Here is a 72,089-nt window from a genome sequence, read left to right on the forward strand (position 1 = left end):
CTAATGGGTATGTGCTCATTATCTATGTCATCACTAATGGGCATGTCCCCTTCATCTATACTATCCAAAATGAGTATATTCTCAACATGTATACCAACACTAATTGGTATGTCCTTTTCATCTATACCGTTACTAATGGGTATGTGCTCATCATCTATACCATCAATAATGGGAATGTACTCGTCATCTATACTGTCACTAATGCGTATGCCCTCTTCATCTATACCATCCATAATTGGTATGTCCTCATCATCTATACCCTCACTAAAGGGTATGTCCTCAACATCTATACCATCACTAATGTGTATTTTCTCATCATCAATACCGTCACTAATTGGTATGTCCTGTTCATCTATGCCATCACTAATGTGTATGTCCTCATCATCTATACCGTCACTAATTTGTATGTCTTCATCAACTATACCAACACTAATGGGTATGTCCTCATCATCTATACCATCAGTAATGGGTATGTCCTGTTCATTAATATCATCACTAAAGGGTATGTCCTCATCATCTATACCATCACTAATGGGTATGTCCTCATCATCTATACCATCACTAATGGGTATGCCCTGCTCATCTATACCTTCCCTAATGGGTTTGTCCTGTTCGTCTATACCATCACTAATGGGTATGTCCCGATCATCTATACAAACACTAATGGGTATGTCCTCATCATCTATATCATCACTATTGGATATGTCTTCATCATCCATACCATCACTAATGGGTATGTCCTCATCATCTATGCCATCACTAATGGGTATGTCCTTTTCATCTATATCGTTGCTAATGGCTATGTCTTCATCATCTATACAATTACTAATGGGTATGTGCTCATCATCTATACCATCACTAATAGGTATGACCTCTTCATCTATACCATCTGTAATAGGTATGTCCTCAACATCTATACCGTCACTAATGGGTATTTTTTTCATCTATACCATCACTAATGCATATGTCCTCATCATCTATACCATCACTAATGGGTATGTTCTCATCATCTATACCATCACTAATGGGTAGTCCTCTTCATCTATACCATCCATAATGGATATGTCCTTATTATCTATACCATCACTAATGGGTATGTTCTTTTCATCTATACCATCACTGATGGTATGTCCTCATTATCTTTACCATCACAAATGGGTATGTCCTGTTCATCTTTACCATCACTAACGGTTATGTCCTCATCATCTATACCATCACTGATAGGTATGTTCTCATCATCTATACCATCACTAATGGTTAGTCTTCTTCATCTATACCATCCATAATGGATATGTCCTTGACATCTATACCATCACTAATGGGTATGTCCTCATCATCTATCTGGTCACTAATGGGTATGTCTCATCATCTATGCCATCACTAATGGGTATGTCCTCATCATCTATACCATCATTAATATGTATGTTGTCATCATCTATACTATCACTAATGGGTATGCCCTCATTATGTTAACCATCACTAATGGGTATGTCCTGTTCATCTATACCATCACAAATGGGAATGTCCTCATCATCTATACCTCACTAATGGGTATGTCTTCATTATCTGTACCATCTCTAATTGGTATGTCCTCTTTATCTATACCATCACTAGTGGGTATGTCCTGCACATCAATACCATCACTAATGGGTATGTTCTCACTATCTACACCATCACTAATGGGTATGTCATTGACATCTATAGCATCACTAATGGGTCTTTCCTGTTCATCTATTCCATCACTAATGAGTATTTCATCATCATTTATGCCATCACTAATGGGTAAGTCCTCATCATCTATAACATCACTAATGGGTATGAACTCATCATCTATACCATCACTAATGGGTATGTCCAGCCCCTCTATACCTTCCCTAATGGGCATGTCCTGTTCATCTATACCATCACTAATGCGTATGTCCCCATCATCTATACCGTCACTAATGGGTATGTCCTCATCATCTATACATTTACTAAAGAGTATGTCCTCATCATCTATACCTTCACTAATGGGTATGTCCCCATCATCTATACCATCACTAATTAGTATGTCCTCATCATCTATTCTATTGGTAATTGGTATCGCCTGTTCATCTATATCGTCACTAATGGGTATGCCCTCATCATCTATACCATCACTAATGGGTATGTCCTGTTCATCTATACCATCACTAATGGGTATGTCCTCATCATCTATACGACCACTAATGGGTATGTCCTCATCATCTATACAATTTCTAATGGGCATGTCCTCATCATCTATACCATCAGTAATGCGTATGTCCTCAGCATCTATACCATCACTAAAGGGTATGTCCTCATCATCTATACCTTCCCTAATGGATATTTCCTCATCATCTATAGCATCACTAATAGGTATGTCCTGTTCATCTATACCATCACAAATGGGTATGTCCTGTTCATCGATACAGTCACTAATGGGTATGTTCTCTTCATCTATACCATCTGTTTTGTGTATGCCTCATCATCATCTATACCACCACTAATCAGTATGTCCTGTTCATCCATACCATCACTAATTGTTATGTCCTCATCATCTATACCATCACTAATAGGTATGTTCTCATCATCTATACCATCACTAATGGGTAGTCCTTTTCATTTATACGATCCGTAATGGATATGTCCTTAACATCTATAACATCACTAAAGGGTATGTTCTTTTCATCTATACCATCACTAATGGTATGTCTCATCATCTAAGCCATCACTAATGGGTATGTCCTCCTCATCAATACTATCACTAATGGGTATGTTGTTCATCTATACCATCACTAATAGGTATGCCCTCATTATCTATACCATCATTAATAGATATGTCCTCATCATCTATACCATCAGTAATTGGTATGATCTCATCATCTATACCCTTACTAATGAGTATGTCTTCATTATCTATACCATCACTAATGGGTATGTCCTGTTCATCTGTACTGTCACTAATGTTTTTGTCCTCATAATGTATACCATCAGTAATAGGTATGTCTTCATCATATTAACCATGACTAATAGGTATATCCTCATCATCGATACCATCACTAATGGGTATGTCCTCATCATCTACACCATCACTAATGGGTATGTTCTTTTCATCTATACCATCACTAATGGGTACTGTTCATCTGTTCCATCACTAATGGGTATGTCATCGTTTATACCGTCACTAATGGGTATGTCCTCATCATCTATACCATCACTAAAGGGTATGCCCTCATCATCTATACCTTCACTAATGGGTATGTCCTCATCATCTATACCATCACTAATGGGTATGTCCTCATCATCTATTGCATCAGTAATGGGTATCTCCTGTTCATCTATATCGTCACTAATAGGTATGTCCTCATCATCTATACCATCACTAATGGGTATGTCATGTTCATCTATACCTTCACTAATGGGTATGTGCTCATCATCTATACCATCACTAATGGGTATGTTCTCATTGTCTATACAATCACTAATGGGTATGTGCTCATTATCTATGCCATCACTACTGGGTATGTCCTCTTCATCTACACCTTCCAAAATGAGTATGTTCTCAACATCTATACCAACACTAATTGGTATGTTCTTTTCATCTATACCATTACTAATGGGTATGTGCTCATCATCTATACCATCAATAATGGGTATGTACTCGTCATCTATACTGGCACTAATGCGTAATCCCTTTTCATCTATACCATCCATAATTGGTATGTCCTCATCATCTATACCCTCACTAATGGGTATGTCCTCATCATCTATACCATCACTAATTGTTATGTCCTGCTCATCTATGCCATCACTAATGTGTATGTCCTCATCATCTATACCGTCACTAATTGGTATGTCTTCATCAACTAAACCATCACTAATGGGTATGTCTTCATCATCTATACCATCAGTAATGGGTATGTCGTGTTCATCAATATGATCACTAAAGGGTATGTCCTCATCATCTATACCATCATTAATGGGTATTTCGTGTTCATCTATACCCTCACTAATGGGTATGTCCTCATCATCTATAACATCACTAATTGGTATGTCATGTTCATGTATACAATCAGTAATGGGTATTTCCTCATCATCTATACCATCACTAATGGGAATGTCCTCTTCATCTTTTTCATCACTAATGGGTATATCCGAAGCATCTATACCATCACTAAGGGGTATGTCCTCATCATCTATACCTTCCTAATGGGTAAGTCCTCATCATCTATATCCTCACTAATTGGTATGTCCTGTTCCTCAACACTTTCACTAATAGGTATGTCTTTATCATCTATAACATCACTAATGGGTATGCCCTCATCATCTCTACCATCACTAATGGGTATGTCCTCATCATCTCTAGTGTCACTAATCGGTTTGTATCGTTCATCTATACATCACTAATGGGTATGTCCTCATCATCTATACCGTCACTAATGGGTATATCCTCATCATCTGTACCATCACTAAAGAGTATTTCCTCATCATCTATACCGTCACTAAAGGCTATGTCCTCTTCATCTATACCATCACTAATGGATATGTCCTGTTCATCTATGCCATCACTAAAGAGTATTTCCTCATCATCTATACCGTCACTAATGGGTATGTTCTTATCATTATTCCATCCATAATGGGTATGACCTTAACATCTGTACCTTCACTAATGGGTATGTTCTTTTCATCTATACCAGCACAAATGGATATGTTATCATCCTCTATACCATCACTTATTGGCATGTCCTCATCTTCTATGCCATCAATAATGGGTATATCCTCATCATCTGTACCATCACTAATGGGTATGTCCTCATCATCTATACCATCACTAATGGGTATGTCCTGTTCATCTATACTGTCACTAATGGGTATATCCTCATCACCTGTATCATCACTACTGGGTATGTCATCATCATCTATACCATCACTAATTGGTATGTCCTTATCATCTGAACCATCACTAATGGGTTTGTCCTCAGAATCTGTACCATCAGTAAGGGTATGTCCTCATCATCTTTACCTTCCATAATGGGTATGTCCTCATCATCAGTAGCATCACTAATGGGTATGTCATGTTCATCTCTACCATCACTAATGGGTATGTCCTGTTCATCTATACCGTCACTAATGGGTATGTCCTCATCATCTATACCATCGCTAATAGTATGTCCTCATCATCTATACCATCACTAATGGGCATGTTCTCTTCATCTATACCATCCATAGTGGGTGTGTCTTCATCTATAACATCACTAATGGGTATGTACTGTTCATCGATACCGTCACTAATGAGTATGTCCTCATCATCTATACCATCACTAATGGGTATGTCCTGTTCATCTACACTGTCACTAATGGGTATGTCCTCATCATCTATAGCATTACTAATGGGTATGTCCTGTTCATCTATACCATCACTAATGGGCATTTCCTCATCATCTATATAATCCCTAATGGGTATGTCTTCATCATCTATAGCATCAATAATGGGTCTGTGCTCATCGTCTATACCATCACTAATGCGTATGCCCTCTTCATTTGTACCATCCATAATTGGTATGTGCTCAACATGTATACCAACACTAATGGGTATGTCCTTTTCATCTATACCATTACTAATGGTTATGTCCTCATCATCTATACCATCAATAATGGGTATGTGCTCATCATCTATACCATCACGAATGCGTATGCCCTCTTCATCTATACCATCCATAATTGGTATGTCCTCATCATCTATACCCTCACTAGTGGGTATGCCTTCATCATCTACACCATCACTAAGGGGTATGTCCTCATCATCCATACCTTCCCTAATGGGTATGTTGTCATCATCAATAACATCACTAATGGGTATGCCCTGTTCATCTATAATTGGTATGTCCTCATCATCTATACCCTCAATAATGGCTATGACTTCAGCATCTATACCATCACTAAGGGGTATATCCTCATCATCTATACCGTCACTAATGGGCATGTCCTCTTCATCTATACCACTCATAATGGGTGTATCTTCATCATCTATAACATCACTAATGGGTACGTCCTGTTCATCTATACCGTCACTAATGAGTATGCCCTCATCATCTATACCATCACTAATGAGTATATCTTGTTCATCTATACCGTCACTAATGTGTATGTTCTCATCATCTATAGCATCACTAATGGGTATGTCCTGTTCATCTATACCGTTACTAATGGGTTTGTCCTCATCATCTATATCATCCCTAATGGGTATGTCTTCATCATCTATACCATCACTAATGGGTATGTCCTCATCATCTATACCATCACTAATGGGTATGTCCTCAGCATCTTTACCATCACTAAGGCTATGTCCTCATCATCTGTATTGTCACTAGTGGGTATGTCCTCTTCATTTATACCATCCGTAATGTGTATATCCTCATCATCTATACCATCACTAATGGGTATGTCCTCATCATCTGTACCGTCACTAATGGGTTTGTCCTCTTCATCTATACTGTTACTAATGGGTATGTCCTCATCATCTATAATATCACTAATGGGTATGTCCTCATCTTCTATACACTCACTAATGTGTATGTTCTCTTCATGTATACCATTACTAATGGGTATGTCTTCTTCATCTATACCGTCACTAAAAAGAAGTTATGTACTCACCGTAGCATTCCATGTAAGTTGTTTAGCTCACTTTTATTCTCACTGATGTATTCGGAGTGACTCAGCCTATAGCAAAGCTCAAGGTTTGCCAGTAGCTCGAGACCAAGCCCCTTCTCTCACGATGCACTGCTGGAATTACCTCAGATCTTGTTTGCTGCGTGCATATATACATCTGTAAGGGGAGCACTCCCCAAGAAGGAAGAAGAAGTATTGAACAACCAGGATGATACTAGCCTCTAGGTCAACTGTCAGTCAGGAGGGAGGGACGTGAGAATAATGGAGAGATAAACTCACATGGAACATTATGTTGAGTACATAACTTCTTTATGTGAAGTTATTAAATCTTGCAGTTTATTCTTACTGATAGGTAGCGTCCCTAGCACCTGCAATCCTGGGTGGCTCAAGGGAGCACATTTTTCAGGACATTGGAACCAAATGAAGACCTGTCCCTGGAAGCCTTATCTACTTTGTAATGAGTGATAAAGGTATGAGGTTTAGACCAAGTGGCTGCAGCACAAATGTTGTCAAGGGGCAATTTAGCTTGAAAAGCAGAAGACATAGAAACAGCTCTGGTTGAATGAGCCTTTGCTTTGTGTGGCAAAGATATGTTAGCATTTGCATGAACAAATGAGATACAATCTGATAACCATTTTGAAAGTGTTGTTTTAGCCACTGGTCTACCTTTTCTGGCCTCTGGAAAGGATACAAAGAGTTGATCTGATTTTCTAATATCCTTAGTTCTATCGAGATAAAATCTGAGCTGTCTGTGTACATCAAGTTTGTGCAGCATTTATTCCAATTTGTTGGAATGGTTGGGGAAAAAAGACTGGCAAGTCAATGACCTGATTGATATTGGACTCAGAACAGACTTTAGGCAAAAGGAGGGGTTTGTTCTGAGAGATACTCTATCAGCATAGAAAATCTTGTAAGGAGGTCTGATAGATAATACTTGAAGTTCTGATACTCTGCGGGCAGAAGTGATGGCCACTAGAAAAATAGTTTTCCAGGACAAAAATTTGAGATCACAAGATGATGCTGGTTCAAAGGGAGGAAGAATTATTTGAGACAGCATAAAATTCAAATTCCAGGGAGAATAAAGGATTTTGACAGGAGGTCTCATGTGAAAATCACCTTTGAGAAAATCCTTAGATAACTGGCCATAATATTTAACCCATCGAATACAAGGTGGAAATTTGATATGGCGGCTAACTGAACCCGAACTGTGGCAGCTACTGCTCCTTCCTTAAAACTCATTGTCAAAAACTCTAAAATGGACTACAAAGGAGCTCAGAAAGGGTCAATTTTTTTGTATACTGGCCCAAATGGAGAACCTTTTTCACTTACTGCGATATAGTTTCCTGGTGGATGACTTATGAGAAAACAATAGAATTTGTCTTGTGTCATCTGAGAGTGAATGAAGCCTGGCTATTTGGGGAGTGGATCAACCAAGCAGTCAGCTTTAGAGACTGCAATGAAGGATGGAGGTCTCCTGATGGGTGTGTCAGGAGGTCTGGAACTGGGTCCAGGATCCATGGATCCTCCAAGAGATGATGGTGAAGGAAAGGGAACCAAATCTGTCAAGGCCAATGGGAGGCTATGAGGATAACAGTCCTTCCCATTGATTTTGCTTTCTGTAAAAACCTGTGATGAGAATTATATGGTTCATTGGCAATTTCTGGTAAGACCAGTGAGTGAACAGGAGCCATTGAAGAATTTGCATATGCATCCTTGCGAGTGGAATGGCTAGAATTGCTGCTGCCATCAAACCTAGTACCTTCAAGACCTCGGCGGCTGTAGCTGTGTTCTTTGACACCAATGAGTTGACGTGTTGGCAAAGAAGTGAGACCCTTTTGACTGGAAGATGTAGAGTGGTGGTTGAGGTATCTAACTCTGCTCTTATAAAGACAGTATGCTGCAATGGCGACAAGGCAGACTTTTCAAATTTAACTGTAATACCTAAGTGGTGGCAGAGTGTCAGAGTAGATTGTGTTGCCTGAATCAATTGATGCCTGGTGGTAGTGGTAAGGAGCCAATCATCTAGATATGGAAACATCTGGAATCCTAGAAGCCTCAGGTGAGCCGCGACCACTACCATGCATTTGGTGAACACTCTGGGGGCTGTAGGGAGACCAAAGGGCAGGGCTCAAAACTGGTAGTGATTGCCTCCCAGCCAGAAACGCAGGTGATCCCTCGAGCATCTGTCCATCTTTATGTGGTAGTACGCATCCTTGAGATCGATGGAACACATCCAATCGCCTTTCCCTAGAAAGGGAAGAATGGCCTGAAGCGTGACCATTTGGAACTTCTCTTTTTTTACAAATTGGTTGAGTCTGCTGAGGTCCAAGATAGGTCTCCAGTCCCCTGATTTCTTTGGAACCAAAAAGAATCTTGAGTAAATTCCAAATCCAACTTGGTCTGCTTGGACTGGCTGGATGACTCTTTTTTTCTAGCAACTTGTGGACCTCTATGGGTGCTTGTTCCCTGCGACTGGGTGGAACATCCGGGATTCTGTTTACAGGAGAGGAGAAGAGAATGGTATGAAATACCCTCTGGAAATGATGCTTTGTACCCAGGTATCTGACATTATGCTTAGCCAGGCTTCTGGGTACAAAGATAAGCGACCCCCGACTGCCTCCAGAGCTGGACAGCTGGGTCTCCTTTCAGGAGCGCTGGTAGGGCTGACCAGAGAACTGGCCTCTGTCACCCTGCTGTTGCAGACCCCCCCACTGCCACGTGGGTGGCATCTTCCATTATAACCCCCTCCTCTGCCTCTAGAGAGGGTTTCTCCGCATGTGTCCTGAAAGGCTCCCTGTGCTTTTCGGAACCACATTTTTCTGCCCTTAGGGCCCTTGGGATAGGGCCGAGTAGGAGTAGAAAAACAGACTCCAACGGCAGATAGAGTCTTGCCTTCGTGCTCACACCTGGTTAGAGTTTCCTTTAGCTTGGGCCCAAACAGGGATCAGCCATCAAATGGGGGGTTGATAAAGGAAGACTTGAAAGGCTCCGCAAAGGAACAGAGACGCACCCAGGCTTGTCTACGCAGAACAATGCCTGAACTAGTGGCTTTACTCGAACCATCAGCTGCATAAGATATGAGATGCATGGACATGTTCACAATCGAGTTTAGGGTAGGGAGCTTTGTGTTACCTTTGTCAGCAACCCCTGCAGCTACCGTACCCTGGAGAGTATCTCCTAGCTCTTTCAGGAGATCTCTTTGTAGTCTTGTAAAATGGGTTAAATAGTTCAGTGATCGAAAGGAAAAGGTCGCTGAACTAAACTTGCATTTCCCATATCTATCGATGATCCTAGAATCTCTGTTAGGAGCATGGATAGATGAGGATATCTCAGATGTTTCCTTTTTGGTGGCTGCAGCCACCACCATGGCATCAACAGGCACTCCCTTAGTCAAAAAGGCTTTGTCCACTGGGGCAGAGATTAACTTATTTGGCTTCTGAGGGACAGGTTCCATGGCCTCCAGAGACTCCCACGCCTTACGAGAGATCAGCTACATGAGCTCATCGTAAGGCGGAGACATCCAAGAAGTGGAAGGCTGAGACTCGAAAGCCTTCAAGAGCACTGACTCATCTTCAGTAGGGCCTTTGGAGTGCCAACCGCCCCTCTGATTAAGGATCTCTAATATGTCCACAAAGGAGATATTCTCAGAGGGGGATCAAGGGGACCCTTCTGACTCATCCAAGTCAGTGTCAGATGTCAAAGACTCCTGTGGGGAGTCCAAGTGCCTCCTCTTGCACAGTCTCTTCCTGGGTATCTCCTCAGTGGGGGGATCTGGGGAGGTCTCAGAAGAGCAGGGGTGCTCTGTGGGGCTACTTGAGTCTTAGGGTCTCTACGCTCGGATGGACTGGTGGAAGCAGGAGCAGACACATGCGCTTGAGGGGAGGAGAAAGCCAGATCTGATGCTGATGATGTCTTTGGAGACAGGACTCTCCTCATGGCATCGAACGCACCATGGCTCCGATGAGAAGGGTAGATGGATCCGAAGGGACCATCCGATCCTCCCGCACCGAGGCCATGGGCTCTGAGCCCAAGGTAGGAGCCAAACTCATCTGAGCCAAAGCCCCGAGAGGAAGAGTCAGCACCGACAGATCAGTACGACTATACTCCCCAGACTCGACAGGAGAGTTTTGGCTCCTAGAGTCCCTAGTCAGTGCCAAGGATATCTGAGTAGATGGAACCAATAACACTGGTGCAGGTCTCAGCTCCACAGGCTCAACAACTATCAGGTCGGGCTCCTTCAGCTCTGAAAGTCCAGCACGGCTCAGAGAAGGAGTAGTCAAGTCCGGGTTAATGGTCTTCGTCTCCGATGAAGGCGTCAGAGCCGACAACAATTTAGCAAGGCCTGATGCCCATAGAAGCTTATGCACTAGCCGGTCCATATCCATATCTGAGAGGCTGACAGAAAACTTTAAGGAGTGCACCGAAGGTGCTGATTGGAGCAAAGGAGATGAGGGAATCTCAGAGACCGGATCCAAAGCTGTGAGCTGGCTCTGAACAGAAGGGACACTCAGTTCCGAGGACAGTGGAACCGATGACCCTACACCCTCCATTTTGTTAGTCTTTTTGGATGCTTTCAAGTCACCTGAGGACTTGGAAGACTTTGAGGATCTACTAGCACCATTCTGGTCACCCAGCTCTTCAGAGAAAGGGTGCTGAAGTAAACCCCTATCCACTAATTTCCTCCTTCTCTCCAAAAGTACCCTGGAGGAGAAGGAGTGACATATACTGCAAGAGTCTTGGAGGTGTTTATCCCCCAGACAATAAACATATTGAACATGCCCATCAGTGACTGACATTTTTTGGCCACAACCCGGACATTTTTTGAAGCCATATTTTGGATGAGGCCTCTCTTTCTCATCAGACATCTCTATTATCAGATTAAACAATTTTAAACAATTGAAATAACACACTTAGAAGTTATCTACCAAAGTACTCCTAAGAATGAGGTTAAATACAAGGCCAATTTCATAGGCCCAAAAAACATAAGCCAACACAGGGCACTAATTTAAAACTAAGTCTAAGTCTAAAACTATAGAGATTATTTATATATATATATATATATATATATATATATATATATATATATATATATATATATATATATATATATATATATATATATACACACACACACACACACACACACATTATATACACACACATAGATAGATAGATAGATATATATATATATCTCAACACAAGTCCAGTAGCAATAAGCAGCGTAAAAATCCAACCTTTGTAAAGCAATATTCCAGCTATAATCCAGCAAGTAAATTCAACGAATGAAGTTAATAAAAATAATTTGATTTATTGTATAAAAAACAAAAACGTAAGCGCTTTCACGGAACTGCCCGCTTCATCAAACGTATCAACTGACAAACTGAAATGCTCTTGTATAAGTAGAAAATTCAAACACTTAATTGATTAATTAAACAATTAAAACTGATGCCTTAGTTGTCTTAAAGTGCTAGTGCAAAAAACAAAACAATGACATAGTGCTATGGATAATAACGCCATCAACATACGGTAATGTAAACAGTATTTCGCTACTAAATTACAAAGATAAAATGCATATCATGACTTATTTTAAACAGATCTAACCTGCAAAAAAGCAAAAAAGACAAAAAATATGTATAAATATATTTCTACAGTTTAAAAATAAATAAAATAAATGCATGAATCAATAACTCACCAACAAATATCTAACAGGTATGCGACACAGACCTTTCTTACATTTAAAATATGATTTCATCTTAGCGTTCGAGCTTTCAAGACTGGTTTGAGTGAAACAGCATCATTTAGGCCGTAGCCTCTGTGGGCACCCAACCTAAAAATCCACTCAATCTCAGCATACTCAGTATCATTGGTGATATTGCCCAACCTTAACTTTACATATTGTATATAAAGAATTTTAAACATAAAAACATGGGATTCACCTTCCCTCATATTATGCTTTGCTAATGCATTATATTCTTCTTTCCTTGCAATAATGTAATAATGATCTCTAATCCTTTCACGAAAGGTGCGATTCGTCTTGTCAACGTAAAAACAATAGCATACCTTGCAGTACGCAACATAAACCAGGTTCTTCGTTGTACAAGAACCATTGACCCTCAATTCCCAGAGACGTCTAGTTTCGGGATGTCTATAAAATCTAGATTAATCTATGTGCATACACTGCTTGCAACCATTACACTTTTTCGTACCAGTAAATTTAGGAACATTTTCTAACTCAAGATGGATATTTGTTACATTACGATAGCAGAGTTGTTGTTTTAGATTCTTGCTATTACTAAATATAAACTTGGGTTGATCACCCAGTAACCCTCTTGTCCTCTCATCAACTAATAAAATGTTCCAACACTTATCTATGGCTTCCTTAACTCTAATGAAGTTATTGCCATATGGTAAAACTAAACCCAATTTGTTGTTGTAGTTACTACTGTTTTTCGGCAATACAGTATCGGTAGCTTTGTAATGGGAGAAATATGGTTTGGCAACAGTTTTTCTATTAACAAGAATTTGTTTATATGTGTGCTCAACCTCATCCTCTGAATAACCCCTTCCTAAAAAAATCGGTCTTTAGTCTTTGTAGTTCTAAACTCAATGTGCTGTCTTCATTGCAGAGTCGTGCCAACCTAAGTGCTTGGCCTTTAACTATATTGCCAAATAATATAGGATTGTGCATACTCGTGCGATGTAAAAACGCTGGACAGTAGCACGCTTTTCGAAAGATCTTTGTTGTTATTTTGTCATTTACCTTGGTAATTGTGACATCCAGAAAATTAATCACATTTAAAGAATATGACATGGTAAACTTAAGAAAAGTGCTCAAACTAATTTAAAACTAAGTCTAAGTCTAAAACCATAGAGATTATTTATATACATATATATATATATATATATATATATATATATATATATATATATATATATATATATATATATATATATATATATATATATATATATATATATATATATATATATATACATACACATATACTATCCTATGAAGAAGTCAAGAAAAAAGTTTTTAAACTGGAAAATAGATGAATCTATCAATTAAAAATGGTCTGAGCTATCTGGAACACCGAGATCTGTGCCACGGCAAACTAGATCTGAGGAAATTTCAGCATTGCATCATGAGATAAGGGGCTTGGTCTTGAGCTACTGGCAAACCTTGAGCTTTGCTATAGGCTGTGTCGGAGCCGAGAATCAGCTCCGAACCCATCAGTGAGAATAAACAGCGAGATTTAATAACTTCACATTGGGTATTTTCTCATCATCTATAGCATCACAAATGAATATGTCCTGTTCATCTATACCATCACCAATGGTTATGTCCTCATCATGTATACCACCAGTTATGAGCATGTCCTCATCATATACGCCATAACTAAAAGCTATATCCACATCATCTATTCCATTCCTAATGGGTATGTCCTCTTAAGCTACACCATCACTAACTGGTATGTCCTCATCATCTATACTGTCACTAATGGGAATGTTCTTATCATCTATACCATCACTAGTGGGTATGTCCTGTTCATCAATATCATCACTAATGGCTATGTCTTCATCATCTATACCATCACTAATGGGTATGTCCTTATCATCTGTACCGTCCCTAATGGGTATGTACTCATCATTTCTACCATCACTAATGGATATGTCCTCATCATCTGTACCATCTCTAATGGGTATGTGGTCTTCATCTTTACCGTCAATAATGGGTATGTTGTCTTCATCTATGCCATCCATAATGGGTATGTCCTCAACATCTATACCACCATTAATGGGTATGTTCTTTTCATATATACAATTACTAATGTTTATTTCCTCATCATCTATACCATCACTTATTGGTATATCCTCATCATCTATACTGTCACTAATGGGTATGTCCTTATCATCTATACCATCACTAATTGGTATGTCCTAATTCTCTATAGCATCACTAATGGGTATGTCCTTTTCATCTATGCCATTACTAATCTGTATGTCGTCATTATCTATTCCATCACTAATGGGTATGTCCTCATCATCTATACCATCACTAATGGGTATGTCCTGTTCATCTAACCTGTCACTAATGGGTATGTCCTCATCCTCTATACCATCACTAATGGGTATGTCCTCCTCATCTATACCATTACTAATGGGTAAGTCCTCATTATCTATACCATCACTAATGGGTATACCCTGTTCATGTGTACCGGCACTAATGGGTATATCCTCATCATCTATAACATCACAAATGGGTATGTCCTCAGCATCTATACAATCACTATGGGGTATGTCCTTATCATCTATACCTTCTCTAATGGGTATGTTCTCCTCAACTGTACCATCACTTATAGGTATGTCCTGTTCATCTATGCCATCAATAATGGGTATGTCCTGTTCATCTATACCATCACTAATGGGTATTTCCTGTTCATCTAACCTGTCACTAATGGGTATGTCCTCATCCTCTATACCATCACTAATGGGTATACCATGTTCATGTGTACCGGCACTAATGGGTATATCCTCATCATCTATAACATCACAAATGGGTATGTCCTCAGCATCTATACAATCCCTATGGGGTATGTCCTTATCATCTATACCTTCTCTAATGGGTATGTTCTCCTCATCTGTACCATCACTTATAGGTATGTCCTGTTCATCTATGCCATCACTAATGGGTATATCCTGTTCATCTGTACTGTCACAAATGGGCATATCCTCATCATCTATACCATCACTAATGGGTAAGTCCTCATCATCTATACCGTCAGTAATAGGTATGCCCTCATCATCTATACCATCACTAATGGGTATGTCCTCATCATCTATTCCATTACTAATGGGTATGCCCTCATCAACTATGCCACAACTAATAGGTATATCCACATCATCTATGCCATCACTAATGGGTATGCCCTCTTCAATCATACCATCACTAATGGGAATGTTCTTTTCATCTATACCATCACTAATGGGTATGTCCTCATCGTCTATACCATCACTATCGGGTATGTCCTCATCGTCTATACCATCACTAATGGGTATGTCCTCATCATCAATGCCATCACTAATGGGTATGTCCTGTTCATCTATACCATCACTAATGGATATGTCCTCTTCATCTATGCGGTCACTAATGGGTGTGTTCACATTGTCTATACCCTTACTAATGGGAATGTCCTTATTATCTGTACCATCACTAATGGGTAGGTCTTCATCATCTAGACCACACTAATGGGTATGTCCTATTCATTTATGCCATCCCTAATGGGTATCACCTGTTCATCTATACCATCACTAATGGGTATGTCCTCATCAACTATACAATCTCTAATGGGTATGTCCTCATCATCTATGCCATCACTGATGGGTATGTCCTTCTCATCTATACCACACTAATGGGTATATTCTGTTCATTTATGCCATCACTAATGGGTATGTCCTGTTCATCTATACTGTCACTAATGGGTATGTTCTCATCAACTATACAATCTTTAATGGGGATGCCCTCATCATATTTACTGTCACTAATGGGTATGTCCTCATCATCTATACCATCACTAATGGGTATGTCCCCTTCAGCTTTACCATCACTAATGGGTATGTCCTCATCATCTATGCCGTCACTAATGGGTATGTCCTATTCATCTATACCATCACTAATGGGTATGTCCTCATCATGTATACCATCAATAACGGGTATGTCCTCATCATATATACCATTAGTAATGGGTATGTCCTCATCATCTATACCGTCAGTAATAGGTATGCCCTCATCATCTATACCATCACTAATGGGTATGTCCTCATCATCTATTCCATTACTAATGGGTATGCCCTCATCAACTATGCCCCAACTAATAGGTATATCCACATCAACTATGCCATCAGTAATGGGTATGTCCTCTTCAGCCATACCATCACTAATGGGAATGTTCTTTTCATCTGTACCATCACTAATTGGTAGGTCTTCATCATCTATACCACACTAATGGGTATGTCCTATTCATTTATGCCATCCCTAATGAGTATCACCTGTTCATCTATACCATCACTAATGGGTATGTCCTCATCAACTATGCAATCTCTAATGGGTATGTCCTCATCATCTATGCCGTCACTGATGGGTATGTCCTATTCATCTATACCACACTAATGGGTATGTCCTGTTCACTTATGCCATCACTAATGGGTATGTCCAATTCATCTATACTGTCACTAATGGGTATGTTCTCATCAACTATACAATCTTTAATGGGGATGCCCTCATCATATATACTGTCACTAATGGGTATGTCCTCATCATCTATACCATCACTAATGGGTATGTCCCCTTCAGCTATGCCATCACTAATGGGTATGTCCTCATCATCTATGCCGTCACTAATGGGTATGTCCTGTTCATCTATACCATCACTAATGGGTATGTCCTCATCATGTATACCATCACTAATGGGTATGTCCTCATCATATATACCATTAGTAATGGGTATGGGTATGTCTTCATCATCTATACCTCATTAATGGGTATGTCCTGTTCATTTATGCCATTACTAATGGGTATGTCTTGTTCATCTATACCATCACTAATGGGTATGTCTTCATTAACTATACAATCTCTAATGGGGATGTCCTCATCATCTATACTGTCACTAATGGGTATGTCCTCATCATATATACCTTCAGTAATAGGTATGCCCTCATCATCTATACTATCACTAATGGGTATTCCCTCATCATCTATGCCACAACTAATAGGTATATCCACATCATCTATGCCATCACTAATGGGTATGTCCTCTTCAGCCATACCATCACTAATGGGAATGTTCTTTTCATCTGTACCATCACTAATTGGTAGGTCTTCATCATCTATACCACACTAATGGGTATGTCCTATTCATTTATGCCATCCCTAATGAGTATCACCTGTTCATCTATACCGTCACTAATGAGTATGTCCTCATCAACTATACAATCTCTAATGGGTATGTCCTCATCATCTATGCCGTCACTGATGGGTATGTCCTATTCATCTATACCACACTAATGGGTATGTCCTGTTCATTTATGCCATCACTAATGGGTATGTCCTGTTCATCTATACTGTCACTAATGGGTATGTTCTCATCAACTATACAATCTTTAATGGGGATGCCCTCATCATGTATACCATCACTAATGGGTATGTCCTCATCATATATACCATTAGTAATGGGTATGGGTATGTCTTCATCATCTATACCTCACTAATGGGTATGTCCTGTTCATTTATGCCATCACTAATGGGTATGTCTTGTTCATCTATACCATCACTAATGGGTATGTCCTCATCAACTATACAATCTCTAATGGGGATGTCCTCATCATCTATACTGTCACTAATGGGTATTTCCTCATCATATATACCTTCAGTAATAGGTATGCCCTCATCACCTATACTATCACTAATGGGTATGCCCTCATCATCTATGCCACAACTAATAGGTATATCCACATCATCTATGCCATCACTAATGGGTATGTCCTCTTCAGCCATACCATCACTAATGGGAATGTTCTTTTCATCTGTACCATCACTAATTGGTAGGTCTTCATCATCTATACCACACTAATGGGTATGTCCTATTCATTTATGCCATCCCTAATGAGTATCACCTGTTCATCTATACCGTCACTAATGGGTATGTCCTCATCAACTATACAATCTCTAATGGGTATGTCCTCATCATCTATGCCATCACTGATGGGTATGTCCTATTTATCTATACCACACTAATGGGTATGTCCTGTTCATTTATGCCATCACTAATGGGTATGTCCTGTTCATCTATACTGTCACTAAAGGGTATGTTCTCATCAACTATGCAATCTTTAATGGGGATGCCCTCATCATATATACTGTCACTAATGGGTATGTCCTCATCATCTATACCATCACTAATGGGTATGTCCCCTTCAGCTATACCATCACTAATGGGTATGTCCTCATCATCTATGCCATCACTAATGGGTATGTCCTGTTCATCTATACCATCACTAATGGGTATGTCCTCATCATGTATACCATCACTAATGGGTATGTCCTCATCATATATACCATTAGTAATGGGTATGGGTATGTCTTCATCATCTATACCTCACTAATGGGTATGTCCTGTTCATTTATGCCATCACTAATGGGTATGTCTTGCTCATCTATACCATCACTAATGGGTATGTCCTCATCAACTATACAATCTCTAATGGGGATGTCCTCATCATCTATACTGTCACTAATGGGCATGTCCTCATCATATATACCTTCAGTAATAGGTATGCCCTCATCATCTATACTATCACTAATGGGTATGCCCTCATCATCTATGCCACAACTAATAGGTATATCCACATCATCTATACCATCACTAATTGTTATGTCCTCATCATTTATACCATCACTATTGGTTATGTCCTCATCATCTATACCATCACTAATGGATATGTCCTCTTCATCTATGCAGTCACTAATGGGTGTGTCCTAGTCATCTATACCCTTACTAATAGGAATGTCCTTATTATCTGTACCATCACTAATGGGTAGGTCTTCATCATCTATAACACACTAATGGGTATGGCCTATTTATTTTAGCCATCCCTAATGTGTATCACCTGTTCATTTATATCGTCACTAATGGGTATGTCCTCATTAACTATAACTTCTCTAATGGGTATGTCCTCATCATCTATACCATCACTAATTGCTATGTCCTCATCGTCTTTGCCGTCACTTATGGGTATGTCCTCATCATTTATATCTTCACTAATGGATATGTCCATTTCATCTATACCATCACTGATGGGTATGTCCTGTTCATCTATACCATCAGTAATGGGTATGCCCTCTTCATCTCTACTGTCAATAATGGGTTTGTCCTCTTCATCTATACCCTCACTAACGGGTATGACCTCAACATCTATACCGTCACTAATGGGTTTGTCCTCTTCATCTATACCGTCACTAACGGGTATGTCCTCATAATCTATATCATCACTAATGGGTATGTCCTTTTCTTTTATACTGTCACTAATGGCTATGTTCTCATCATGTGTACCATCAGAATTGTTGCCCTGATCATCTATACCATGACTGGTAGGTATATCGTCATCATCAGTACCATCACTAATGGGTATGTCCTATTCTTCTATGCCATCACTAATAGGTATGTCCTCATCATCCATACCATCACTAATGGGTATGTCCTCATCATCTATACCATCACTAATGGGTATGTCCTGTTCGTCTATACCATCACTAATGGATATGTCCTCTTCATCTATGCAGTCACTAATGGGTGTGTCCTAGTCATCTATACCATTAAGTTATCAGTACCTTCAGTCTTATGGAGAGCTTCCTCTTCTTCCTTTCTCAGTTGTCCATCCTTTTCATGTTCCCACCCCGTTGTGTGTCTAATTTTTTCTCTCTCTTTTTCTTTAATGGGACAGGGAGGGGATGAAAAACCAGCTGAGAATTATATCAATGAGACATGTTCAACAGACGTGCAACATCCCACAACCTCCGGCAATCTATCGGCAAGGAGTTTTGCCGATTGGATAGAGAGAGGAATGGGTGCATGTGCTCCTATAGGGTTGGGTGGTGAAGGAGCATCATCGGTGAAGCGGCCTGTCAGTCCAATTGTTGTTTCCACCTGACAGCCTGAACAGGTTGAAGGGAGTCTGGAGCCAGCAGGGGTTCAAGAGGATGGTGCCAACGAAGTCGTAGATGTCACAGAGGATAATGTTCCACTATGCGATACTGCCAGCTCAACAGTGGCTGGTATTTGCATGAGTGAAGAGAGGACAATGTTGTTTGTAGCCGGAGATTTGGAGACTGGTGGCACTGTGAGCAGGGACAGTGCTGTGAGTTCAGGAGCACGCCTGAAAACTCTTTACTTGCAGCTGTTTCTTCATCCCCTCCCTGTCCCAGTAAAGAAAAAGAGAGAGAGAAAAGTTAGACACACAAGGGTATGGGAACATGAAAAGGATGGACAACTGAGAAAGGAAGAGGAGGAAGCTCTCCATATGACTAAAGGTACTGATAACTTGGTTTATAACCTTTCTATTTTTAACTCTCTGAATCACAGTTACGAGTAAAGGACTCAATTTTGTTCCAGCCACCAGGCATGTATTTACAGATGTGATGATTAAACTTGAAAAATTTGGTAGGAATTTACATCTCAAGAAAATATTTGGTGTTAATGAGAGACCCTCAACTTCAGGCTTAAGGAAACCAAACATGTTCACACCCATATATGACCATACGATGGATATTTTTATTAAAACATGTGTGGACCAGTCACGAAATTTAGACAAATATAATAGGAATAAATGTTTCTATAATTTTACTTATGAAGAGAGACAGTGATTGAAAGCTCTAATGGACAATCCTAAACTGGTCATAAGGCCAGCGGATAAAGGAGAGGCCATTGTCCTGATGGACAGAGTTCATTATAATGACAGAGTTATATCGTTACTTAACAATAGTTTAACCAACTCTAAGATAGATAGGATTGAAGTGAATCAAATAATTTTACATGTTAAAAATGTACTGTCTGAATTGAGAGAGCTTGGTGTTATTGCCGATGAGATTTATAAGTTTATTGAAACTGAATATCCAGTCATAGCCATTTTTTAAGGCATTGCCTAAAATACATAAAGATCTGTCAGATCCACCTCTTAGGCCCATAGTTTCAGGGCGAGGTTGGGTCACAGAGAATTGCTCTATGTGGATAGAGTCCAAGTTAAAACCAGTTGTTAATGTCATTTCTAGGGTACTTAGAGACAGTGCACATTTTTGACAGATTTATATGTATTTCTGGATAAACATGCATTCAGTGATTTATATTTATTGGTAACCTTGGATGTAAAGGACTTGTTCGCTGCGATACTGAATGGGTATGGCCTAGTACTGGTTAGTGATCTTTTACGACAACAGGCAATGTGTGATCACAAAGAAGTAAAATAAATTAAGTGTGTTTTAGAATTAGTACTTGAACACAATGTCTTTCTGTTTAATGAGCAGTATTACTGGCAAAAGTGGGGGGTAGCCATGGGCACCCCCTGCACAAACTCTTCCGCAAATTTGGTTTTAGCATTTTGGGAAGTTAATGTTGTTTTTAGTTCTAAAAATGAGTGGTCACAGTATGTGGCCTTTTACACATGTTTCGTGGATGATGATGTCCACTATATTGTGGACAGGCACCATTGAGTCCTTAAATCAGTTCATTTTTTTTCTTGAACATTCCACTGATTTTTTGAGGTTCTCTATGAACCATTCGTACACAGAGATTGAGTTTTTGGATATTTTATTGACACAGAAAGATATAGGTGTCATTCATTCCCAAGTCTATAGGAAACCTTGTTGGAAAAATGGGCTTCTGGCTAAAGATAGCATGCACCCAGGGGTTTTTATGAAAATATTGTGAAGGGACAATCTTTATGTCTATCTAGGCTTTGTACAGAAGACAGAGTTTTGCAGGAAGAACTTAACACTTTCAGCACTAGACTCGTGGCTAGGGGTTATAAAGAGAAGGAAATTGAGGATACATTACAGGATGTGGCTGAACTCAGATCAGCAGAGGCAGCACCCTGGTTTTCCAGTAAGGGTGTAATAAATAAGGCTAGATACAGTCGACAAAATAGAAGGAATTCTAATAATAACAGAAAGAGCAAGGTACCTTTAATGATTACGTATAGTAATGACATATGATGGGTACAGGATGTGATTAAAACCAATTGGAGAATCCTAAGAACAGATGATTCACTGAAAGAATTAGTGGGTGAACATCCTGATTTTGTTTTTAAGAGAAATAAAACTCTAAAGCAGATTTTATGTGATAAACAACCTAAAGAGAGTAATAGATTTACTAAGGTTGGGATCTTTCCATGTCTAAGGTGTAGGGCCTGCGCAACCATCAGTTTGGAAACCCACTTTATACATCCCATTACTGGTAAACAGCATGGACCTAACACCATGGTCACCTGTATATCCACTGATATTGTGTATATAGCCACCTGTATCTGCTGTCCCTCATTTTATGTAGGGAAAACCAATTGCAGGTTGAAGGATAGAATTTTGAGACATCTGTCAGCCATTAGACTTGAGGACAAATGAAATGCTCTTTCAGTACATGTAGAGAAATTTCCAAGGCATCAGTTCCTATTCCAAACATTACAGAAAATAACTAAGGATAGCAGGAACAACAAGGTCTCTGGTTATACAGAATATTGTGAACCAGATGGATCATAGAACTTGGGGCACACAGATATCCAGGACTCAATGGTGTGTTGCCTTTAAAAGCTGTTTTGAATAGGTGTTGACCTTGCATTCCAAAGTATTAATTGTTTTATCGATGGTCTCTTTTGATTGGAGCAATTTAGTTTAAAAAGAATTGTATGTTGTTAGTTATTGTATGCCTGAGGAAGGGTTTGAGTACCTGAAAGCGCTAATATTCTCTGTGTTATATTAAATCATTTTTATTATTTTTACTGCCTGGTGGTCTGTGGATCTTTTTTACGATCATCTATACCATCACTAGTGGGTATGTCCTCATCATCTATACCATCATTAATAGGTATTTCTTCATCATCTATACCGTCACTAATTGGTATGTCCTCATCATCTATACCATCACTAATGGGTATGTCCTCATCATCTATACCATCATTAATAGGTATTTCTTCATCATCTATACCATCACTAATGGGTATGTCCTCATCATCTATACTATTACTAATCGGTATGTCCTGTTCATCTATACCATGACTAATGGATATGTCTTCATCATCTATACCCTCACTAATTGGTATGTCCTGTTCATCTATACCGTCACTAATGGGTATGTCCTCATCATCTATACCATCACTAATGGGTATGTCCTGTTCTTTGTCATCATCACAAAACATAGTATGCCGCACTGTTTCCTCATTCATTTCAGCATAAGTGTTTGTAGGTAAATCACATACATCACTGTTATTTTTGGGGGATTTGGACAGTAATTTGTCTCCTCTTTCCTAATTGCTCAGTGTCAAAAAGTAAAAGTTGTAGCCAATAAATCACACATGTCCTGTCTGTTTACAGTTTCTATAGGTAATAAAACAGTTTAAGATATGCTCCAACTCGTCAGTTTGTGAAAGCCGCAATTTTTCATAAATATTAATAAGATGGGTATGTGATCCATAAAGGAAACAGGTTTGGAGTTGATCTTTTTCTGGAAGAAATGCCTTCAGATTATTAATCATGACAATGCTAGGGATATGAAGACTTGCATGTTTAGACAGATACAGACTGTATTTCAGTTATTCTTGACTTTCTTTCTGCTGTAACTATGCAGACTGCTCATTTTTGTGTGATGGGAAATAAAGAAACCAGAACACTCTATTTTCCAATTTTTTATCAATAAGACTGCACAAAACAAATTATAGTGGTAAAGAAAACACATTAGTTCACATTTTTACAACACTAACGACCAAATTCAAGGAGAGGCAAGCAACTGCTATTCCAGCAAAAGTCTGGTTGCAATAATACTTAAGTACTGACAATTTCAGCCCTGAGGAGACTGTGTCCTTAAGAAGATGCACAGGTCATATAGCAACCATCTTTTCTGTAAAACAGAGAAAGAGATGGAGATGCCTTAAGCTGCTGATCTAGAGTAAGATGAAGGCAGTGAGGATTTCCTGCCTGCGCAACTTTATGTTCCTGAGCAGGCAGCTATGTAGAACTCTTCCACACGCATAGCAAAACTAGTACCCAGACAAATTTCAATGCCTACTCACAGACTTTCTTTGGGAATTTCACCCACCAAGATGATCAAGAGTGAAATTGATAGCAGGAGATTTTAAGGGAAGGTCAGATGTATTGAGCTTGTACCACGGTGATCACAGTGAGTCACTTACTACAGACCAAGGCCCTGCCCCATCCAGTTTGGGTTATTCCACAGACAGACTTGATCAAAACAAACAGGAAAATACCTAGAATGAAAAGAAGAGGTTAAACATTTGACCTGAGAAGGCTGGAGTCTTGGTTCATGAGGAAGCTTTGGGGACATATAAGTGGTAATCCTTTAGGAAAATGGAATAGAATTTGGGATCGGCCATACTATAGGGTCAATTTAGAGATGCCAGAGTGGATTGAAAAATGTTTATGTTTTGGTGTGATATAATTAAAGGAAGGGAATAAATCATTTTTAACTTTGAAGGAATGATATAATACTGTCCCTCAAGGTAACATAAAGTTCTGGCCATATTTGCATTTCAGAGCTATTTTTAGGGTGAATACTTTACATGCAAGTAAACGGAAAGACTCAACCAAACTGATTAGTGTGGGAAGTTTAGGTAGTGATAGCCAATATCTAAGCAGCACTGTAAAGGCAGTTTATAACCAGCTGTTGGAGCAAACCACCCAGTCAGAGTCACTCCCTATGTAGATCTAGGAGAAAGGACTAGAGATTACCCTCCCAAATGACAAGTGGAATGGTATATCTAAGTGAATTAAATGTTTCTTCCTATCAGTGGTAGAAATTACACAGCATAAATTAGTGCACCAGTGGCAACATTTACCAGTCAGCTGAAAGGATAGAGGACAGCCTTTTAAATATTTTTGTTGGTCCTTTGAGGGAATTTAAAGAAGATACCAAAAGCCATGCCTGTAAGTGCTTACAGGACATCATCTTAAACCATACTGACAGGATGTTAGTCTCAAAAAATAAGCTTTTAATATGGATCAGGAAGAGGAGGACTGTGTATTAAATGGGAAAAAAGTTTTTAATGGTGAATTAATTTTCAAACAATTTTACATCCTGGAGAACCAGACTCCCAAAGGAATATGGAATGGCACAGAGGTGTTTCTTCACTCTTCTTATGCTGTTCCACTAAAACATAAATCTGAATTTGATTACTTTAGTCTCGCCTAAATGTGAATTTGATTACTCTGGTCTCCCACTTTGTTCACCGGTAATGAAATATGATGCCTTGCAAAATAATGCAGGCAAAGCATGACAAACAAGTTCAGTGGAATCACTCTGTCTAAAAGCACAAACGTATTTTTCCAGCTATGCTTAGATATTAATGATTTATATCATAACTGTGATAGGTTTGGAAATATCAATTACCGTGATAAAAAGACTAAATAAATCCCTAGATGTCTTGGAAGTATCTGGTGTCAGACAAACCCTAATGAGGTACAAACTGTTTTTAGATGCATGGCATCATTATTCATCAGAAATCACTCGGTTTGTATGTAATTTGCTTTAAATCAGATCAGTTTGCAAAGCAGATTAAACAAATCTGAAATTATTCCTCTCTGAATGTATCACTTTAAAATTGAAACAGTTACCTGTAAACTTAAACATTTTCAATATCTCTCCAAATACACTCTAATTGCTAACATCAGGAACTATATAAAGGTCCAAGGGTTTCACTGTAAGAAATAATAGATAGGATACCATGTGCAGTCATGTTTTTTCTTTTCTCTTTTTCTTTCTGCTGGGCAGATAATTTGAAGCATCTGCCATAGCACGTTTGCTTGAGAACATTAAAGACAGCTTAGAAAGTGCTAACAAAAATAAATGTGGATGAAACACCTTCTGAAAGGCAATCAGAATAGAGATAAAGGACATTTGAGTTATTTAGCCCCTTAAAATAAAGCAGAATGTATGCTTTGATGACATGAACAAACAAATTTGCATATGATATACAGTTAAAATTAATAAATAGGGTTATAATGGTATGATTCTTACCTGGTTTTGATACACTCAGCTACCAAATCATGTTTATCCAATACCAAGGCATTTGACTAGATCCAAGTCTGCTGAAATATTTAACCCTTAATTTGGCAAAAATGAATAGATTCAGTAATAATAATAATAATAATAATAATTATAATAATAATAATTATAATAATAATACTAATAATAGAAACAACAATAACTTCTACATTCTGGCTGCTATGATATCCAGTCCTAGAGCTTTGTTAGGTGGCATCATATGCAATGCTTTATGCTGTGAGATATAACATGTACACCTCAGTGATTTCTGATTTTGTCACCATAGGAATTTAATGATATAAATAATTCACATACGTTCTGTGCATAATTCTCTTTTTATTTATCTGTTTGTTTGTTTGTGTCTTTCGGCTTTTTCCCAGTTAGGGGTCACCACAGCGGAACTCCGGTCCGCTAATGATTGGCAGTAGAGTTTTACGTGCTGGCTTGCCGGGCCTAACACACAACCTTCAATGAAGGAACACCCATTCACACATGTCGCCACACAGAAGACGCTCTAACTGAGGATCGAACGGGCAACGTCTAACTGTGAGGTGACAACGCTATCTGTAAAAGACTACATACATTTTTTGTAATATTGTTGGTCAACATTTTCCTATTGCCTTTCATTTGCTGTCTTCTTTGTTTACACTTCATTTTCACCAAGCAATAATGTTACCAATTACTAATGCTGTCTCTAAAAGCTCACTCATGTGGTGAGGCCTGTTTATAGTGAGGCTTAGTCTTTTAGTTCAGAACATTGTCCAACCTTCAAACAGCTATAAATATTTTAAATTTGTTTCTTGTAAAATTTTTTATTTGCACATAGTTTGAAAGTGTCTGTAACTTCCCCATCCACTTCCCCTAACAGTTTATTCTCTTCTCTTATTAACAGTTTTCCTGCATGATGGCCTAATTACACTTGCCACCAAAGGAAAAGAGGCATAAACTGCATATAGTTTGAATTATTAAATCATTCAACAGTGTTTACAAGAATCCATGGGTTTCCCACGTTCAAAGATCTAAGGCGATTGTTTCACAGACTTTAGCTTAGCCATCATGGCTGCTATCATAACCAGAGTGTCGTGGTCTTAAAAGGAGAAGGACAGGATAACAATCCTCTCAGTATTCTATAATAATGTCCTTGTGATTAAGAAATGATTTAACGATACTATTCACAAATGAAGTGACATTTTCCATTAGTTAGTTAGATGCCCTTAAGTCATTCCCATACTAAACATAAAATATGAAACAGTTTATTAGTATGTGATGTGCTATTCTGATAGAGGGTAGGAGTTTGTAAAGCATGATTTGCCACTGTGTAAGAATATTAACATGAATTAGTAGCAGGGTCTTCTTTATTAGCTCTCTTGAAGTAATGAGTGGAAGAAAGAAAGATTGTCTCATTTTCTTCTGCAAATACACATAAGTATACAAATGGATAGGTAAGTACTAGGCTAGCTGCCCTTGTGGGCCATTTTAAGGTTATCCAATTTTCATAGGTTCATAGGTTCATAGGTTCATACTAGGCTATCTGCCCTAGGGCATTTATAAGCCTAGCCAGAGTGTGTTTGGCTTTCGCCACCCATTTTAAATTAATTTTGCTATGCCCTTTTTCGAGGTTAGTATACTGTGCCTCTGTCTAACAGTGACACAGAAGTGATACCCGGGGTAAATCTACAATCTCCCATCCACTCATCAAGATTCCTCTTGAAGAGAGTCAATGAGGGACTCTGCCTAACCTGGACTGGGATTTTATTTCAGAGTGAAGGGACCCTTTGGGTTATGAATCTGTCCCTCCAGCATGTCCTATTTATTTCAGTGCTGAGGTTCAAGTCTCTCGAGCGTGTAGCTCGATGGGATTTGGATTTTCTGAGGTGCAGCATGTCCATTAATTCTGGGTTGGACATGGCTTTATACGTCAGGCACAGATAGCCTCTGAGCAGGCAGTATGCCACTGAGTAGAGCTGGAGTTTCTTTAACCAGGCAGCATATGGCATCTGTTTAAGCCCTTTGATCCTCTTGGTGAGGTACTTTTGGGGTCTTTCCAGTTGCTGCAGGTGTCTGGTAAGGTACATCCCAAAAGGGGCATTGTACTAAATTATGGGCCTGATGAGGTATGAGTAAAGAGGCACAATGACCTCCCCTGATCTAGATGTGAATCCCTTCATGATTAGGTGGGCTATATAAAATGTTTTTCTAACCACTTTGGCCACGTGGTTGTCAAATGAGAGATTGCTATCAACTTGGGTCCCCAGGTCCCTAATTACTTCTTCTGTACTTAATGGATTACCACCTATGTGGTAATTTGTGGGCACTTTGTTTTTGCCAAAGGGGATGACTATACACTTTTTGACGTTTAGCTTGAGGCCATGGCTCTGGCACCAGTTGTCTGTTTCTATGAGGCCCTTTTGGAGGATGCTTGTGTCGGCTGGAGAGTCGATTATGGCACCCAGTTTGCAGTCATCTGCAAACTTGGTCAGCCACAGTCCTTCCGTGTTGGCCTGTACCTCGAAGAAATATATACCGAACAAGACAGGTCCCAGGACTGAGCCTTGTGGGACGCCACTTGTAACTGGTTTGGAGTCTGACATGGCTCCAGCAATTCTAACCATGTGGGTTCTGTCCTTGAGCCAGTTTGCAACCCATCTAGTGACACAGGGGTTTATGTTTAAGCTGGTGAGCTTATCAATAATGCCCGAGTGGGGTATTGTATTGAAGGCTTTTGCAAGGTCCAGGTAGGCTGTGTGGACCACCTTCCCCTTGTCAATGGCCTTGGTGACTGTTTCAAAGAAATCAACCAGGTTTAAGAGGCAGGAGCTGCCCTTAACAAAGCCGAACTGGGTAGGATCCAGTGTCTGTAGGTCCCCATTATCTTTACTTATGAGGTCCATGATGATCCTTTCCATAGCTTTGCAGACCAAGCTAGTCAGGCTTATGGGGCGATAGTTTCCAGGATCCATTGAGGCGCCACCTTTGTGGAGAGGGACCACTGTTGCTGTACGCCACTCTTTGGGTACACATCCTTTTAAAGATGAGAATCAAACCCTGTCCCTTGCAACTCTGAGGTAAACACCTTACCCGTTATACCTACCCATGAACCCTGGTGCTTTTTGAAGTGATGTATTCTCATGAACGCCTATATTCATTGCACATCTGATTGCTCTTTATGAAGTGACCATCTAGTCTCACATGTGTCCATAAAAGTTCACAGTTTTTGAAAAGCTTAGCTAAAATAATAAGCTGCTGTCTTTTCCAGGCACTACTGAGGACCATAGGACAGACATTGTGGCATGCAGTGAAGTAAATCTAATGTGGGTCTCTTAATTTTGCTATTGAGAAGGCTTTTAGTCAGCAATAATGTCCCAGGAGACAATACTAATAAATATAAAGTGGCAGAAATAGGAAGGAGAAGAGGTGGAGAATACAGTACAGCATGAGAATTTGTGGATGTTCATCATATTCATCGCTGATGCAGTAGTCTTAATTATATGGGTTACAAGCTGACCAACAATCCTCAAAAGCCACAGAGGAGCTTACTCTTCAATGGCAGTAAAGGTTTGAAGGGTTTGTGCCCAAACTTGTTTTTAATCAGCTCAGCTCAAGCTGCCTGACAGTTTGGGCATGTGGAATGTGCCCTGAATCTTTGAAAACTGACCAGCTGTTATATCCTTGGCAATATATAGCCCATATAGCTAAGGCTACTGCAGCAGTGATCAATTAAACATAAGTTAATAGGTTCATAGGAGGTTATTAAGCTAAAGGCCCTATGGCCTTTACAAGCCTAGCTGTGTAAAAAACAGAGTACCCTTATTGACCATAGTTAGATGGTCACTGTTAGCAGAACAATTCTGTGATCAGCACTGACTTCCCCGGTCCATGAGGGACATAGGTGCCACCCCTGGGGTGAATTTATGGTCACTCAGCCAGTTGTCAAGGTTGCACTTGAATAGGGTCATTGAGGAGCTCTTCTTCAAATGGAGTGGGAGCTTATTCCAGAGGTGTGGCAATCACGGGGAGATATATCTGTCTGTCCAGCATGTTCTGTTAATGTCACAGGCTAGGTTGAGATCCCTGGAGTGAATTATTCTTGTCTCATTTGATTTGCGGATGTGCAGCATTTCCATTAGGGCAGGGCCCAAGATTGCTCTGTAGGCCAGGCACAGGACACCTCTCAGCAGCCTGTATGATATAGAGTACATTGACAGGTCTTTCCATGTATTTCATGTTTTGGAGGCCCTGGATTCTCATGGTTAGAAACCTCTGTAGTCTCTTCAGTTGCTGCAGGTGTCTGGTGAGGTACATACAGAAAGAAGCATTGTACTGAATTAGTGGTTTGATAAAGGTCGAGTACAGTGGAGCTATAACCTCCCTGGTCTTGGATGCAATGCTCTTATGTATTACATGTGCAATGTAGAATGCTTTTCTTACTACTATGGATACAAGGTGATCGAAGATTAGATTGTTATCAACCTGTGTTCCCAAGTCTCGCACCACTGAGTTTGAGCTTAGTGAGGTGCAATCTATATCATAATTAGCAGGGCCTACTTCTTTGCCAAAGGGGATAATGAGGCATTTTTTGGGTTAAGTTTTAGTCAGCAAGTTTGGCACCAATCATTTGTCTGTGTCAGCCCTTTCTCTAATATGGTAACATCATTGGGAGACTATGATTGCACCCAGTTTACAGTCATCTGCAAACTTGGTAAGCCACAGGCCATCTACCTTCACCTGGACTTCAGACAAATAGATGCCAAAGAGTAGAGGGCCCAGCACAGATCCTTGTGGTACCCCACTGGTAACTGGTCTACTGGTGAAGGTGGACTTCCCAGTTTTGACAGTGTCCATTTTGTCCATTTGAGTACCCATTTAGTAATGTATGGGTTAATCCACAGCTGGGAGAGTTTCTCTATGATACCTGAATGAGGAATTGTGTCAAGGGCCTTGGCTAAATCAAGATAGGTGGTATCTACTGTTTTGCCCCCATCCAGGGCTTTGTTGACATTCTCAAAGAAGTCCACTAGGTTTAATAAGCAAGATCTATTCTTAGGGTTCCGGCGTGAAGCCCTCAAGACAATTCCCTGTGAGCTACATCGCCAAACCCAAATGGCTTCAGCGGGACTTTGCCGTAGTGCAATACAGCTGAAAAGCCTAGCCGCTGCAGCTGTAATCTATATACGGGCAGAGACAGCCATACAGGATGTGTAACATATTCCTGATTTACATTCAAGGAATGCATTTATTTAATTATTTATTTATTTTGTTGTCAGTCTGACAACAAAATAAATAAATACTTAAATAAATGCATTCCTTGGATGTAAATCAGGAATGTGTTACACATCCGGTACAGCTGTCTCTGCCCGTACATAGATTACAGCTGCAGCGGCTAGGCTTTTCAGCTGTATTGCACTATGGCAAAGTGCCGCTGCAGCCATTTGGGTTCGGCGATGTAGCTCGCAGGGAATTGTCTTGCGGGCTACACGCCGAAACTCCTATTCTTAACAAATCCAAACTGCATTGGGTCAAGAGTTTGAAGGTCGTCTATGTCCTTGTGGATAAGGTCCATAATGATTCTTTCCATGGCCTTGCAGATAAGGCCGGCTATACTTATGGGTCGATAGTTCCCAGGGTCAGTTGATGGACCCTCTTTGTACAAGGGGATAACTGTTGCTGTTCGCCACTCTGCCGGAACAAAGCCAACTCTCAGACTATGGCTAAAGAGAGTGCTGAGCGGTTCCACTAGGTTTTGTTTTAGATTGTTTAGTAAGCATCCTGGGATGTTATCTGGTCCATAAAGGCTGTGTTTTTGACCTTAGAGAGTGCTTGTATGACCTGTGCTTTGGTAGAGGACTGGTGTCAGGAAAGCTTTGGGGTATGTCTGGTTGGAACATGGGGGTGAAGTTATTGCCAAATCCGTTGGCTAACATGTTGGCAATTTCCTCAGGCTCAGTGTGAATGGTACCATCCACTATGAGTTTGGCACACAGCTGGTTATTCCCTTTTAGGTTTTGGATGTAGCTAAAGAATACCTTATGACTGTCTTTAGCTAGGGAAGCTAATTTATCCTTGTAGCTAGCCTTAAAGGACTTAACAAGATTTTTGATTTGCTTGTTCAAGCTGTGGAGGGTATTCTTCCTCTGTTGATTAAGTTCCCCCCTGTTCTTAGATATCAGTTTCTTTCTTTTGTTACATAACTTATTTATACTTACAGTCCATCAGGGTGGCTTGTATTTACAGGAAGACCGGCTTTTCTTCCTGTTAGGTACAGCCAAGTCAAGGCATTTTTTAGGTGTTTATATACAGCATTTGTGTATTCCTCTGCATAGGAGTCATTGTTGGTTATATTGACAGGGGCTTTGAAAATTTTTATCCCATCACTTAGTAGGCAATAATGTGCTTTGAATACATTTTTCAGTTGTTTTTACTTCTGTGGGGATGTCAGGTTTGATCTTTACTTCAAATGAGACAGATTTCTGGTCTGACCTTACCAGTGAGGGCAAAACACAGGGGGTTGGTGAGCACAATATCCAGGAGATTTGATCCCTTTGTGGGGCTGCAGACCAACTGTAACCGGCATTTGAATTAACAAAGTCCAGAAACCTTGTAGTGATCATGTTTGTGCTCACATAAGGCACCCAATCAATGGAAGGATAGTTGAAATCTCAGCCAAGTTGTTTGGCTGCATACTGAGCAAATCTAACAAGTCCAGTTAGGTGGTGTGCTTCTCCTAGTTCATGGTGGGGGACCTGTAGCTAGCAATATTATGGAAAGGTATTTTACCTATAGTTATTTGTATCTGGAGTAGTTCAATTAAGACAGCTACTGTTACAGTAAATTTAACTTAAACAACTGTACTTTGAGGTCTGGTGAAAGATGTTCCAGGGTTTGAATCTTCTGGTGACCAAGCAGGATGCAAATGAGGAAGGCAAGACTAGATATATCTTGGAAATATCATCATGAACCCCTCTTTCCCATGTTTTATGTATGGTCAAACTGTCATGGCAACTATGGCCAGGTCTCTCAATTCATAGCCACAGTCATACTTGCTTCAACAGTCATGTCTGTTTGTCACAGGCCATCTATAACACAATTTAAATATCTGTTTACAGGGCATTCTTATCTCCTCATGCTTTCAATATCTGTTCACAGGACATCCTCATCTCCTCACGCTTTCAATATCTGTTCATGGAACATCCTCATCATCTCATGCTTTCAATATCTGTTCACATGACATCCTCATCTCCTCATGCTTTCAATATCTGTTCATGGGACATCCTCATCTCCCCATGCTTTCAATATCTGTTCATGGAACATCCTCATAACCTCATGCTTTCGATATCTGTTCATGGGACATCCTCATTTCCTCATGCTTTCAATATCTGTTCATGGAACATCCTCATCTCCTCAGGCTTTCAATATCTGTTCATGGAACATCCTCATCTCCTCATGCTTTCAATATCTGTTCATGGAACATCCTCATGTCCTCATGCTTTCAATATCTGTTCACAGGACATCCTCATGTCCTCAGGCTTTCAATATCTGTTCATGGAACATCTTCATCTTCTCATTCTTTCAATATCTGTTCATGGGACATCCTCATCTCCTCTTGCTTTCAATATCTGTTCATGGAACATCCTCATGTCCTCATGCTTTCAATATCTGTTCATGGAACATCCTCATCTCCTCATGCTTTCAATATCTGTTCATGGAACATCCTCATGCCCTCATGCTTTCAATATCTGTTCACGGGACATCCTCATCTCTCCATGCTTTCAATATCTGTTCATGGAACATCCTCATGACCTCATGCTTTCAATATCTGTTCATGGAACATCCTCATGTCCTCATGCTTTCAATATCTGTTCACGGGACATCCTCATCTCCCCATGCTTTCAATATCTGTTCATGGAACATCCTCATGACCTCATGCTTTCAATATCTGTTCATGGGACATCCTCATCTCTTCATGCTTTCAATATCTGTTCATGGAACATCCTCATGTCCTCATGCTTTCAATATCTGTTCACGGGACATCCTCATGTCCTCATGCTTTCAATATCTGTTCACTGGACATCCTCATTGCCCCATGCTTTCAATATCTGTTCATGGAACATCCTCATCTCCTCATGCTTTCAATATCTGTTCATGGAACATCCTCATGTCCTCATGCTTTCAATATCTGTTCATGGAACATCCTCATCTCCTCATGCTTTCAATATCTGTTCACGGGACATCCTCATGTCCTCAGGCTTTCAATATCTGCTCATGGGACATCCTCATCTCCTCATGCTTTCAATATCTCTTCACAGGACATCCTCATGTCCTCAGGCTTTCAATATCTGTTCATGGAACATCCTCATGTCCTCATGCTTTCAATATCTGTTCATGGAACATCCTCATCGCCTCATGCTTTCAATATCTGTTCACGGGACATCCTCATCTCCTCATGCTTTCAATATCTGTTCACAGGACATCCTCATCTCCGCATGCTTTCAATATCTGTTCATGGAACATTCTCATGTCCTCATGCTTTCAATATCTGTTCACGGGACATCCTCATCTCCCCATGCTTTCAATATCTGTTCATGGAACATCCTCATGTCCTCATGCTTTTAATATCTGTTCATGGGACATCCTCATCTCCCCATGCTTTTAATATCTGTTCACAGGACATCCTCACCTCCTCATGCTTTCAATATCTGTTCACAGGACACCCTCATCTCCTCATGCTTTCAATATCTGTTCATGGAACATCCTCATGTCCTCATGCTTTCAATATCTGTTCATGGAACATCCTCATGTCCTCATGCTTTCAATATCTGTTCACAGGACATCCTCATCTCCTCATGCTTTCAATATCTGTTCACGGGACATCCTCATCTCCTCATGCTTTCAATATCTGTTCATGGAACATCCTCATGTCCTCATGCTTTCAATATCTGTTCATGGAACATCCTCATGCTTTCAATATCTGTTCATGGAACATTCTCATCTCTTCATGCTTTCCTCTTGTTTTGCTCAAATCTTCTTTATCAGAATAGCTTATTATTTCCTGCACGTGTAACCAACCCACAGTAATCTATTCTCATTGACTTTCTTTGCAATTGGGACAACTTGGGCTTCTCCTCTGATGTCCTCATTTCTTCATCTGTGCCACAGTGGGAATCCTACCCCCCATCTTGGGCAGTTCAGCTCTATCACCTCTTGCTTTTTCAACTGCTCTGCCTTCAGTGCCCAGGTTTCTGTACCATACAGTAGTACAGGTCTCACCACTGCTTTGTATGCCTCACTTTTCAGCTTCTTTTGGCATTCTTCCATCATAAATTACCCCAGACACTCTGAGCTAGATGTCTGAAGCACCAGTCATTCTAGCTTTGAATATCTCATTCATATAGCCCCCGACAAGCAGTCATAAAATACCACTCATATAGGTTAAAAGAATGTATGCTTAACAGGGAATAATTAAGACTGGGATTACAATGAATGACACCAAAGGGAAAATAGCAAAATATATTTTTTGGAACAGAGTATGAAAAATGGGTAAAGCTGCAGCCTAGCATTTGGAATATGAGGAGGGATTAGTCAGAAGCAAAATTCATGTGCAATACAGCAATACTGACAGAGGTATGACATGCATCAGTGGATGTCATTTCCTCATTATTGTAACAATTGTTAGTCTGTTATGTACTTCACAGATAAAGATTCTTGTTGTCTACTGATGTACTATGTTCTTCATCTGTAACTATGTTTGTAATTGTTAATTGCTATGTTGATCAAATTGTTAATTGCTATGTAAAGCCAATGTAACTACTGTCTGTATAGTTTAACTTTGGAGCTTTTTCCCTGGGCCTCCGCTGAAAATGGACCTACGTCCAGTCGGACACTCCCAGTCAACAAATGTAAATAAATAAATAAATAGATGTCTGCAATGTATTCAAAGTGGCAGTAAATCTATGCATCAAGGTGACTAATGAGGTGAGTCCTTGGTGAGGGACTGAGACAGCAGATCTTGTGGACAGGATGGAAGTAGTCAGGGTTGATGGGAGGACTCACATACAGTTAGGCAGACTGAAAGAAACAGAAATGAGGGAGGGGCTTACCTCTCAACTTCTCTGATTTTCACAGAATGTCCAGAGTTTTGTCTCAGAATTTCGGTGTGTTCCTCATAAAATGTTTGTTTTTCTCACTTAGATTATCTGAGGAATGAAATTAGTAAATAATGTCATACATTTGCATTTCAGATTTCATATTCTTTAGAAAATGCATTTTAATATCCTGTTATTCTTGTAACTTTCTGAGTTTATAAGAGCAATATTTAAAATATGTCCCTATTTTTGGATCTTTGTACCTGCATTATTTCAGGCTTTGTCCAGATTCCTTGGGCTAAGAGATTAAGTAGTATGGTGAGGGGCTGATGAACTCATTAAGAGCTACAGGAAGGGGATGATATGATGGAAGAAGACAGAAAGGGTCATGTAAGAAAAGAAGAGGATGGGACAGATAAGCACTCCCTATTAACACAGATAAAAGAGATCATGAAGAAAGCACAATGTGTGCTATTTGAAGAAAAGTAGGGAGCAGCCTTGTTCCTGGCATCTGTTTTAACTGATAATGAGCAGACATGATAGTCTGGGTGCAGGGGAGTTGGATCAGAGCTGTGGCTTTAAGAAGCAGCTCCACAAGAGGCTGAAAGTAACAAGACACAGGATGGAGTTATATCCTCAACCTTGATTAACGTCAATGCTTGTCTCTTTATTTTGCTCTCTCCCTTGTGCCTTCTTATGGAAGTGACGTAGATCTGAAATGAGAGAGGAGTCTGTGACTGGCTTGCACAGTTACTACTAACTGGGGAAGGCAGAAGATAGAGCTAACACACAAGAGCAAGATCAAACACAGAAGTGGTGCAGCACTGCGGAAGGCATTTGAAGTAAATAAGATCGCTCCAATTACGTTTTGCATTTTAGATTCTTATGTTAGGAGAGTAAAATGGGCTCTAACGTATTACAAGATAAGTGAAAATTGTGCAGAACTTTATTAATATCAAGCTGAATGGAATAATATTTCTAAGACTGTTTTGTTAGTACACTGAAATATCAGTATTAATAAACAATCCATTATATTTGTGTTATTGTTAAAGAATTTTAGGCTTATTATTGGTAGAGATGTAGTTTAGGTGGCGGTGGTGCGGTGGTGGGTGCAGTGGTTGCCATGCTTGGCTCAAAGAGGTTCTGCCTGGGTCTGGGTGCCTTGTCTGCATGCTCGGAGTCTCCATGTCTGGGTGTGGGTTTCCTCCTCCTCCTCCTCCTCCCTCTCCCCATCCCCACATCTCCCGTGGACATTGGTGGTTGGACACTCTAGCCTGGGTGTGGGTGTGCCTGTGTGTGTGTGGAAGAAGGGGTGGCGGGCTGGCAGCCTGGACTAAAACACTGCCACTCATTCAATGTTCAATGTGACAAAGTGGTGATCCGCCCTAATAACCTAAAAAAAAGAGAAAGAAGAAGAAGAATTGGTAGAGATGTAGTTTGCTTATTTATTTTGCTTAAGAAGCAGAGAGGAAGAGGAGCAAAGCTTGAAGAATAAGTGCATGGAGCATTCCTCTGAGGAAGTCAAACATTTAAGTACTTAATATGTTAAGAATAATATAGGCTACAAACACCTTTTGATCAATAACCAGTTGATGGCTGGTACAACACTAATAATTAATCATTAATAATAGTTTAAAAAGGGATGCAGTCAATCTAATTACATTGCCAAAGGAGGATAAAACTATTGCAATGTCCCAGGTGAAATGTGTTCCACTAGAGGCTCAGGCGCTTGTTGAAGCTGGCAGAAGGGATGGACATGCACATCCTGAGGACAGGGTGTTGGTGAAACAGTTTGTGGGCTGCATAGCCTCGCAGACAAAGACCCGAGCCTGCAACATGCAGACAAGTGTATGGAGCAACAGACTACAGATTGGAGGCCATTTTCATTGAACAAGAGCACACAGGAGCTTATACTTTTATATGGAGGGTGTTACAGTTCCCATCGATATTCATCTTACATCTCCCAAGACCAAGAGAGAATGGTTAGGCCAAGACAAATGTTCTCTTTGCTGGGATGCCTGTCAGGTAACAAGCACCTCTCATGGTTGGCTAAAGGATACCCCTCCGATGCTCTAAAGGAAGCTGTAACCCAATCAGGGTGGCTTGGTGGTTGTCAGGTGATAGTTAAAAAGAACAAAGATAAAAAAGAGAAGTGGAAGTAAAGTTGTATTGTACCAAACTATGCTTAGTATAATGGGAAACTTTATAGTGCTATGGGGGATATAGAGACACCAGGAGAGTAGTAATGAGTGGTAAATTAGTAAGGTGCTATGGGGGATATAGAGACACCAGGAGAGTAGTAATGAGTGGTAAATTAGTAAGGTGCTATGGGGGATATAGAGACACCAGGAGAGCAGTAATGAGAGGTAAATTAATAAGAATGCATAATTAGAACATATGACATTTGTTTATAGGTAGGAAGATGGGATGAACATTTGATTTGTGGGACTGAGGAAGGATGTGCATTGGATAAAGACCAAACTGCTACTTTTTCCTCCCAAATCCCTTTCTCGTGGAAAAACAAAATTTAAAGTCCACTCTCACTATCTCTCACATATATATATATATATATATATATATATATATATATATATATATATATATATATATAGATATATATATATATCTCACAAGCATTGAAGTCACTTCTCATAGCAAATTATTAGGGTGATAGTGGATGATAATCTTACATTTGATCTGCATATACGAAATTGCCTAAGAAGAATTTGACTAAGGATGCTTTACAGAACCAAAAACTTTCTCACTGACACAACTAAAACTACACGTGCCACTACTTATCTCCTTCCCACACTTCTTTTTGGTGCACCCATGCTTAGTAACCTTCAGGTATCACAACAATCAAAACCTGAACAATGATATAACAAAGTTGCTGAATTTGCAGCAAATACCCCTTTCAAAATCCAGCACTGTATAGCACTAAAAAGCCTAAATTGTTCAAAACTTTCTCATCAACTTTCTTACCACCTACAAATTATTGAGCATTCATCTGCCTCTCCAGCACTAAAAAACACTCTATATCATTATGTTCCCAGTCAGTCATTGCAATCCAATGACCAAAACTCTTGTCTGGCTACAAACCTATAAAAACAAAAACACAGATGAGTGCCTAAGTTTTTTTATCAAGATAAGCTCTTTTGTCCCCTTTTAATGTATTCCCAAACTTTATCAGACAGACATTAGTAAAATCAAACAGTTTAAATATCTCAGTTTATCAAATAAAAAAATGTGGCTTTTCATTGGTCCTAGGGTTGCCACCCCTCCGTTTCTTTTCCGGACTATCCGGAAATCAAACTGATTCTCCGGTAGTCCGGAAAACACTGTGCAAACTCTGGTATTCTGTTTCAAAAAGGAAACAGACTATCGGAGTTTGTAAATCAGCTGATTTACTATGCTTTTTTTACAGAAAAGCATGGTAAATCAGCCGAAAGCAGGCAGCAGGAATGAAGAAAGAGGGCGTTCCCCTCTGAATGATGTCATCATGATGTCACAAAATGGGTGGGGTGTGGGTGGGAGATTGGGTGGGTGGGCGGTGTTACTGGTGACACGAGGGGTGTGGCTTTACTCCAGTTTTAGCCACGAAGGAAGGTGGCAACCCTAATTGGTCCATGTCATCTTCCATACCCCTCCTACTTTAAAAGCAAATGAACACTCAACCACTATTATTACTATTAAAATTAAAGCATTCCTTTTCCAAAATAAAAATAAAAATCCAAACCATTAATTAATTGAATAATTCCTCATTACATATCCCATTCTTGTTCCAAGGCTTAAAATATTTATAATGTAAACAACGGCAGTGTGTGTATAAGTTGTGCAAGCCCAGATATTAAATATAAAAATTAAAAAAAAAAATTATATATAAAAATTATATATATATATATATATATATATATATATATATATATATATATATATATATATATATATATAAAACATTTTTATACCCCCACCGGGATCATGTACTCATTGCCTTAATTTTTATTAAACTATTAATTGAACAGTATTCATTTGGAGTGGGCAAGCTGCAAGCGTTTAACAAAAGTTGCCAAATGAATTCTTTTTTTCTCTAAGTATAAGGTTCAAGGCCTCCTCTAGTTCCAACCATGACTTTTTTGATCACCATATACTTAAAGCAGTGTCCCTGATTATTATATACATGTTTAGTTAAAGCGTTATTTAATTTATTGTTCTTAATACTATATTCATGCTCATAAATGCACTCTTTAAGTTTACACGGTTTTCCCCACATAAAAGCAAGGGCATAACTCCATTAGTTTCATAATTAAAGTTCCCTTTTAATTTATACTGGGAGTCTCTTACAGTAAAGACACTTCCTGTATTAATAAGTTTACAATAGGTACAAAACCCACATTTTTCATTCCAGGGTTTCTCACTTGTTCCTTATTAATTAAATTCTCAGGATGTAAAAATTACAGATGAGGGCATTGAGGAAGGGACATTACAGGAAAAGAAATATGGGTAGTTTGGGGTGACACCGGAGGAAGACAATGGTAAGGATTTTGCTACAAAACTGAGTAGTAAAGAGGTAGAAGTGTGAAGTGACCATTTAAATTAAGGAGGGAGTATGTGTGATAATGACATCATATGTGAGACAAAAGGGAAGATTTAAAAAGAGTGTTGCCTACCCTGTGTCCTCCACACCATATTTGTATATACTGTCCCTTTCTGTCTGTATCAGCATTCTATATTTGCTTATATGTCCTTGCTACATACAACTCTCTACGTATCACATGTACAGCCATCCATTACAACCTGTTTTCTACCCTTCTAATATAGCTCTTACAAAGGCAGTCTTCTCCCATAAGGTCATCCACTTCTCTCACATGCTTCTCATACCTTACGGTTACAGTTCTTTGCTTTCCTCTGCCATCTCTCCTTCTCTTTCCTATCTCTTCCCTATTTACTTCCCAGTTATATGATGAAAAGCATTGGTATTCAGTTGCAGGTGTGCACATGTGCATACACACACACACACACACACACACACACACACACACACACACACACACACACACACACACACACACACACACACACAAACACAAACACGCTTGTGCGCACATGCACAGACATCTCTGGTGCCTACTATGTTGACCTTCTTGGGTCAGATGAGCATGGCATGGTTTACTATCAAAATGTTGAAGTAATGTTCAGCGAACACAGGGAATGTCGAACCGTGAATGGAAGATTTCCCTGTTGTCAAATGTTACTTGAGTGAGACAGTTCGTATCAGCAAATCCCACTGTGCATTCGCTGATACAAACCTTGATGTCATGAGTACAATCGTGGTACAGAGCGGACTGAGAAATCCATCCCTTTCCTCACTGTAGTGCGATCGCGGAGTTGGAATATAATGCAAAACAGTGAATTTGCAGGGTAGGAGCTAGATTTACTTTAGCTTCTATGCAGACATCCTGTTCACTATTCGATCTAAATGTCAAATCTGCTGAATTCATTCATTAGCTTTGACATTTAGACCTAATTAGTATGCATGGATTCGGCTTTATGGTTCAATGTTAAAAACGGAATTTGTTTTTAACGTCGGCATTTTGATAGCAAACTGCATGGCATACAGCTCTCTAACACTGCATTATATATGCCCACATCCAAAGACTTATTTGAGCTAGTTTCCCTCAGTGGTTCTGTCCATACTGTCAGTCATGCACCTGATGATACCTCTACTTCTACCACACAGTAGCCTTGCACTGCTTGTCAAATTATTGCTGCACGTCTATTTCCTTATATGGCAATTTGTTTGGTATGCCACTTATCTGATGCCTATTGTATATGGTTATATATGATCCTCTATGTTCAGTAAAATCCACAAACATTAGTGCTGCACAGCACTATAGTTTGTCGTCTGTTGGCCACTTTAGTCCTATTTGGCTGGTAGCATCTTTTCAGGGAAGACCTGAAATGGTATTCATTCTACAAGGGTATTACAGAACTACGGAACTTTCTCTAATCTCTGTCAATAGGTGTTGTAGAGTCATTTGCATCCACCTAAGTTATCACCAACTGAAGCAGACGGGACCTTAACTTAACATCCCATTCAAAAAATAAACTCAGGAGCACAGCACCCACTTATGCTGCACTGCAATGTCAGCAAATGATCTAGTCGGTATAGGATTAGAACCCAGAGACTTCTGAGCCAAAGGCATATATGTTACCTGTTGTATCACTGACACTTATCTGCAAATTGTCACTTAATTATTATAATACCTCATTTTAACACATGCAACTGTATTATTACTTCCGTCAATCTTTGAGCATTTCTAAAAATTGTTTAACATTGCTCCATTCCCTGAATATTTGTCACATATAGGCTCAGAGTATGTTAATTAGCCATAATATCAACCATAAGTAAGTTATGTTATGAGTTCTAGTACATGTAACTTCATTGAATTGTATTTGTAATATTAGACTAATACATTCATTAACCTGCAACATCCACATTAACCTTAAATCAAGTTATAATATAAACATTTATAAATGTTGTTTGCTTTTTCTACCTTGACCTTTAATTTATTTTTGTCAAAATTTTTATCACATAACTGACTGCATGTCATTTTGCTCAGCCATGAACTTTTTTTCTCTCCTACTGCTGCAATATCCGGTTCACCTTTTTTAATGATTTACTCAGATGTGGCTGGGTTTTATTTATACACTTTAGATCATCCATTAGCATATGCTTTGCATTACCCTTAACATGGCTTTGCAGTAAAGGATTGATAAACAGAAAAAGCTGCTAATAAGTCTTTCTTTTATACAGGATATTTCTGTGTCCATCTATCTGTTAAAACAGGCTCTTCTGCATGTGTAAAGTATCTAACATACTACATATAGGAAACTGGGTGACAGTGTTATGGACTGTCAAAAATATGACCTACAAAATGTAAATCACATTGTATAATATGGGTAATTTTCTCAGTATGGTGATATTTCATCTGTCTAAAGAGTATGAGTTTGCTTCTTTCAGAAGACAAGTTCAATTAATTCTGTTAAAAAGAAAAACAACAATAAAAAAAAACTTATTTTAAGAATAGTGAATGCTTGAGTCAAAAGCCATAAACAACTTATTGATTTTGTTGGCATGGTGGCATTTTGCTTAGTAAACTCACTATACATAAACTAATATGACTTGACACACCTGAAATGTACTGTTGACATAATTGTCAGAATGTTGACTGTCACACATATGGAAATAAGGGTCAAAGTGGTGAAAGACTGCACAGCTGTTGAACAGAACATTTAGTGGTTCAGATTTAATTTTCTCAGGCTGTACAGGATATGAATATTTTATCATTTGTAGTTAATTTTAACTATAATTGTGTGATATATTGCTATGGTTTACTCCATACCCGAAAAGTGCAGTTGTTCAGTCCTTAGTGTCCTATCATAGCCTGTAAGACTCTGTCATGTGCCATGACTAACATATAAGTATTCATTATATGCCATGCATGGCAAAACATATGGGAGGGACAGGTATGTGTCTTAGAAAGTCTCCCATTCGTGCGAAGCAGAGCTCTTCTCTAAGCCAATTTAAATGAAATTTGGACCAATGGATGGGAAATCACAAATTTTCCCCTGGCTTGTCGCCTCTTTCCCTTATGGACTGGGACAGCTTGTAGATGCCCTGAGATACAGGCATATACCAAAGGTTTGTTCTATTCCTTGGGTATTGATACTTTGGAAAATTGTGACATGAATGGTTAGGCTTAAAAAGGCTGTAGGGCTGTCAGCCCAAAAGGAATGATTTTTGTAATGGTATGTTTTTCCAAGCCACTGAATTTCACATATGTGATACCTCAACATTTATGAAACCCAATGTTTTGCTGTTGAAATAGCATGCACATAGTGAAAAAAGCAATAGATTAGTACAAGTGTTGGCTCTTTGGAATAACCAGTTTTTTAGTCTGTCTGAAAAGTCCACATTCACATAATTCATTCTTCTTTTGAGGCTTAGGCTAATAAAATTCTAATGCAGTCCAAAAAAAATGTTATGAAAGAAATGTACAACTTTAGATCATGTATATTTATACATCTCTCCCCTCCTTTGCACTTTTATATTATTTATACTCTAGTTTTTCTGATAATTATCAACATGTATATTGCTTTAATACAAGCTAAAATAGGCTGTAAAGTGTAATACACTATTGAAGTTTCTGAAAATGTTTAGAGATTTTTATAACCTTATCATGTTTTTCTGGTATAATGTAACAGAATGGTAATGCACAATGTTAATTGCATTGCAATACATTCACATGTAAAATATTTTGCTAAAAATCTTTACAGACTGTTTAGTATGTAGGACATCGGCATGCCATGGCACATGCAGCATGCTGTAATATTGTATGCTTAACTATTTAAATATTGATTGCTGGGATCTGATGAGCTACATGTTGATTCCTTCTTTAAATAAGGCTTGCCCTTCTACCAACATTTCCTTTTGAAAATATATTTAACTCTGCTAAAATTAATTAGCTTTTTCGGTCGTAATGAATTTCCACTAATAATGTATCTCAGGACAGTAAAGCTGTTCTTGATATTTTTGTAAGAAATGTAAGTCTTTGATGTAATACAATATTGGACATAGATACATAAATTATGGAGTGTTTAAAAGGATGTCATTTAGATGTCATGACCATGTTTACTGCAGTAGCAAATGTATATCCTGAGCAGTTAGTATAAAACAGAAGGCCATGGGGCATCTATCTTTCAGTAATTAATTACAAGGATGGTGACAAGAAACTCACACTGATGTACAAAAAAAAGAGCGGAATATGTCTGAAAATCTTAAGAAAATCTCAGTTTAATGCTAATTTCCCAACTTTATAAGAAAGGAAATACAATTCAACCCTTCGAAAGAAAGAAATCCAAATACTTGCACTGCTTGATATCAAAATACTCCCCATTTAAACTGAAAGATACCAAGATGAAAACAAAGAAGTACAGTATGCCCAGTCATACTGCTAGACGGGTGTCCAGTGCTTCTGTCCTCAGTTATGCAGTATGGCTTCATTCGCCACAAGTAATTGCTAATGTTATCTCAGGCAGATCTTAAATAACAGAGCTGGTGTTTGATCCCAGCCAAGATATGAAAACACCTGCCTCATTCCTTTTAGATGAAAGCATCTGCAGACTTTTTTTCATTTTTTAATGCCTGTAGTCTCTAAATCTGTTGGTAATAAGGATACTATATTCAGTCTTGTATTCACTTCCGTCAACAAAGTATGTTACAAATCATTATATTTACTTATTTGACAGAAATGCAAAGTTGTAATCTTCTGAACTGTCTGAAGATCAGAAAGTAGCTTTATGTCATAAAGAACTTGAGTGAAGAGCTTAAAATCTGAGTCATATTGCAGGAGTAGTTTACAGTAATCCTGGGAAGTCTTATATCTTGAGATTAGTTTTGACAATGTTGTTTTGTCGTGGTGTTCCTTGTAGATAATAAATAAGACAATTACCCTGATCACTACTTCTGTCGTCAGTTACATTTAAATATTTCACAATATTAACAGGATATCTTCTCTTTGCTGATCTTTCTGTGTACATCGGATGACCTGGTGTGATGTTCAGTTTAGTAAAAGACTCTCTTATATTCTCCTTCAAGGAAAGAATGACAGAATGCAAAGTAATTAACATTTAACTGGAAGGAGGCTGAATTGAAGTTACAGCTGTGACAGATGATAGAATGCAGCCTAGATACTAGACTCCAGTTTGCTGACCATAGCTTAAAGATGTGTCACACATTATTAACCATTGCACCTTATTTTCACATATTCCATCATTCATGAGTCAAAATGATAAAATGTGTGCGGATTTTCCACTGGACATGGTTTCTTTATCTTATTTTCAGCAAAGCTGCAGCATTTTCCAGTCTCTGTTTATCACATATTGCACCACAGAAAAGTTTCAGAAATGTCATATTCATATAAATGGTTCGTAACTGTTACTGCCAGCATTTATACAGACATCCTCAACACTTCAGCATAGATCACCATTGTTAACTTGAAACTCTGAACTTATTTCTGCAGCTTGTATACTTTTCATTCTCAAAGATTTTGTGAGGAATAAGGAAATTAATCATGAATGTTATTAAGATTTAGTTTTAGACATTGTTGTAGCATTCCTAGAGTTATTTGATATTCCTTTTTTTACAGCAATATGCTATATGTAAAATGGATGAAGACACATAGAAATTATTGTCTCAGTTATTATTAATAGTTGCTGTAAATACAGCTATCTCCATTAAATGGCATGAAGTACTAAAGAATGAGAAGAACCCTAACAGAGTAACCCTCTCCCCCATCTGGTGATGGTAATTTAGAAGTGCTTCTAGAACGTGTAACAACTACTAATGCCAAAACTGTACCTAGAGAATTCAGCATTAGGAGACCTGTCAATGACATCTGCCATAGAGAGCTTCCGCCCTCAAGAAGAGGTAGAGAGAATGGTGAATGTTAATAGGAAAATATTAAATAAGGGAATTTGTGAGGATGCAAACAAAAGAAATAATCTCCACTTCAATGGAACCAACAAAAGTGAAGGGCACTATGGGGTAATGCGGTCATTGCAGTTAATGTAGTAAAGTACAGTAATCAGTTAACATTCTGGACTAAACCAACAAGCTGTATCTTACAAACTTTTTAAACTCAAGGTTTACACAAGTACATAAATCATTTGAGTTAATCTTAGGAGCAAAGTACTCTGAGGGCATTTCCTGATGAACCAGAGCAATATCATCTATGCAGCTGCTCAGATATTTTAGTTTCCTTTGCTACAGCATGATAAAGAATTTTGTAGTCTTAAAGTATATGACCACATCCCTAGTGTCCTTTTTATAATTTGTCCAAATTGTTATTCTTTTTAATGCAGTGATAATAACTGTCCTCTTTCCTAAGTCCTCCACCTTCCCCTATCATCTTCCCCCTTTAGTTCAATTTTCTACATGGGGTCTGGGTGTCATATCTTCTATTGTAACCCCTCTTAATTTATTAACCAACTTGGACCACAGAGCATGAAATATCATCACCAGGTGCTCAGCCACTATTAGCACTGCCCCACAGGGACTTGAATTGCTTCCAGAAGACTGAAAATAAAATGAGTATAAAATGACGCTGTGAAACAGCGTGAACCACTGAGCATAACTCACCAACAGGTGCTTGACCACAGTAAACACTGTGAACTCCATTCCATCGGAGCTTGATAACTGCCAAGAAACTGGATATAAAATACAAATAACTGTCAGTGTAGTTAAAACAGAATTTAATGTTCAAGCTAAGCACTTTCAACCCTCAGGAATTCATCAGAGATAAAATCAATACAAGGTCACTTCATTTTATGCAGTTCTGCTTATAATACATGCCCCTTCTTAAAACCATACAAACCAACACTTAAATAATAAAGATAAAAATATAAAGAGTGCAACATTTTATCTAAAAAATGTCATCTTCAAATGGTCTTGTGAAAATCATGTCACTAACCACACAGGACCGAAAGCTGCTAACTTAAACTGAAGTAAAAAACCTTTCTTGAAGCAATTCAAACCAACACTTAAATAATGAAAATAACTACTTTAAAAAGCATATAGATTTCATCTTCAACATGGGCATTATGGAAATCATGTCATTAAGCCCATAAGGACCAGAAGCATTTCATTTAATCTGCCAGGAAAGTTCCCTGACTGCCAACCAGGTTTTCCATGGTTCTGCCCCAAAATTATGTCTGCCCATTTCTAAATCAAAAAAACTTAAAATTATGACCCTCATACCTTTGAATATAGCATTGTTGCCTCACAGTAAGACCATTGTCCTGTTCGATTCTTAGCTAGAGTGTCTTCTGTGTGGAGACATGCGTGAATGGGTGTACCTTCGTTGAAGGTTGTGCGTCAGAGCTGGCAACTCGGCATGTAAAAATCTACTGCCAATCATTAGCAAACCGGAGTTCCACTGTGGCAACCCCTAACCGGGAAAAGCTGAAAGACACAACAATTGGTTTGAAGCTTTTTCTTAATTTCATAAAGATGCTCATAACATAGTTTGGCATAGGCCAACTAGGCAGCCGCCTAGGGCACCGCTCTAGCAAGGGCACTTTTCCAGTAAACTGTATGGTGTAAATAGACCAGGATGGGGGCACTGTGGAGCCATTTTGTCTAGGTCACAACTTGACCTAAGGCCGACCCCTGGTTCCTAAATGCAATCTTTGAAAGCCCTTTCAGTTTTCCCTGTATAAAATATTTAGCATTCCTGATAAATTGCTATGTAGACCAAGTCCTTGGAGTGACAATTGATATGATGTCTTGTGGTCACTGAACCTGAGCCTTTAATATCTACCTCTCTTCCTTCCTGGATGTAGGGGCAGTAAATACACCACCCACATTTAAATGTTCCTATTTTTTTGTGTGTTTATTGGTATAAGTGTCTATAACTCCCCATAATCTTTCATTATAGTTCTTAATACACCAATCTTAAATGTATATTATACGGGGGCCTCTTCCTAACACTTCTGTATTAAGCAGTCCCATGTCAACGACTTTCCAGTTGTTTTTAATGATTTGTGAAATCATACCAGGGTTTCCATTGTATGTAGGTATGAGACCCTTAGTATAACTGGAATTTAACACCTTGTTATTGTTATTAACTAAATCTTCCAAGCTACCTAGTAGTGGGGAAATAATTCTGCATCCCTTTTCTATATATTTCCTCAAAAATGTTAGAGAGAAAATCATTTGGGTATTCTCTTCTTACCAACATGACCTCAGCTTGTCACTTTCTAAGTAAAATAGTTCTGGGTTGGAAATCATATGGCTGAGTCTTACCAACTGCCCTTTACCCAAGGCTGTTTTTTGATGATAGGCATGGCAGCTGTTAAAATGAAAAAGACTATTTCAATAAGTTGGTTCTCAACAGATATTGGATATGAATGTCTTTCCAACCCTGCCCTTGGTGATTTCAAAATCTGTTGTTGTTGTCTTTCTGCTTTTCCTGGTTAGGGTTCGCCACAGCGGAACTACGGTCCGCTAATGATTGGCAGTAGATTTTCACGAATGCTGAGGTGCCAGCTCGACATTCAACCTTCAACGAAGGCATGCCCATTTACTCATGTATTTCGAATGCCCACCCAACCACGGGGAGGACATGCAGACTCCACACAGAAGGCACTCCCCGCACTCCAGCCTAGAATCGAACGAGAGAACCTCTTGCTGTGAGGCAACAATGCTACCGCTGTACCACCGCGGATGTGGTGATTTCAAAATCTTATTAATTAATAAAATCAGTTGAGTGTTCCATAGTAAACTTTAAAAAATCTGTAGTACTATTAATATAGGAAAAAATTCCATTACCTTGCCCTCTGTATCTATCCAAGAAGTTATCACAACATCAAGGTATCCACCAGAGTGTCCATGAATCTTGATAACCTGACAAACACATACTTGTGGTCTCAGTAAGCCATAGCTATATTTGCAAAAATAGGAACATATATTGCACCTATGGCCACACCTGTTCTCTGCTTGTAAATCATACCATTGAAAAGTATAAACATTGTCAAGAATCACCTCCATGACATCTCTCAGGATATCAATCAATTTGGTGTCCAATGCCTTAACATCACTCATAAAACCATGGCACCCCCACTTCATGTGGAATTTCAGAAAATAGGTCTTTAACTTCGACAGCAACCAGGATTAAATTGTTAATAAAAGATGTCCATTCTAATGCTCTTAAGAAAATCAGAGCAATCCCTGTATATATATTTTTCCTGGCCAAGAACATCTTTTAACTTTAAATCAACAAACACGGCCATCCCACAAGTTTTTGAACCCTTGGCATCAACTATAACGTGCATAGGTGGGTCAGTCTGGCTTTTATGTATTTTACATATAACAAATATACCCGGTTAATCTTGGACACATAATGATGACATAGTTAAATTCATGATTTGTAATTTGTGCTTGCATCAACAAATCATGTAAAAAAGTCTATTTTCCTATATGCTAAATTCACCTGATTAATAGATACTTTCTCATACTGGCTAGTAAGAAGTAGTGAAAATAGACTTTTTGTTACATGATTTGTTGATGCAAGCACAAATCACAAATCATGAATTTAACTATGTCAACATTATGTATCCAAGATTACCAGGTGTATCTCCAGGTGGAGAGACAGGTTTATCACACAACACCTCCACCTCTGGAACTTACTTCATCTGCAACTTAAGCAGTGTGATTCACTAGCCTTCTTCAAATGGAATCAGGATGACTGGATGAGCCCCCACATATCTGCACCAGGACTGACTGGCCTAGCTTACCTTGAGAAATGGGATGTGGCCTGAGGCTGGGTCCTAAGACTAAAGTGCAATGAAAAATCTGTGCATCTTTCTATGACTCTATCGTATTAATGATTTCCCGAGTAATACATTTTTTTCAGGGACGCAGTTTAGTTAGCTCTGATTTTTTCTTTAAGGAGTGCCCCCTACTGTATTGAAAGGCAAAGGGATGACTAAATGTACACCTAATGGTAACCTTTTAGAATTCAGAGAAAGCCCTAACACAGTAGTCTAGCATGAAGATGTGCATTACCATGTTGGAGCTGCTGTGTTGCATGCCAATGACAGATTCCAGGGGAGGGGCACATGCTAATTAGCCATGTGTTCTATCCACCATGGAGCTTCCTCAAGGAAAGCATCTACATGCTGAGCAATTCATAGAATCACACATGTAGATTACCTTGCCCACTCCTACATCATAATAGTTACCTATCATGGAAAGGTAAACACCGATGAGTTTAGAGGCTAAGTAGGGACAAGAGGTGTGTGAGTCCGTCATAGTCCATGTTAGTGTGAATGACTTGAGATGTACCTCTCAGAACTATATGTAGAGAGACATGACTGAGCTCTCGGACTGTGTGTATCAGGCAGGTATGTCCCTAGACTTAAACAGCATTTTACTTTCACCTAGGGTATTGCCCCAATACCAACAGAAAATGATTGACTTCAATAATTGGCTTAGTTTCTGCTGTCATTCTAAGGGAATATGGTATCTGTCAGCCTGGGATGACATGATTGACAGACCTCAATGCTTTCCCACAGATGGTCTTCATCTCTCATCCCTGTGATTTTGGCTACTGGTTAAGGCTCTTACCACCCCCATACTGTCTTTTTAGGCAGTGTTTCAAGGACAAATTTCCCAAAATAAAAACTCCATCTAAAAGCAACCTCAAGGTTCTGCTGCTAATTGCTAGGAGTCTTAACATGAAACCACACTTAATGGGAGCTGTCCTCGTGTACTCACCTTGGCTGTCCTCATGTCCTCATCTTGAAAGATGCAGACGTTTGTGCAGTCACAGAGACCTGGTTCAAGGCTGTGGAGAGTACCCCAGCCATACCAGGTTACACCTCCTGCCACATGTTCAGACCAAAAACTGAAGGAGTAAAAACTAAAGGAGGCAGTGTATCAATATTCGTTAAAGATAAATACACCTCCAGATTGGTTAAACAGTATGATTTCCTGGTAATATTTCAGGTGCAATAGCTAATGGTAGGTCACCTATTCAAGTCATTGCCAGCTTCAGGACACCCTCCATGAATCAGGACACCCACTCTGCCTATTCGGATCTCCTTGAGTCTATCAAGATGCATCGAAACACCATGATTTTGGGTGACATTAATTACCCCCATTGACTGGGTAAATTATTTGTACTCAAACTCACCTGCCCAAAGGTTCCTTGACTTCATTAACTCCACTGTCCTGGACCAGCTGATTGAAACCCTCACAAGGGGTGCCAGCATCCTGGAAATGGTGCTTACCAAAATAGTGGACCACAGTTGCAGCCCCATTGTGAGGTCGTCCTGGGGAGCTCTGACCACAAATCAGTCTCATTCAAAGTAACTATCACACCTGACCCCTCCCCCAAAGCAGCAACTAAACTAACAATCTTCTCCAAAGCATACTATAGCCTCTTATGGGATGGTATAAATAGCTTCACTGCACCTTCCCCCTCATATGAAACTGGCAACTATGCCACATTCTACACCAATGCTTCATACAAACACCTGTATAACTGCATTGACTCAGCGGCACCTGATAGGACCAATACAAGCTCCTCAAGGAAGAGCAAACCTGCCTGGTGGACAACTGACATTAACAGGCTTTACAATAAGAGGAAAAAATTGCTGTCTAAGAGTAAGAGAGAGTGAGCCCTAAACTGGAAACACTCCCTCCTCAGCTTAAACAAGCAAATAAGACTTCTTATGAAGTCCTCCAGAGCAAACTATGAATCCAAATTAGCTTCCTCAACAAAGGACAACCATAAGGCATTATTTAGTTACATCCATAACCTACAAGGACAGGCCCAGATTTGTGACAAACTAGTAGTTAATGATGCCATCATGTACGTAACCTGTGGAAATAGCTAACCTATTGGCTGACAGACTCAGTGAGAACTTCATTCTCCTGTCCTTGCCACATGTACCCCATGACATCCCTACCTTGAATCTCTAAGAAGCAAGTCATAAATGCCCTCTCTAAGTCCAAAAACACAGCATCTATGGGACCTTATAACATCACAGGCTGCATCCTACGTGGGCTCCAACAAGAATTAGCAACACCACTGGGTATTCTTTCCAGTCATAGTCTAAGCACAGGCTTGACTAAGCACAGGCTTTGTCACAGCTGAATGGAAAATGGCCGCCGTTATTTCCTTCCACAAAGGTGAGACTTCCATTAACCCTGGGAACTACTGACCTATTAGCCTGACTAGTCTTATCTGCAAGGACATGGAGCAGATCATCTTGGACCTTATCAACAAAGATACAGGTAATCTCCAAACACTTGACCCTGCTCAGTTTGGATTCATCAAAGGGAGATCATGCCTGTTAAACCTGGTGAACTTCTTCACAACAGTCACCAAGGCCCTGGATGAGGAGAAATCTGTGTATACAACCTACTTAGACTAAGCCAAGGCTTTTGACACTATCCCCCACTCAGGCATCATTGACAAACTCATGCAGCTAGGTATCAACCCTTATATCATTAGATGGGTTGCTAATTGGCTCACTGATATACATATATAGTCAATATAGGAGACTCCGCCTCCAACAGTAGACCTGTAACCAGTGGTGTTCCACAGGCATCAGTCCTGGGACCTGTACTGCTTAGAATCTATTTCTCTGAAGTACAATCAAAAACGAAAGGTCTGTGGCTGAAAAAGTTTGCTCATGACTGCAAACTGGGAACGGTCATTGACTCTCCAAATGATGTCAACATCCTACAAAAGGGTCTTACACAAACAAATGATGGGTGTCAAAGTCATGGCCTTAAACTCAGTGCAAAAAAATGTATTATCATCCCTTTTGGTAAGAGTGATGTTCCTGCTAACAACTACATCAGTAGAAACACTCTAAGTACGCACTCAGTGGTGAAAAACCTGGGCACACAGGTTGACAGCAACCTTACCTTTGATCACCAAGTCTCCATAGTGGTAAGAAGGGCATTCTGTATTGCTCATCTCATAAGTAAGGGCATTCCCTCCAGAAAAAAAGAAGTTATAACCTCCCTGTACTCTTCCCTCATTGGGCTAATAATTGAGTACAATGCCCCTTCTGGTATGTACTTTTTCAAGCACCTGCAGCAATTAGAGAGACCACAAAGGTTCCTCATAAGGAAAATTCAAGATCTTCAGCATCTGTCCTACGTGGATCATCTAAAATTACTGACACTTTATTCTGTTTCATACAGACTACTCAGAAGCGATCTCTGCCTTGCATATAAGGCCATCTCTGACCCTGCATTATTGAAAATGCAGCATATGCTCATGTCAAATGGTACACAGCTTACTTGCTCTAAAGACCTTAAGCAGGTATGTGACATTAATAGAACCTGTTGGAGGGACAAATGTGTCTCCCAGAGGTTACCCACATTTGGAACAGACTCCCACTTCATGTCAAACAGAGCACCTCATTGGCCCTCTTCAAATGCAGTCTGGATTATTGGATGGGTAACCATACATTCATCCAGGGGTTCAACCTCTGTCCCTCTTGGACAGTAGCAATAGGTGCTGATCATGGAAATAATGGTAGAACTTGGCTAATGTAAGGGCCTTAGGGCTATTAGCCTAGTAACTTCCTATGATCATATGATCCTATGAGTGAAAGTATGTGATGGTGTGTGTGTGTGTGTGTGTGTGTGTGTGTGTGTGTGTGTGTGTGTGTGTGTGTGTGTGTGTGTGTGTGTGTGTGTGTGTGTGTGTGTGTGTTCCTGTGTGTGTGCATGTGTGTGCGCGCGAGCATGTGTGCGCGCGCGTATGTGTGTGTATGCATGTGCCTGTATGTGTGAGAGTATGTGTGTTTGATGTGTGTGCGTGTGTGTGTGTGTGTGTGTGTGTGTGTGTGTGTGTGTGTGTGTGTGTGTGTGTGTGTGTGTGTGTGTGTGTGTGTGTGTGTGTGTGTGTGTGTGTGTGTGTGTGTGTGTGTGTGTGTGTGTGAAACACTAGACACAAGGGGCAGTGAAGGGGGGGGGGAATTAAACCATGCACCGTTGTTACAAGGGCCTCTGGATTAGCTTGCTGCATGAACCAGTAAGCACTTGGTTTTTATAAACATATTGAGGATCTTGGGTATTATGCAGTGCTCTGAATTTCTTGTCACATTTGCAGGAGAGGGATGGGACACATGCACCTCCCAAGCTCATAAACTTATTCCATAGCATGGATCTACTGAAGGATATTAAGTGTAAAGCCTGAATGTCTGGCATTAATGACTGAATTATATTCATCTATGAATTATCAATGTGGGAGAAAAGAAGACATAATGGAAGATCTGCCAACAGGGACAAGTATGATGTACACAGTGTATGCAAGTGTGTGTGTTTTATTGTGCACTTGTGTGTGCAAGATTGAGTAAGAGGGGGTACTTCTACTTCCCTGATATGGTTGGCAACACATTATTTACAGTGGAATGTGCTGACCTGCACTTTGAAGAAGGTATCAGGATTCAGAAACATGCAAATTAGCCATTAAAGATGTCTTTCCTTATTGTGGCTACTTTATCTCTGAATCAGAAAACACAGCATCATGAGAATGGGGTCTTTTAGGGCAAGTCATACAGCCTATGCCGGGGCTGTTAATGAATCTCGTGGATGATATTTGAGCTTCTTATTATTTCTCCCTCTCTTGATAGAAATCTGATTAATTTCCATATTTCCAATATGGTCAGAAGATTATTTAACTATTTCCAAAGTGCCAGTGGTAATAGTCATTGCGCTTAATTAGGATACAAGCAATACTGTTGTCACCTTTTGTTAGTTCTAACACAGACCTTCTCATAATAGATCTCCACTAGTAACTGCTACCTTATTCTACACCTACAATACAGAAATCATTGCCTTCCTAACAAAAATCTCTTCATTCAGTCCAGTGCTTCCATGCTCCCCAGTCACAAAAAAAAAATCCTCAATCCCAGTATTTCTGTGATCAACAGCTTAGACCAAAATGAACCATCTCTATGCACCACACACAAATACACACTATCACTTCATTTACCCCCCACACACACACACACACCTTCCACACATGAACTGCTGGTCTTTCCATATTCATAAAGGATGCACATACCTCCAAACTGGTAGCCCAACATAACGCATCAGAGATACTTCAGGTGCGGCTAACATTGGATAAGACAGCAATTCTGGTTGTAGCCTGCTATAGGTCCCCAACCATGTTCCAAGACTCACACTCCACGTTCCTAAGCACCCCAGAGAATATTAGGGTCCATCCTAACACTCTCATACTGGGCAAATTAAACTACCCTCCATTAACAGGGTAAGCTAGTCATGTACTAATACACTTATAGGTTCATAGGTTCATTGGTAAGTACTAGGCTATCGGCCCTAGGGCCCATACAAGCCTAGCCAAAAAATGTGCCCTGGCTTTCGCCACCCAAGAAAATGATTTTCTTCTGCCCCTGTCAAGCAGAGCCACAGAAGTGATCCCCGGGGTGAATTTCCCATTTCCCATCCAGTCATCAAGATTTTTCTTGAAGAGTGCTAATGAGGAGCTCTGTTTGACATAGATAGGTAGTCTGTTCCAGAGTATGGGAAGTCTCTGGGACAGGAATCTATCCCTCCAGCATATTCTGTTTATTGTGGTGACAAGGTTTAGGTCCCTAGAGCGTGTAGCTCAGAGGGATTGGGATTTCTTTAAGTGGAGCATGTCCAACATCTCTGGGTTTGACATAGCTTTGTATGTTAGGCAGAGATCGACCCTGAGTAGGCTATATGCGATGGAGTAAAGCTGTAGTTTTTTGAGATGGTCTGCATAGGGCATTTGTTTGAGGCCAGTAATCCTCTTTGTGACGTATTTCTGTGGTCTTTCCAGTTGTTGTAGATGTCTTGTGAGGTACATACCAAAAGGGGCGTTGTACTCTATAATGGGTCTAATGAGTGATGAGTAGAGGGGAACAATGACCTCTTTTTTCCTGGATGAGAATCCTTTTTTGATGAGATGAGCCACGTAGAAGGATTTCCTGACCACTGTGGCGATGTGATTACCAAAGGAGAGACTACTGTCCACCTGTGTCCCAAGGTCTCATCACATTTTCGGCATTAAGTAGACTACCAGCTATGTGGTAGTTCATGGGTACAGGGTTTTTACCAAAGGAGATGACAATACACTTTTTGGCATTGAGCTTCAGGCCATGGCTTTGACACCAGGTATCTGTCTCAGTGAGGCCCTTTTGTAGTTTGTCCACTTGTCCAATGTTTCCTGAAATTCATTAATTCCAATGCCTTGGACCAGCTCATTCTTACACCCACTAGAGGCCTCAACATCCTTGACCTGGTCATTACTAACATGAGTGACCATTGCTCTATACCAGCAGTCAACTCCTCCCTGGTTAGATCTGACCACAAACTAATCACCTTGGAAATTCACATCCCCCCACCCCCCACCCCTGCAAAGGTAACCACCATGAAAAACTTCTTCAAAGCTAACTTTGGGCTCCTAAAAATAGAGGTGGCTAACTTCACGGCACCTATGCAAATGGAGAATAGTTGCATGACAGCCGAATCATACACCAATGCACTGTGCGAACACATACACAAATACATGGATCTCGCCATACCCAAAAGAACCAAGACTTTCTCCTCCAAAAAAAGGAAGCCAATATGATGGTCCCCTGCCATAAACAAACTCTACAACAGAAGGAGGAAAGTGATGCGGAATAAGATGAAGTCCCAAGACTGGAAAAACTCTCTTATCAGCCTCAACAAAAAGTTGAGACCCCTCATCAAATCCTCTAAAGCTAGCTATGAAAACAGAATTGCAGCAGATAGTAAAGATAACCACAAGGCCTTCTATAGTTATATAAAGAATCTCCACAGCAATAACCAGATTTGCTCTGAGCTGCTGCACAATGGTACCTCCTATACCGAGTCAACAGATATTGCCAGTATACTGGCTGACAGATTCAGTGCCAGCTTTAACCCCCCCCCCCAAGGACCAATCACAATACCAGTAGATTGCCAGGATTACAGCTTCTATGGGACCTGACAATATCCCTGGCTGTATTCGACATGAACTACAGAGTGAACTGGCACCTCACCTGTGCGTCCTGTTCAGTAACAGCCTCACCTCAGGCTTTGTCCCTACTGAATGGTGCACTGCTACAGTCATCCTTCTCCACAAAGGAGGAGCAACTACAGTCCCTGGGAACTATTACTCCATTAACCTGATGAGTCTGGTATGCAAAGCTATGGAATGCATCATCATAGACCTAATAAACAAGGATATAGGGAATCTCCAAACTCTGTAACCCACACAGTTTGATTTTGTGAAGGGTAGATCATGCCTGCTCAACCTGGTTGACTTCTTTAAGTCAGTCAACAGAGCTGTGGATGAAGACAAGATGGTTCATACAGCCTACCTTGATCTGGTCAAGGCATTTGATACCATTTTCCAATCAGGAATCATAGAAAAACTCACTAAGCTTCAACCCCTGTATCACTAGGTGGGTTGCAAACTGGCTCACAGAGCCCGCTGTATGAAAGTAGCTGACTCCAAGTCAGACTGCCAGCCAGTCACAAGTGGAGTCCCACAGGGTTCAGTCCTGGGGTCCTCTCCTGTTTAGTATCTACTTCTCTGAAGTCCAGGCCAACACAAAGGGACTCTGGCTGACAAAGTTCACAGATGATTGCAAGTTGGGAGCTATTATTAACTCCCCAAGTGATGTTGACATCCTACAGAAAGGCCTCACTGAAACCAATGACTGGTGTCAGAACCATGGCCTTAAGCTCAGTGTCAAAAAATGTGTCATCATCCCTTTGGGAAAACTGAGTTCCCATGAAATACTACATCAACGGTAGTCCACTGAACACAGAAGGAGTTATAAGAGATCTGGGAACACAGGTTGACAGCAACCTCTCCTTTGACCACCACATTGTCACTGTGGTCAGAAAGTCCTTTTACGTGGCATATCCCATTACTAAGAGTTTTGCATCCAGGAAGAAAGAGGTCATTGTCTCCCTCTACTCTTCCCTCTTTAGGCCAATCATAGAGTATAATGCCGCATTTGGCATGTACCTCAATAGACACCTGCAACAAATGGAGAGGCCGCAAAAGTACCTCACAAAGAGGATCCTAGGCCTTAAACCTCTGTCCTATATGGACAGACTCAAAAAACTCCAACTATTCTCTGTTTCATACCGCCTCGTTAGAGGCAATCTCTGCTTGACTTACAAAGCTATGTCTGACCCAGCTCTGTTAGAAAGGCTACATCTCAAGAAATCTCAATCCCTCCACACCACATGCTCCAGAGACCTCAGTCTCATTACCACAATCAACAGAACCTGCTGGAGGGACAGGTTCATAACTCAGAGACTGCCCATGCTATGAAATAGACTTCCCATACATGTCAAACAGAGCACCTCACTGGCCCTCTTTAAGAGAAATCTTAATGAGTGGATGGGAAATAGAAAATTCACCCCAGGGATCACTCCAGTGGCTCTACTTGACATAGGCAAAGGGAACTAAGATCAGGTGGCATGTTGCCAGGGTAATTCTATGGGTTAGGCTTGTAAAAGCTCCAGGGCCATTAGCCTAGTACACACCTGTGAACCTATGAACCATTGATATCCATTGCTAGCTATTTCCACACAGGGCCTGTCTCTGCATCAACAGGAAATAATTCTACTTAAACTCAAACCCTTCTCCACTGCAGTTGACGCTTACCAGCTTTCTATTGTCTTACAATAAACTTTCTTGCTTTAATTTGTGGACTACCAGCATTTTCTACAGCATCAATATGCCAGTGGTTTTATTGTGGAGTATTTGGTTCGCACACTTCTGCAGTTTGGTCAGTAGTTTTTTTCTGTCTTTTGGCACCAACAAATAATACCACAGTCACAACTGTATTGCCTTATGGCTTTGAATTGACTAGAACTGCCTCGCCACTACAATTACATAGAGCTATTCCAACACACACGACATTATTCACAAAGCTAATGACTGACCCTACTTTAACTCCTGTCATGATTCCTATCACACTAATAATGAATAACATCTTCTCAGCATATATAAACCCCACAAATCTCCGGGACAAAATCGCTTCTCATACTCTGTCACTAAAAATGGAATTCTATCCCTCTGCAAACTAGATCTACCTCTAACCTCTCCATCTTCAAACAATTACTACTAAACCCTAAATAAAACCTGGCACTGCTCCTGCACTACCACAGGCTGAGCTAATCTATCTCCACCACCCCACCACCCTTCTTACCAAGTCCTTCTCTGAGAACACAATCTGTTTCTTACAAAAAGGACAAATATATTTTTGCCTAGACTATGTTATCTAGTCATTTCTGTTCTACAGTGTGCATTCATTGTGTACAATGTCATCTCCATGAATTGCAACTTGTGAATTTTTTAATTATTACAGTATTCTTCTCAAGTTATCATTGTCAAAATGTTTGTACTTTTTATGTACAAGTTCACACTGTATGAAGTGAAATTGTGAACTTTTTCCTTAGTTAATGTTTTGTTCTTCTGCAGCAGATTTTGTAATAGCTTTGTCATGTAACTAACTATATTATGTCAGTGTAGAGCTTTTCTCCCCTGGCCTGTGCTGAAGATGGGATATTGTCCCAGCTGGCCTTTCCCAGTGAACAAATATCAAATAAATTAAAGATAGATAGATAGATAGATAGATAGATAGATAGATAGATAGATAGATAGATAGATAGATATAGAGATATATCTATAGACACATAGATATAGGTATATCTATCTGTATATAGATATATCTATTTCTACATATAGATATAGAAATAGATACATATTATAGTACTGTAATATTTATTTGTAGTCAATAAAGTCTTATAATCTAGCCAACTTACATACCTTGGATGGGTAAAGCACAAACTATGCAGCAGATGAACAGGGAACACGACTCTAGTGTCATTTTTGGTTTTGTAAAAACTTACATGTGACAGTGACACTTGAGTATGTAAGGCTGCCTATCTGAAAATTGAAAACTAAGATATGAAAGATTTTCTTAAGTATTGTTCTCTCTCTTTCCCTCAGTTTGTTCTCTTTGATATCACTTACTCCCCTGTTGTATTTATCATCTTTCTGACACTAATGACATTGTTGTCTGTAATTTCTGCACACTATAAAACACACAAACACCCTTACCAATTTTATGACACAATTCAACAAGGCAATGCCATGGGCATTAATGTAGTTTCACTCTTCAACTCTGAGCAACTAATTTTGCCTTTATCCACCAATTCTTATTATCACCTTGAATCTTGCCCACTTCCCCAAATTGGTACCCCCCCAAAAAAGAACATAATAAAAAAAATCGCAGGTTGAGGACAGAAAAAAATGCAGCTATAGCAAGATACAGTAACTGTAATAAGCAGCTTGTTATGGTTAAGTCACCACATAGCGTGCACTTAATCACATCAACCTTGACCAGAAATGCAGTACTGGTATTCATAAAGGAATGCCAGTACAGCACTCGCACACTATTGGCATGAATGCATTCCCTAAGTGCATGCACCTGGAGTAGCCACCGTCATAATTTTGCAAATGTGCGAGAGAGAGAGAGAGCTGTTCTTCTGTTTTCAGATACAGCTGCTCATTTACTACAATCACATATACTAGCTTCGTAGTTATGATAGTATCTTAAAATGAAGAACATAGGTTTTACCTTAGGAGCAAATAGTTACTCTCATTTTTTGACTTGAGTGATTGATTGACTGATTGAAGTATTTCTATAAAATCTATGATTTCCTCTTTGTGCATTGTCTATTGCTAATGGACCAGATATGGCTTTAGCACACTTGTTTATACTTCTGAATTATTGCAGACTGATAAAGTTGTGTAACTATCATAAGAAAAAGAACCTTAAATTAACATCGTTTATGGCAAGATCTTCAGATGTCATTTATTGTTTACATTTAGAGGTTTTCGGCATTATTCAGTTGTGGAAATTCAAATTGAATATGATATGACTATATTTATATTTTATATTTTATGTTAGTACTTCCAATATTATATTATTTATTTATTTTACATTTGTTAACTGGGAAAGTCTGACTTGGAATGAAGGAAATTTTCAGCGGAGGCCCGGGGAGAAAGGCTCCAGATGCATGTCTTTGTAACTATTTCACTTTTATTTTCCATGACTGAAGTATATACACTGTTTTGCTCATTGCATGGATCAAACATGAAATATAATTTTCATGGCTACAAATCACTGAGCTATTTTTTATTTATTTATTTACTTTTTGCATTACAGATAGCTCTCTTGGAGAATATTTTTCTCTGTGTGCAGCTCTAAAGAGGAAAAAGTTTTTCCTAAAACTACTCTATAGCATGCACATTACACAAAAGTATCAATATAATCGAAATGCACCACAATGCACTCTGTGTTAACAGTACATCATTCCATAGCACTAAACTCTTTGTTGCAGATCCTTAGAATAACATTAATTATTTGATCTATTCTGGTACAGGACTATAGTCTGTAATTCTTGCATCAAGAAACTCGTTATGAAAAATGTATAATGTGATAAACTTAAGGCTCTAATGCATATGTACATAGAGTCAAACAGATTTCAAGATTACAGATTTCTCTTTTTTTTTTGGAAAGAACAAAAGGTTATGTTATGCACACTATATTCAGTAAAGAAGAATTTTGAACAATTAATGACAATTTATATATGTTTAGTTATTTGTATAACACTGCAGTATGTCTCTTCTTTTAAACTGGCAATCAGTTCTATTTTAGCATAATAGTGTTATCTCTCTGCTCGAACTGTATGTCCATGCTCTCATTCTGAGGTTTCTATAAATATGCCTTTTCAAAGCAAACTCTGTGAGTTACTGATTGTGTCTGGACACAAATGTCAGCATGTATTACTCAGAGGACTAAGGGGAGAATTCAAAGGTTTTAACATTGTCACTTCCTGAAGAGACAAGTTCAGAATAAATGACAAGCATCCATACAAAGAGCAAAATGAAATTAAGCTCTTTCACTGAAGAACATGATGACATTCTGTCATTTTCTTGCATTACCACTTATGATGAAAGCATGCTGTGATGCAGGTATCTGCTGTAAGGCAGACTATAAATGTATCTGTGTACCTCCTGGATGAGGTCAAGTTCAAACTTAATAAATGGGAACAGTGTGCCATGTCACCAAATCATTACTGCTTCATTACAAAATTATCTTGCATGTATCACTCGCACTATTTTGCCAAAATGTTGACAACGTTACACTCAGAGTCTCAGGGTGAGCAGAAGCCTGCAATGTTATTTCACAATCAGAAATTAACTGCATCAAAGCTAACATCAGCATTCTACCTCAAGATCAGTAGGACCTTTATGAAACCTATGTGCAGTAGCTGTTTTAATTGTGAGGACCTCTTAGCTACAGTTAATGATGTGCAGATATTTGTACTAGGCATGCCACAGTGGTTTAGTTTCAAGCAGGAAGGTCTCAAAAGTTAAATCACTTAAACAGAGACAAATTAAATCTGAAGAGAGACTTTCAAGCGAATGATTGATTGAAAGGGGAAAATGTTTATCTGAATGTCATGGAATCCAAATAAATGAAAAGCCATTTTGTTTATATTTTTGATAATTAAATGCTATTTGGTGATAAGTAGTTAATAAAACAATGTTTTACTAAAAAAATGGATTAAAGCTGTTTTACAAAGGTCAAATCGAGGAATATGAAAACTAGACCCTTTAACTGCAGGGATACTGAATGCTGGGGGAAAGCAAACTGTCAACATGCCATGCCTATGAATTTCAAATATTTCATAGCTTAAAGAAGCAGTGGTTGCTTATATGATAGCTCACTGGCAAGAATTAAAAAAATGATGACTGGCCTTTAAAAGTTATTTTTTTTACATTTAACAGAAATATCATATCCAACTGAAGCAGAAAGTATGCATAAAATGCACCTGACTTACATTTATATTTATTTACTTACTTAAACTTTGTTAGTTGAGCAGGACTGGTCCAAATATACTTTTTGGCCATGACCCAATGTTTCACACTTATCAAATGATAAATAAAAATCAGTGTATACCAAGATTACATATTGCTCATTATGAAGGAGGTATAGGCCTCCTCAAAATTAATTGCATCTACACATCTGTAGTCATAGGACTGCATACATACCTGCTGAACTGACCAGATTCAAACACAGTGAAAGTTTTAAAACATGAGGAGAACAAGTCTAAAATGACTTCCCCTGCTTAGTTTAGCAGAAGTGTATCAGTGTCAAGTGGGAATGGAGCCAGGCAGCACTGGTTAGCTAGGGTAAAAGTATTCCCGGCTCTACAAAGTCTCCACTTCAATTTTTCCCGTGGAACTAGACAAACTTTTAACTTAAGCACTCAAGCCATTCATTTCTCAGCCCAGCACTTGCTCAAAACTTATAGCAAGCACTTATAAACCCTAGCACTAGACTCTCCTGTACTGTACAGAAGGACAAGGCTGTCTATTCGACCTTACCAGCTATCCAGTAAAACAGTTCACTGTACCTATCCAGGCATGTCCAAAGGGCAGTTTCGGGTGTACTCTCCAGTCCAACTGGTGAATCTGGGCATTTTGAGGCAATGTTACAACTGACTCATGTACACAGACAACCCCCTCATCCTACCAACAAACACTAATACATGCGAGAGATGCAGTTATACAGCCAAACTAGAGGCTAAGCTCTCTCAACCCAAGACTGGATCAGACAATCAAGAGGAGAAGGGAAATACTTGCATCACACCACCAGTCTTACATAGACCCATTAAACCAGCACCGGCAAAAAACACACATAAATACATGGAAACATACTCGGAGGGTCTAAATAAAAATCTGCAAAACCAACAGAGACCTCCAAAGCAAACATCCAAGCAACCTCCACCCTCCCCCAACACAAACCGTTATACACATACTTCACAAAACCAGTGTGCCATGCAATCACAGCCCTTAAGGCAAAATAACATACCCAACATACTAGTAATAGGTGACTCTATAGTCAGGCATGCTGATGTCCCACTCACTAGGCTGAATAAGGATAAGGTTACTGTTAGCTGCCTGTCGGGTGCCAGGATCCGCCACATAACACAAGCACTCAGGTCACTCCAGAACAAGTTCAAATATGACTCTGCCATTGTCCATGTTGGTGCGAATAACTTGAGCCATACCTCCCTGGACTACATGAAAAGAGACATGGAAGAGCTCTCTGATCATGTAGCCCAGGCCGGTATGACCCTGACCCTGAGTAGCATCCTGCCCTCACCAAGAATGATACCACGGTATAAAGAAAAAATTATCAATTTCAACAATTGGCTAAGTTTCTGGTGTCATTCAAAGGGAATCCAGTGTCTGTCCACCTGGGATGACATGTTCGACAAGCCACGCTGCTTTGCTAGAGATGGCTTGCACCTGTCACCCTTAGGCTTTTGAATACTTGCCAAGGCTCTTGCCACCCCCATAGTGCCTTTTTTAAGCAAGGCTCAAAAGACAAACCCACCGCCATAAATAGCACAAGTAACAAAAAACTGAGTGTAATGCTACTCAATGCCAGAAGTCTAAACCTCAAAATGCATGCACTCAAGGCACTCCTCAGTATGGAGAAAATTGATATATGTGCAGTAACAGAAACCTGGTTTAAGGCTCCAGAGAGTACCCCAGCACTACCAGGCTACAAGTCATACCATACATTTCGGCCAGAGAACCCAAACCAAAATACAAAAGGTGGGGGCGTATCCATATTCATCAAGGATACCCTCACCTCCAGGTTAGTGGCACAACACGATGCTTTGGAGATCATCCACGTGCAACTAACAATGGGCAAAACTGCAATTCAAATTGTAGCTTGCTACAGATCACCCACCATGTCCCAGGACCCCCATTCCATGTTTCTGGAAACACTGGGAAACATAAAGGTCCTACCAAATACCCTAATATTGGGTGATTTCAATTACCCAAATATTAACTGGGAGAACTACTCATGTACTAACTCCCTTACCCAACCTTTCCTAGAATTTATAAACTGAAATGCCCTGGTTCAGCTGGTCAACACTCCCACCAGAAGTGACAACATATTGGACCTGGTCATCACCAACATGGGCGACTGGTGTTCCACACCAGAGGTCAAACCCTTGCTGGTTAGATATGACCATAAACAAATCACTTTGGATATACATATTCCGCCCCCACCCCAGGACAAGAAAGCCACCATGAAAATCTTTTTAAAAGCAAACTTTACGTTATTTAAGACTGAGGTGGAAAGTTTCAAAGCCCCCATGCTGAAGGATAAAACTGTCCAAGCTGCAAAATCCTTTACTAATGCATTCTACAGGCAGCTACAAGAATGCATGGATCGTGCCATCCCAAGCAAAACCAAGACTCACTCCTCCAAGAAAAGGAAACCAGTCTGGTGGACTCCTGCCATAGACAAGCTATACAATAGAAGGAGGAAACTAGTACAGAAAAGAGTAAAATCCCAAGAAGGGAAGACATCCCTGATCAGTATCAGCAAGAAACTATGATCCCTCATAAAATCATCCAAGGCGAGCTTTGAAAGAAAAATTGCCAAGGACTCCAAAGATAACCACAAGGCATTCTTTAGCTATGCCAGGAATCTAAGTGGCAATGTTCAGATCTGCTCGGAGTTAGTACAGAATGGCACAAAATACACTGAACTGACCGATATCACCAACATCCTGGCAGACAGGTTCAGTGCAAACTTCACCCCTCCCCTCTCACCCCCAAAAGGGCTCATAACCATACCAGAAGAATGTAGAGTCCCTGACAGAGCCGCCTAAACCGGTTTAAACTATTCCAGGCTCCACAAAGTCTGCTCTTCACTTTTTCCCTTAGAACTGTTCAAACTCTCAAAGTAATCACTCTATTCTCTTTCTAAAGTCCTGCACTTGCTCAGCTCTTATAAGGAAACACTAACTAACTAAAGCACTACACCCTCCTTGACTTCTCATAAGTATTAGGCTCCCGATTTGTCCTTCCTGATCAAGTGAAAAATCAGTTCCCTTCCCTAATCTGATCAGTAAAAAAAACAGTTCCCTATACTAATCTGGTATGTCCAAGGGTCGGTTTCAAGGTTACTCTCCAGTCCAGCTGGTGAATCTGGGAATTTTGAGGCAATGTTACAATTGCCTTATGTACACAGACAACCCTATCCTCCTTCCAACAAACTCTAATACATGTGAGAGATGCAGTTACACAGCCAAACTGGAGGCAGAGCTCTCTCAACCCAAGACTGGCACAGTCAGTCAGGAGGAAAAGGTAACCACCCACACCACAAATCCAGTCTCACATAGACCTATTGCATCTGCATACCCAACACATAAACACACAAAAACATACTCGGAGGCTCTAAATAAAAATCTGCCTAAACAGCAAAGACCTCCTGAGCAGATATCCAAGCAACAACCACCCCTCAACAATACCCATGAATCACATATCTCACAAAATCAGTGTGCCTCACAGTCACAGCCCTTAAGGCCAAATAACACACCAAATACACTTGTTATAGGGGACTCTATTGTCTGGCACACTGACGTCCCACTCACCAGACTGAACAAGGAGAAGGTCACTGTAAGCTGCCTGTCGGGTGCCAGGATCTGCCACATAATGAAAGCACTCAGGTCACTCCAAAGCAAGTACAAGTATGAATCTGTCATTGTCCATGCTGGTGTGAATGACCTGAGACATACCTCACTGGACTACATGAAAAGAGACATAGAGGAGCTCTCTGACCATGTAGCCCAGGCCGGTATGACCCTGACCTTGAGTAGCATCTTGCCCTCACCAAGAATGATACCACAATATGAAGACAAAATGATCAGTTTCAACAATTGGCTAAAGTATTGTTGTAATTCAAAGGGGATCCAGTGTCTGTCAGCCTGGGATGACATGCTTGACAAGCCACATTGCTTCACTAGGGACAGCTTGCAACTGTCACCCTTAGGCTTTCGTATACTGGCCAAGGCTCTTGCCACCCCGATAGTGCCTTTTTTAGGCAAGGCTCAAAGGACAAACCCACCTCCAAAGACAACCCAAGGATAAAAAAACTAAAGGTAATGCTACTCAATGCCAGAAGTCTAAACCTCAAGATGCACGCACTCGAGGCTCTCCTCAGTATGGAGAAAATCAATGTCTGTGCAGTAACAGAAACCTGGTTCAAGGCTCCTGGGAGTGCCCCAACACTACCAGATTATAACTCATACCATGCGTTTCGGCCCCAAAACTCAGACTGAAGCACAAAAGGAAGGGGAGTATCTATATTCAACAAAGATTCATACACCTCCAGGTTAGTAGCACTGCACGAAGCATCGGAAACCATCCATGCGCAACTAACAGCGGGCAAAACTGCCTTTCAGTTTGTAGCCTGCTACAAAACACTCTCCCTATTACAGGAACCCCACTTGGCATTCCTGAGAATACTGGAGAATATGAAGGTCTCTCCAAACACTATGTTATTGGGTGACTTCAACTACCAAAACATTGACTGGGAAAACTACTCAAGCCCAAATACCCTCGCCCAACGGTTCCTTGAATTTATAAACTCTAACGCAATTGAACAACTGGTCACCACTCCCACAAGAGGGAACAACATATTGGGCCTGGTCATCACCAACATGGGGACTCTGTGTTCCACACCAGAGGTAAACCCCTCATTGGAAAGATCAGACCATAAACAAATTTCCCTGGACATCCATATCCCGTCCCCACCCCCAGCCAAGGAAATCACTGTAAAGAATTTCTCAAAAGCCAACTTTGCACTTCGCAAGACTGAGGTGGAATCCTTCAAAGCCCCTGGGCAAGAGGATAATACAGCCCAATCTGCAGAATCCTTTACAAATGCATTCTATGAGCACCTGCAGGAATGCATGGATCGTGCTATCCCAAATAAAACTGAGACTCACTCCTCCAAAAACAGGAGCCAGGTCTAGTGGACCCTGGCCATAAATATGCTATACAACAGAAGGAGGAAGCTACTACATGACAGAGCAAAATCCCAAAAAGGGAAGGCATCTCTGATCAGTATTAGCAAGAAACTTCGATCCCTCATAAAATCATCAAAGGCCAGTTTCGAAAGAAAAATTGCCCTAGACACTAAAGATAATCACAAGGCCTTCTTTAGTTATGTCAGGAACATGGGCGGAAACTCCCAGATATGCTCTGAATTGTTGCATAACGGTACAAAATATACCGAACCTACAGACATAGCCAACATCCTGGCAGACAGATTCAGCACCAACCCCCCCCTTCCCCCCCAAAGGAGCAAATGCCTATTCCAACTGAATGCATCCTCCCTGACATCACAGATGCACAGGTGAAAGCTGCCCTCTCCAAAGCAAAAAAACACAGCATCTATGGGACCGGATGGTGTCCCAGGCTGTGTCTTACATGAGCTCCAAGAAGAACTGAACCCACACATTAAGTCACTGTTCAAACTTATAATGAATAAAATAACCCATGGAAGATACAGTGCTTCAGCGTAATGACAAACAAAGTTATTGTGGAAATAATAATATAAAAACCGCTTGAAGCCACTATGGTAGAACAAAGTTTCTAATACGTCTCTTCAGACCTTTTGAACCTCAGTGACGTATGCTGCTGAATTTCTAGTATATCCCTTTGGACATCAAAGATAACGCAGTACACTGTCTTTATCAAAACAAAACAACTGCAGAAAAGTCTATTCAGACCTGACAAAAAAGTCCAAAGAACCAAAAAGTTTCCAAAAAGTACTCCAAGTAACGAACAAACAGATTTATTTGAAACAAGTGGTGAGCGCTTTCGCTGATAAGCTTTTTCAAACCAATATAAGTTACAATAAAACATAACATTTATATAAGCAAGCTTAAACAATAAATTAATCAATTAAATACAAATTGAAAATACAGATTAAAACAATTTCTAACTTAAAAAGGCAATGTTTTCTCTGTTATCTCAGATCAGGCATATTATAAAAGGCTGCCTTCTCAGATCTGAATTATATCTGTTCCTAAACATAAATATAAATGTAAATTGATATACATTTTAAAAAACATATATAAAAAATATATTTGAGGTTAATTAAAAATTACAGATTATATATATATATAGGAAAAATGTGTATGAGAAGTGTCAAGTAAACAAAAAGGACTGCACAATACTGAAAACAGAATTAAGTTGAATGTTTCTTATGTCTTCTATTTTTTAATATTGGCTTAATCGGAATCCTGTCATTAAGACCTGGAGAGATGTGTGCTCTGGTTTTGATTATCCATTGTGCTTCAGCTGACTCAGTAACATTTCTGACATCTCCACCACTAATGTTAGTTCGAATTACTTGCAAAACTGAAAACATAAAGTATGGGTGTAATCTGTATGCAAAACATGTTTAGATAGGGCATTTAATTCTGATTGAATATGTATTTGATATAAATGCTCCCTAATACATTCTTTCAGCATTCTATCCATTTTGCCAATATAAAATGACAAACATGCTACACATCTAGCAATATAAACTACGTGTTTAGTTTCGCAAGTAGCACTTACTTTTAAATGAAAAAGTTCACCTGTGACTGGATGTGCAAAAATGTTCATGTTGCAGATGTATGTGCAAAAATTGCATTTGTTACATGGCTTAACCCCATTAGCATCTGTGGGACTATTGTCTGTAGAATAACTAGAGCAACATAACATTTGATGTAAATTCTTTGAATTTTTATAAGCAAACTGTGGTTTAGGTGCCAGGTGTTTGGAAATTTCTGGGTCTAATTTAAGGATGTCCCAATACTTATAAATAACTTCTCTAACAGGTCCTATATCTTTGGTAAATTGCAAAATAAACCTGATATTTCCTTCATTAATGTTATTGGTGATACTTCTGGATCTGTATTTAATTGTGCCATTTTCTGAAAAAATAGGACATGCAGAATTATGCCTCATATTTATAACATCATTAAATATACCATTAATTTCTGCTGAACTATACTTTCTATCTATGAGTTTTTCTTCCAAGTCATTTAACTCTTGTTGAAACTTTTGGGGGCATGGATTAAGTCTGGACATTCTCATGCCTTGCCCTTTCAGCACATTATGGAAAACATGCGGAGGATGCATGCTTTCTCTATGTAATATAGTATTTCTGTGGCATAACTTACGGTGTACCCCTGTATTGAAATGACCATCATTCATTCGCCAGATATTAACATCTAAAAAGGATATATCTGTAGCTGAATAAGTCATAGTGAATTTTAAAAAGAAGTAAGATCATTTACTTGTTGCTCAAATGTTAGTAAGTTATGTATATCTCCATGCCATAGAAAAAACAAATCGTCAACAAAACGTTTGTAAAAAATTATATGTTTTCTATATAGGTCTAAATTAAGTAATTTGTCTTCTTCCCAAAAGGCCATTACTAGGTTGGCGTAGCTATTGGCACAAGGAGTGCCCATAGCTATGCCATCCCTCTGTAAATAGTATTGTTGATTGAATAGAAAAACATTACTTTCCAGCACCATTTCCAACAATGTACATAAAAAGTCAATTCTTACTGGCATTAAATTAGTATGTGAACTCAAATATTTTTGAATGAACAATAAGCCTTCATCATTAGGTATATTTGTAAATAATGCTTTTACATCCATGGTAACTAAATAGAGGTCCATTACATCATTGCGTGTCTTTGTGACATCATAAAAATCCAATAAAAATTCTTTGGAATCTCTTAAAATGATGCCATTCTTATAAACGTAGGGTTTCAACATTTTCTCTAGATAATAGGATATGTTTTCGGTCACCCAACCTCGACCCGAGACTATGGGTCTCATAGGAGGGTCAAGTAAATGTTTATGAATTTTGGGTAAACCTTTTATGACCAGAATAGCTGGTTCATCTATTGTTGAATAATCAGATAATTGATAATCCATTATACCCATTTTATACAAATCTAATAC

The sequence above is a fragment of the Protopterus annectens genome, chromosome 15.part0 (genome assembly GCF_019279795.1).
Source record: "Protopterus annectens isolate FY-2018-M chromosome 15.part0, PAN1.0, whole genome shotgun sequence".
Taxonomy (NCBI): domain Eukaryota; kingdom Metazoa; phylum Chordata; order Ceratodontiformes; family Protopteridae; genus Protopterus; species Protopterus annectens.